This window comes from Oncorhynchus mykiss, chromosome 25 (assembly GCF_057628025.1).
Source record: "Oncorhynchus mykiss isolate SJ-2025 chromosome 25, ASM5762802v1, whole genome shotgun sequence".
Classification (NCBI taxonomy): domain Eukaryota; kingdom Metazoa; phylum Chordata; class Actinopteri; order Salmoniformes; family Salmonidae; genus Oncorhynchus; species Oncorhynchus mykiss.
The window spans coordinates 35,426,958-35,499,046 of record NC_143046.1 but is presented as its reverse complement, the minus strand read 5'-3'; the positions used below and the strand labels follow the sequence as shown (position 1 = coordinate 35,499,046).

The 72,089-nt window shown below is 40.6% G+C and overlaps 3 protein-coding genes across 6 annotated transcripts; all 3 read right to left on the bottom strand.

Moving 5' to 3' along the window:
- Positions 1-1,837: 1,837 nt before the first annotated feature.
- LOC110505093 (fibroblast growth factor 18) lies at positions 1,838-13,875 on the bottom strand. The gene is made up of 5 exons (XM_036970224.2): positions 13,148-13,875; positions 12,939-12,975; positions 8,674-8,851; positions 6,597-6,703; positions 1,838-3,671 (listed from the first exon to the last, which is right to left on the bottom strand). Exons 1-5 carry the CDS (start codon positions 13,177-13,179, stop codon positions 3,393-3,395), a joined length of 633 nt encoding a protein of 210 aa, XP_036826119.1. The 5' UTR covers positions 13,180-13,875; the 3' UTR covers positions 1,838-3,392.
- Positions 13,876-32,108: 18,233 nt separating this feature from the next.
- Positions 32,109-51,958, bottom strand: LOC110505092 (nucleophosmin). Its single transcript, XM_021584059.3, has 11 exons — positions 51,864-51,958; positions 51,471-51,550; positions 50,497-50,616; positions 49,334-49,427; positions 49,105-49,196; positions 47,631-47,692; positions 47,429-47,513; positions 45,658-45,756; positions 36,441-36,551; positions 33,648-33,722; positions 32,109-32,424 (listed from the first exon to the last, which is right to left on the bottom strand). The coding sequence occupies exons 1-11, from the start codon at positions 51,913-51,915 to the stop codon at positions 32,371-32,373; spliced, it is 924 nt and encodes a 307-aa protein (XP_021439734.3). The 5' UTR covers positions 51,916-51,958; the 3' UTR covers positions 32,109-32,370.
- Positions 51,959-54,941: 2,983 nt separating this feature from the next.
- On the bottom strand, positions 54,942-71,796 carry LOC110505090 (T-cell leukemia homeobox protein 3). 4 transcript variants are annotated; one of them, XM_021584056.3, is made up of 5 exons: positions 70,628-71,796; positions 64,156-64,374; positions 63,457-63,694; positions 55,854-56,034; positions 54,942-55,484 (listed from the first exon to the last, which is right to left on the bottom strand). In XM_021584056.3, exons 1-5 carry the CDS (start codon positions 71,118-71,120, stop codon positions 55,416-55,418), a joined length of 1,200 nt encoding a protein of 399 aa, XP_021439731.1. In that variant the 5' UTR covers positions 71,121-71,796; the 3' UTR covers positions 54,942-55,415. The 4 variants fall into 4 exon arrangements, with proteins under 4 accessions (XP_021439731.1, XP_021439732.1, XP_090075870.1 ...); XM_021584057.3 differs by having other exon boundaries at positions 54,942-55,339; XM_090219744.1 differs by lacking the exon at positions 64,156-64,374 and having other exon boundaries at positions 54,942-55,339; positions 70,628-71,686.
- Positions 71,797-72,089: the final 293 nt, after the last annotated feature.

Below are 72,089 nucleotides of genomic sequence, written 5' to 3'. Positions count from 1 at the left end.
ATCATAACAAGTTGTTGAGGGACATTATTAATATACATATCATTCTTTCATCATTGCTATTCTGTAAGTAATTTGCACAGGCACAATATCTGTATTCAGATATATTCAATTGTCAAATTTCTCACCCTGGTCTGTATGAACCTGTTAGGGGATTCCATAATTCAATTGTACGAGTATTGCACGTGTATTGCACATGAAAATAATTGGCCATGAGACATTACAATGCATGACTGAACATCCCTAAAAACCATACTCTAAATGAATGGAATACTAGTTTCTCTGAGTTCTGGTTTGAGTAATGAGATATTTTACCTAGACATGGTGTTAAAGGAGAAACTTCATGTAAAATAGTACTTTTAAAAGCAGACAGTGCATGAGACATGTATGAGACCTCTAAATCCAATGACGGAATAGCGTCTTCATCTGGTATAGCTAGGTGGCTAGGCAGACTGCTGTGTGTCTGATAACATCAGTAGGAAGTTAAACAAAATACGTTTTTTCTTCAAAACTGCCATCTTTCAGTCTGACGGTTACTGTAAACACCATTCCAGCGCACAACATTATAAGACATGCTATTCCACATTCCTTCACCCTGTTTTTTAGTAGGAGAAATGTCTCAAATGCTTTTGCCAAGAGAAAGCTCCCAACATTATATAAAAGTCGCATCATTTGTAGTAGAGTAACACAAGGTTCAGTTATAGCATTTTGAAAAAAAGTACTTGCGTGAAACTACAGAATTAGCAGAGAGTTCACAGCAGAGAACTCTCTGCTATTCTCTCAACACTCCATGTCTTTCAGCCTCATGGCAAAATATCCTCTTTAATATACAGTAGTTGTGCCAGTAAGGTGCCAATTGCAACAATCGCTACAGAAAATATCTCTTCATATTTCCACATTTTGAATTATGACAAACTTCTTAGGAGATGTAACACAAACTTCTTTCAGGCTGGTTTCCGGCCTTGACTTTAATGTCTGCATATCTTCCCATGGAAGTTTAGGACATTTCAGCTATGATAGCAATTTGCGTAATGGGAAAGGTTGCACAAGCCCACATCTAAACCCAGACGTTAGATGAATCAAATATTATATTCGTATCAAGTGGACCAAATTCAAATGACTTTTGTTCCTTGTACACAAACTTGCCTTACAGTCCCAATACGATTTAGCAGTTGTACACAGTGCACATACAGGCACTGTTCCTAAAAACATAAACTCGATCAGAATATTAAAGACGTGATGAGAATTACCCACTGGGCAAAAGCTGGTTGACTCAATGTTGTTTCCGCGTCATTTCACCTCAAAATGTAAATGTGTTGACGTTGAATAAAGGTGGATTTGTCATCAACGTAAGGGAATTTCGTTTTTTTTTTCAACCAACCTTTAACCTAAATCAAATAACATGGTGAAATGTGTGGTGGACTTCGCGTTGAAGTCACGTTACTTGACGACTCAACCAAATGTAAATCAAAACTCTACATTGAACTGACATCTGTACCACTGCCCAGTGAGTAACTACAAATATCTAAGTTCTGTTGGATGTCGTCTTGGCACAGACACAGCTAATGTACTATCAAAGTTCATGGTTAGGTTATAGTAAACGTGCCAGACTTTACAACACATTTCCAATCCTTAGAATAGCTCTTACAATGATTCCGCAATGCAACATTTCTCAACCTAGAAATCTACTGCTGTTAAAAGCAGCCTTCACACATTTAGGTTTGTATAGTATATGAAAATGCATTTAGTGAATTTATATAACCCCAGTGTGTAGGAGCGAAAAGGCATGCATTTGCCCCTCAACTATAATACCAGGACAAGTAAACACATAGAAAAATGGTTTTAAATATAGTCCTCATTTTATTAACAGAGGCCAAATAAATTCATCACATTGTATTTACAAAGAAAGGCAATAAATATCTTATAATAGTCATAAAATTGTTTTGCATACATTTAAAAAAACAAAAACATTAAATGTGTCATGATGTTAGTAGCATCTCATACAAAACCTGTCAGTTGGTAGACAAATATAGGCTACTTACTACAGCTCTACCCTGGAATAGAGGCTGAACTTTGTCATCAATGGTAATGATCTACAATGTTCTGTAGGGATCACAACTCCCCTGGTTGTCAGGTCTAGTAATGGCTGCAGTCTGTTTCCTGAATCCAAAAGAAGCATATTTCTGGTTGTACGGTTTTCAGGGTTTGAGAGTTAGGTCTTACAATACAGAGACAGTGGGTGGATAGGATGACTCTATACCTGTCTAAGTACACATTTGAACAATTCAGTGCTCTCGACATTATAACTGGCTTGGTTGAACACATTGTTAAAGATGAACAGTTTTTGGGATCTCTTTGAACATGGGTGCTTGGGGTGCACCATGAACAACCAGAAATGCAATCCACTTTTTGGTTGTAGGCCTATGAAAAGCAGGGCAAAATTGGTGGATGCAGATGTTAATAATAACAGAAAGCTTGCTCTGTGTCAAAAAAAATGATTCTGAAGTATATCAGATAACATCATATAAGGCAATGTTTCAAAAGCTGTCCAGTATTCATTAGGCTTTTTTTCTCCAACGTTCTACCACAGTAAGACACGTAAGGCTAAAGGTGTGATATTACGTTTCCCATCGTAATAGCCAGTTAACTTCTGAGCCACATCAACTCAGGTTAAACAAAACTACAACCCCGTCTGTCTGATGCCTGGCTAGTCAAAGCATGTTGAATCATCAGTTGTACAACAAAAAAAATGTCAAGGAAATCACACTGTACACAACGTGTTCAGCGCATTCCATCCAGAGTAGGCAACGATTCAGGCAGAAGGTGTCAACACGGAGGGAGAGTTGGGGGAGGGAGAGTGGGCACTGTCAAATATTGCACTCAAAGCTGCACAGTTATCTAGGTAGACTGTGTCACCTGCCACTGTCACCTCTTTCCGTCTCGTCTCCCTGGCGTCTGATTCCAGTAGAAATACGGGATCCGTGTTGTCGGGGGGGGGATGACACAAACAAAACCGACAGGTATTTCAATCAAATCTAGCGCTTTCTTTTTATAACATTTATAAACTCATGCTTCCCACCCTCATTGTCAGAAATATGCCTTCAGTTTGCAATTCAAAGGAGCCGAAGATAAGCAATAGGGGCCCTTTGTCATCCTTAGTTATCCGATATAAATAAAATAAGACACATTATAATAATTATAACAACCCAGAAACACCCAACATTTGGGAGATGTTCAATGTTCCTGAAATATAAAAATAAAACATCTTTGAAATGTTTGTTCTTTTTTTGCCGTCGTTCTTTTTTTTTTTTTTACAAAAGTCTTCAAGGTGTTTTTAAGGCAAGAATCTCGTGATTTCCTTGGGAGAACAGTGTGTCTGATGTCCCATGGGACCATCAGTTAGTTTCGGGGTTCTGTTTTAAGCGACGCGCCCTTCGTGTCCGCTTAGTTACTGTAGTGAAACGGAACTCTTCCAGTGGGTCCACCTTGCCCTTCGGGTGGCGTTTCATGAAATGCACTTCCTGTTGTGTTTGTGTGGTCCGCGATCCTTTTTTGGGCCTGCCCTTCCTGTTGAAGCCTAGGTACCACCCTTTGTACTTGGCCGACACGAGAGCTGTGTAATTGTTCTCCAAGAATTCTTCCACGAAGACGCACTCCTGATTCCTTCCATTGAGCTGCAAGGGGAAACAACATGGTTTTAGACACTTAGCACCTGGTTTCCCAACACTGTGAAAAAACAACTTCCGCATTCCACAATGGCAAACCATCAAGGAAACCTATTTTACCTACTGCCAAAGAAACATTTCTGTATGTCATATAAGCCAGAAAGAGATGGAACTACTACAGTTGCACAAAGTTGTTTTTCATTCCTTTTTAAATTGTGTTTCTGGTATGGCTCTTGTAAGGACACATACACCTTACTAGACATTTCAAACTTTGCTTTTCTCAGTTTTAAACTATGTTTGTATTTAAAAAATAATTATACATTTTTGTGATTATACACTTCCATACTTATGTATTTGGACAGTTAAGCTGCATTTGGACAGTGAACGAACAAACATCACACCTCACAAAAAAATGCTAACCTCCCCTGTTATTGGAAATGGTGAGAGGTTAGCATTTTTGGAAGGTATGATCTTTGTTCCTCTAACTTTCTCACACATCATTATTCAGGATTAATTCATGGTTATCCATATTCATGGTAGCATCCACATGAACGTGGAAGTGTTCAGAAACATCTTCTATTCTTATTTACAACAAAAGTGACTCCAAAATTACACAATACACTATTCACTATTCAGTTCCCCCTGGGGAAGAAATGATCCGAAACAAAACCAAAAACTGCAAATGTATCCAACAAGTTTGTAGAGTCACAAGCTTGATGTAGTCATTGCGTGCTAGAAATAGGGGACCAAATACTAAACTTTTAACTAGACATGTATAAAAACACCCTCAAATAAAAGGTGACATGCTGTCGCCTTAAATGAAACATTTGATCTCAAATCCAAAATAATGAAGTAAAGAGACAAATTTGTAAATGTTAGCTTCACTGTCCAAATAAATACGGAGGGGAGTGTACATGCTGCTATTCAGTGGTGTAACGTACTTAAGTAAAAAATACTTTGAAGTACTACTTAAGTCGGCTTTTTTCCCAGTATCTGTACTTGACTATTTTTATTTTTTTACCATTTTTACTTCACTACATTCCTAAAGAAAAGTATGTACTTTTTACTCCATACATTTTCCCTGACACCCAAAAGTGCTCGTTACACTTTGAATGCTTAGCAGGACAGGAAAATGGTCTTCAATTCACACTCTTATCAAGAGAACATCCCTGGTCATCCATACTGCCTCTGATCTGACAGGCTTACTAAACACATGCTTCATTTGTAAATTATGTCTGAGTGTTGGAGCATGCCCCTGGCTATCCATAAATTAAAAGAACAAGAAAATGATGTGGTCAGGTTTCATTAATAAAAGCAATTTTAAATGATTTATACTTGTACTTTTGCTTTTGATACTTAAGTATATTTTAGCAATTACATTTACTTGTGATACGTAAGTATATTTAAAACCAAATACTTTTAGACTTTTACTCAAGTTAAATGTTACTGGGTGACTTCAAATTCAGGTATTTTTACTTTTACTCAAGTATGACATTTGGGTACTTTTTCCCTAGCTGCTGCTATTTTACATGGCGCCACCTGGTGAACAAGAGGTATAATTGCAATGGCAATGCTGCTATGAGGCCATTAGCCTGTCAAAGCATTGTGACGATTGCAGTCTATAATTGACCTGGTGGAGGATCAAAAGGACAGCACAGGTTACGTAACAGGATGCCAGTGAGTTATCAAAAGATTTCTGTCAGGGGTACACTGAGAAAAGCACTCTCCATCCTGGCTTGTATGTTCGGCAAGTGAACATAAGAATATTTTCATTCCAAAACGCTATATATTTTTTTATTTTACCTTGATTTAACTAGGCAAGTCAGTTAAGAACAAATTCTTATTTTCAATGACGGCCTACATCCACCAGGCTCTGAGAAATAAGTAGTGCTGCTTGGTTTTACACAGTTAAATGTAACAAATAACTACATTAAAAAAATAAAAAATTGAACTGTACAAATGATACATTTGTGACATCAATATTGAAATATAGAAATAAATAAATACAGTAATATGAGGTCGGTATGTAAAACATTTACATTTGACATTTTAGTAATTTACCAGATGCTCTTTTACAGAGCAACTTATAGTAAGTGCATTACTTTTAAGATAGCTAGCTGAGACAACCACATATCACAGACATATATAGGATACAAACATTCCGTTCCAGCTTAACAATGGATATATAGGGGTTTTGCTAAAAAAAAAAAAAAAAAAAAAAAAAACATTAACAAATTAAATTTAAAAAATGACGAAAGTCTATTAATAAAAAATCTGATAAGAGTAATATTTTACACACATATGAAGGAACTCGTAAGCAATCATTTCTGATGAAAAAACACAAATGCGAAACATTTGTGGATATAGCGTTTAAAAAAAATAAATAGTTGTCATCTATTTATGTCTTATTATTGCACAGCGATGTATGTCTTAGTCTTGCTAAAATATCCTTACAGGGTAAATCCACAGTTGGAAAAAATAACCGCCACAGTTTCGGTAACAAATGTACGGAATGGGGGATGGAGAAATGTAACCACTCTTAAATTCATAGACAGCGCTACGGACGCAAGGACTGACCATCCATGATATCAACATTATAATTGTCTTGAGACTATACAGTATCAAGTTGAACTAAGCTCATGAAGCGCTTATAAGCTATATTCTTCAATAATCAATGTGTACATGTAATTAATTTAGAAGTCCCAACAGATGTAGCAACTGTAGATTCCCCCTTTAAAGAGGATCTTTATCACACATAATAATAATAAAAACTTCTTGTGTAAAAGTATTTGTTCTAATGTTAGTTATAGTAATGGCTTCATCCACTGGAATCACTCAAATAATCTGTTATTGGCACTAGGCAAAACATGCATTTCCTTGGGTTAGATTTGCCCCATTCTCTAGCAAGAGAGTAACGACCAAGGAGATGCTTACCTTTCCAACTATTTTGCCATTCTTGTTCATACAGATGTAATACTCACTCTCCTTCCCTTTTATTCGAATATGGCTCCCAAAGGTTTCCGTCTCGACAACAAGAAGAGCTACAAGGTGAAGGAGAAACACATTTACTTCATGAATACTTTCAGCCACTTACAGTACATTCACTAAGTTGATTGTACGCTGATTGATACAGACCATTTGAAGCAGATAATAACTATTGGTTCATGAAATATACTCTATAATAGACTTCACCATCTCCACAGAATAACAAATATACAACTTTAGCCTCATAAACACTTTGAAAACGACCCGTTCTAAACAAGCACGCCGGCGGCTTCTTTTGCTCTGGCACAACCTTAACCCCTGTGGGGGTCACCTTTGTTTCTGTTCGCTCCTCGCGGGCAAGAGATCTGCCAAACATTTTGGAGCGGTTTACGCTCCCTCGGGATTAGGTTTCAGGTTCTCTTTAGTCTGTGCTCACTCAATCAAAAAGTTAAAGATGATCCATTTGTTTAACACACTGGCCTATTCAGTGGCACTCAAGGGAACGGAGGCGGGCAGGGGGGGGGGGTTCTCCAAAATTGTCCTGTAAAACAATCTTGTAGGTGAGTGGGAAACTCATCTCAGAACTGACGTTGAGAGAGAGAGGGAAGAAGACATCCCGCCCTTTCAACCAGGGAGCAAAGAGGATAAAATGACTGGTGAGACTTCTCTGAATGCACAGGTTTGAGAAACACATTGGCGCTCCTGAGAGGAGTTGGAGGAGCTGAGACAGAGACAGACACAAGTCCACACTTAGCTGCCCCTCTTCCATCCCTTTCATACTACAATGGAAAAAAGCAAGCTGTACCGTGATATCCCGGGTTGAAGAGGGTTTAGTGTCGCTCACTGCGGCCAAGCTTAATAAGAAACCCCACAGCATTCTCAGCGCTGAATCCCAAACGACTGTGCCTCGGACTTATGCATGTACCACTGGAGACTCCAATTGCAACCGGAAACTACAGGTGCAACATCTGCCTTTAAAAAAAAGAACTACTTCTGCCTGTTTCACGTGGATTTGTGACTAACAAATGTGACTATGCATTTAGATACATAAGATGCTATCTGACAAATGGTGACATCAATTATGTGGGATTGCATGTGACACATTCTCTAGCCCAGCTCTGCTGCCTGGGGAGAATTATAACTCTGTCTTATCCGCGTGTATATGTGGGGTAGCTGACCTTGTAGTAGCTGAGGCTCCATTTCTCAGCCATGCTTTCTGACCCTCCATTGTGAGGTTGCTGTTATGACTGAGTGAGGATTAGTGCAGAGAGGAGAGAAGAGTGTCTTCCCGAGCCTCCTGTTAAATCAGTGTCAGGGAGTTCACAGGTGCCAGGTACTGGGGCTGAGGGGAGGGGGCAGGGTTGGCAATTCCTCATGGGGAACATTGAATCTGCTTCCACTCAAGCTCTAACAAGCAACGAGAGGAAGCCTCGCCTCGGTGCATCTGTGACTGAACACAGTCGACCGGCGGTGCTTGTTGGCGACTCATACATGTGAGTGCAAACAGGCAAGCGCTCCCATACAAATGCGTCTAGACTGCAGCCCAACTTTTAATAGAAAATGGGCCATGTCCACAGTGACAAGTACTGATAAACCCTCCACGGAGTTGAAAAGAACTATGCCAAGCATCACGCAGAATTACTTTCCATGACAACAATCAGATGTATTTCCACCTCAATATAATCACCGACCAGAACAGTGTAAGGAACACAGCTGAGACACAGTGAATAAAGACAATATATACAGTACCTCTAGATGTGCTTTATCTGTGGCCGGACACACTCATAGCCTCAAATTCCCACACTATTCATAATCTTAATGGCTTAACCAAGCAATCAGTAAGGTGCTGAGTTAGGGTCAAAGTGCACTCATTAAAACATGTAAACCCAACTCTGACCAGTAGCGGTCCAAAATAGGTTGAATGAATCCTGTTTCACAAGGGAAATGTTTCCCACAATAAAGACCATTGATGAGGGGAACTGGCTTGAAGCGTCTGTAAGTGAAGTGCACAGGAATTCTCCCGTACCGTACTTGCCCCCATCGTCTCCGTTGGCGTTGACCTTCTTGCCCAGGATCTGGACGTGCTTGCCCGTGGTGTGGCTGTACAGCTGGTAGATACGGATCTGCTTCCGGCTCAGGTCGTCCGGGTTCCGCGTGTGGTTCTCAATATAGATCCTGAAATCGGCTGAGCTCTGTTGAGATTCCTATAGGAGAAAGACATGACACAGGTGGTCAAAGACCCGCTTTTACCAGGGCCTCTGTCGTGAAGCTCTGCTTAAAGGCCAGAAACTAAGGTAACACCTTGGAAGTTGTAAGCTGACATTTTTAAGTTCCGTTTGCACATTAAAACTGACCTGTTTCTTCCACACGACATGTTTACAAGGTAATGAAACTGTGCGGCCTTGTACAAATTCAAAAGGGCACACACTGTAGAACAAAAACACAACATGGTACATGCTTCATTATTATTGCATGTCTTTGTATTGAGGCAGCTGTCTATGCGCCCGGGGATATCTTGAAAACAGTATTCCATTTCCACAAGCAAGCAAGCCACTAGCAATTATACACCTGAAGCATCCATCCCTGTTACGCTATCATCAAACAAATATCTGCCTGAGGGCCCAGTAAGGCCCATAAATCACAGTGGAGATGTGGATGTGATGGCGAGAGGCAGCTTGTACCACAGAAACACACTCGGAGGGGAGCCTCTTGCAACATAAATTCGCCATTCAAATATTTCACACTGTTAGCCTGAAAGCAAAGGTCTGTTCCGCACTTACAATTCAGGGCCCCCCCCCCAAAAAAACGGAAGAAATCGCTGACTTCGACAACACGTCAAAATGAACGCAGCCTGTGTGCCCTGTCACCCAAACCCATATGTGGATGGGAAGGATAATGTATACTTTCGAAACCCCTGGAATCTCGATGTGCGCCAAGATCCCATTCCCCAGCTGTATCATGTGGTAATTACATAGTAACTGCCTTTTTATGTGGCTTCTCTCAGGTGGCTAATTATAGACACATTACATACTCCAACTCCTTGTTGTTTTAACCTCAGAAAATTAATGACATTTAGTGAATGAGAGGGGAAATATGCTCATGGTAGAACAAATCTTTAACACAGGGGGGAAAACAAACCACTGATCTGAATACAAATCCCCGTAGTGTTAGCAAGGTGTCAGCGAAAATTGAAGCAACTAAGAAGCATAGACACTTTTGGATGGTCTAGAAACAACTGCAAATGCATGAATTGAAAATATGAAACAATTGTACATGATGTGTAATGTAAGGGATAATCAACAAGGGGCTATGCGACTGACGTGGTAGTTGTGCTCCACGACACGCTAGCGGAGTTACATTGCTTTCCAGAGAACACATAGAGCCCCAAGCTGACTATCCCTTCATACCATGGGTCTAATTTAACACATTTGCTGCTAAAAATGTGTTTATTTGCCGGTAGAAATGTGCTCAACATCCACTGAAGTATCTTGCAAGTTCACTAGATAGCAGCAGTAGTTGACGTGGTAACCAAACAAACAGACTTGCTGGTTTAGCTAACCAAACCATCAGTCGTAGCTTGCTATTATGAAATTTGAATTCAACAATGCCAATGATGTTTTCAATTCGACTTTTGCATTCAAAAGCAGCTCAAACATAGAACATGCAACAATGAACTATAGCCATCGAATTCTACCGTGCAAATATACTGTGCGTTATAGGGAAATAATGCACGCTCTATAGTCCCCGTCAAGCCAATCAGAAACATGTATTCAACAATGCCATGGTACAACACTAAAATTAAATTGTTTGCCTAAAACAAAGATGCATCTTAATCAATAAGCAATCTTATTGAAATCTCTATGTCAAACATCCTTTGAATTTAGTCAATGCTTAGGAGGAGGAACATTAAGGAAGTTACTATGACACACCTCATACTTCCATACCTAAGAAACAGTGCATCCAATAGAGAATCCAGAACTCCATTAAAGCTTCCACAACTCTAAAAGAGCATTCACAACCATCATAGAGCATCCAAATCTAATAGAGCATCAACATCTCCATTAAAGCTTCCACAACTCTAAAAAGAGCATTCAAAACTATCATAGAGCATCCACATCTAATAGAGCATCTTAATAGAGCTTCCAAAACTCACCACAACCCTGGAATGAAATGGTCTGTCTATTATACTACCCCACAAATTTCACCACCAAGACAGCACTCACTAAAATACTTTTAGGATAACTACTGCTTTGGGATTTGTATCAAATCTCTCCATCTCTAAACAAACATAAAGGTGTGTTTTGTAGACAATTGCATTTCACACGGAGGAAACAAAGGCAAGCCGCTGCAGAGGGCCGAAGGTAAACTTAACCGACAAAAAAAAAAATGATCTCCCTCTTTAAAGGCGGGATGAAAATGGGTATGGTTGAAACTTCAAAAGTCTGGCACCATCTTTGCTGGGAAGCTTAGCCCCCTTGCATATCAGATACACCTTACCACCTGCGAACCCCACACATAGGTTTCCAAAACACTATACATGCCATCGAGGTTGTGCTGCGCAATTGTATTGGTCTATCGAAAGTGTATTTCCTTCAAGAAAGCCTCTATGAGACTTCCTTCTGACATACCTCTTTTTTTGCAGAAGCAATTAGTCGTGCAAAGCATGAAGCATATATTGATTTATATATATCACCACAGATATGGGAAGCAATTAAAACTATAGTATTGTGATTACTGTCTAGGTTGGGGGAGATATCAGACAGTTGACACTAGTGTTGTTTTTGCCAATTCCTTTGGAACAAGAGCACATACCCTTACATAACCCAGTTGTCTCCTCTTTATTTATTTATTTATTTAAACCACCAGCTTTTTTCCTCGCTGAGGGGTGTCTTTGTAAGATGTCCCCTCTATTATGAAATGGTAATGCCAGGTTTTTATAATCATGATCCCTTGACCCATTTGTTTAGAACATCTCCGACAGAGATGTGATGTCCAAGAGGTAGAATGAGGGATTGTACTCTATGTCTTCATCTATTGCAGCATCATTGGATGGATTGGGCTTCTCCTTTAATAATTTGTTTGGCATGAGTGGTTTGTTGACAATCTTAATCCTCATCTTCAATGCAAAGGATTACTTGTTGAAGCAACTCTGGAAATGTTAAGATTTTAAACTAGGTGATATCTTATCACCTCAATCAAGGGGAAGGATTGGGCACATTGTATGTAATTACTTATCCCTGTATAAATAGCCTCTGACTTTTAATAAGCATTACATTGGAGACAGGGGAAAGAAATCGAGTAATTCTCTGTAATCCCTGAGAGATTTGATTGGCATCAACCCTGGTATATGATACTGACTAGACTACAAAACTAACCCCAACAACAGAGGCATGGAAGCATTTCAGGATGTGGGCTAACCGCTGCCTCTCACTGTATCCAACAATATAACATGCTGGTTTCCAAACTACCCTTTGTATCTGCTATTAATTTACACCAAATACATCATGACAAATAAACGGAACTAAAAATAACCAACACATTCATGCCCAAACGCATTCATTTTTTAAATATTAGGCAACAGTTAAATCTAACTCCATGCAGCATGTTACACTCCATAATAATGAATGTGGGTTTTTACTGACGTTTGCTATAGACAACCAAGTTCATAAATAAATCGCATGCGTAAAAGATGCGGAGTTAGTGCGGTTTATACTATTATTACAAAATAGATCCACGAGTCTGAAATTGACCAAAACAGCTAATTTCATTATCTAAACGTCCTTGAAATGTATTTTCATCTCAGTTTTTCTCTGTTTCAATGCTGGTTGCCTGGCTCAATTGAGTGCGGTGGGTTTATCTGGTGCACTCGGGGATGCCTCGTTCATTAGCGAGATGCAAAAGGGTAGTTTCCTCTACATTCCAAACCTATTTCCTTACAATAAAATGTACTATATTTTAACAAGGGTAGAGTTACTTTGCTTGTATTTTTGTTTGATGAAGAACAAACATCGATCTTTAATTAGGGAATTGTGTTCATCTTATCTAATTAAGGTAACACTAAAAAGTAACTGAAATCTGAGAAAAAGAACGCGCGTCTAACAAGGTATGTTCAAGGTTGCAAAGTACCCATAAGCTAAAATAGTGTATAGTTACTGTATCCAATTGTATGAGTATTTGTTCATAATAAATCCAGAATGGGTCCAGCAAAATCACACACACACACACACACACACTCACACACACACACACACACACGCAGTGTTCATAACCAGAACAATCAAATCAACCTACCTGGAGCTGGAAATAGAGGACCAGAAAATGTAAACACCTGGAGAGAGAAAAGGGAGGAGGGGGTTAATCACAAGCAATTACATAAAATATAAACGGCTATATCCATACCTGAATGTCAACGGTAGCAACTATGTAGCTTTTAGCGACTTCTATTGGTAAGAATGTACGTGTTTTGAGAAACGAAAGTAATAGAAAGATGGAATCCTTACAGGTATATGAACCTCGAAGGCACAACAGACATCTTGACTTGCTGAAATACACCTGTTTCCACAGTTTTAAAGCCCCGAGAGAAGTTGAGGATAGACCCGCCAGCGTCCTTACGCACACAATCCCGGAGGTGCCTTTGAATCCCAGTGTGATGATAAATAACTGGAGTGCAAAAATGTCACTGCATGCAACATTAGGTGCTTCCTTGTTGTAAGAAAATGATCCAGGGGGAAAAGGTAACGTATTGTTTCTTGTCCGCCTCCAAATCTCCTAGCTCCGCTCTCACGGTCCGTTTAGACAGCGGTGTATTGCCAGGCGCGGAAATATTCAACTTGCAACCATTGCTTAGTAGATTTCCCCTTGTTTAAAAATCCATTGCGCGCACCCTCTTTCCTCCCAAAGGTGCTCCTCCAAAGATCAGAGGTACTTCAGTTCCGTCCGTACCTGCGGGGGATATCTACACATTGCAAGGATCATTTTAAATCTTCCGACTCCACAGTGGGAAAATGGCAAAAGGGGACAAGTGCGTAAAATCGAATATGAAAATATATCTATATATATATTTTTTTTTTTACGTGGAATACCTCGCGTTCTGATAAAACGTTGGTGTTATCCAGAGGGTAGCTATAAATATGAAACCTGAATCTAACGCAGCGGCAGATCTTCGTAGCAGGGGCGATGGTGTAATGCCTGTCAGTGGAGTATCTGCGGCTAAGGATTTGGGCACAGTGAGGTTTTTCTGTTGGTGGTGGGTGGAAACGTGTCAGCGGTTTGCACCTGATAGGGTAATCTTTGAGAGGCCATCAGTTTGGAGAATGTTTTCCTCGAGTCAAAAATGATAGTGATTGGGAGGGAGTTGGTACAAGGAGGAACACACGAATTGATTGACTTGTTTTTTACCTTTTTTTTTAGAGACTTTTGTATATAGGCTACATTTTATTTGGAGCTATTCGATATTACCTTAAAAGCAGGTGTAAGCCTATTTCAAGTTTAAAATAGCTTACTTGGGCGAATAGTGGATTCTCATTTGAAGCTTAAATCATATTTTGTATATTTCATAAATGCCTATCTGTTTTTTATATATATATTTGTTATTCAGTCTTAGTATTATTAATCGAATTAATATTAGTTTATTATTGCCGCAGTTTTTGTTGTATTACCTTTGTAATGATAAACATTGTGTAATGTATTTTCAGAACACAATATTACAAAATTGTGTCCCGAGTTGGTTAGGCAACAGTCAAGACTACTCTTTCTCGGCTTCTCTTGGGTTCAAGTTATGTTGGAGGCCACTTCGTTTGTGGATTGGGCTTTACTCTCCCAGACAGCATTGAAATGCAGGTTGTTGTGGAACTCGATTTTTCAATAATATGCTATAACTTATCCCGCATTTAAATGAAAGAGAGGTGTGAATGTGTTTACGAGGCCCTCTGAACTCTCAGTGGAATGATCGATCATCCCTCCTGCCACTTAGGACCATTGTGTGATTCCCCTTTATTGCCCTATTACAACGGGAATTACAGCATTCCATCCTCAATGCGTTTAAAATAAAAATAAAAACATAATTTTCCCATTGGGTTAGTGGTACCTATTTAAACTATAGTTGATGGTACTTTGAATAGCCGGCAAGAATGAGGGTGGCTGTGTGAATCAATATAATGCCAAAATATTCTCCCCAGAATTGTGAAACTCCTAGGTCCTCCATTGACAAAAAATTTTAAAAAATCCTAATTACACAAAATATAATAATTTATGATAGGAACAGAGGAATAAACACAATGTGTGAATGTCTGATGATTAGATTGACCTGGAGCTTTCATTTGGTGTACATCCAAAATACTTACAATCAACAAAAGACCATATGTTTAAAGCATTGGCTGGCAGTCCAAAATGAAGCTTTATGAAAAGTGATTAAAACCACAGGCATAATAAACTATAATTATGATACTGCACAAAAGGAGCCAGCATTGAGTAGATACTCATCGCCTCCAATGCACAGGCTTGTGCCAATGCCTTGAAAGTATAAACCAGGAGCTGTGGTACAGAGTGAACAGAGCTGTGTCTTTTGACGTGCTGCTCAACTGTGTGACACTTGTGGCAAGCTTCAAAAGAAGAAGCTCCTGCGTACTGCTTACCTGCACATTTTCACTTTTTAATTTTTTTTTGAAGTCAACGTTTTTTCTACTGCCTCGGCCAGATGTTGAAAAAGCTTGGTGGCAATCTTGAAATAAATGATGAAGACTCGTGACAATAAAAAGTCCTTGTTCACTGTTTTGTGGCACTTCTATGGTATCTACCCCTCTGGTAGAACCACGTTACAGCAGGTATGACACATGGAGAAACTTTTCCATTCCATAGTTTATTCTAGGATGGAGGATACATTGCATTGACTCTGGGCTCTAATCAGTCACATTAAGCGACACGAACTACGGCGTATGTCAGATTTGTTCTTAGAACCGTTTACATTTCGAATTTAGGCTAAGTGGCTATGAAGGTTAGTCAGAATTGTGATCAACAATTGAGAATTTTCTTGGGTGGAAAGTTGAGCCTACTGGTTGACAATGACTAGAGTCGAGGTTTATGAATGGGGAGCTGTCTCAGTCCTTCTGAGGAGAGGAGGGGGAGGTGGGCAGGCAAGCCAGCAACTCAAGAGTTAGGATTAGGTTACCCACAGCGACTGACTGAGTGAAGAAAAGAACAAGCAAGTAAGCTAATGGTCTTGGGATAAACCCCACAGCCGCAAAAGAGAGTTTGTTACAAAATGCACCGTGGCTTTGCACCATCATCGCTACTGGTAGATGTCTGAGACTGTGTCGTGACGGTCATCAGGAATGTGGAGAATATCTCATTGACGCTAGAAAAAAAGGCAGAGTGAAAAAAAAGCTATCCGAGGGCGGTCAGCCAGGGGTTCAAAGAGCCTAGCGGGCCTTTAAGCTTGACAAAAGAACTTGGAAGTTCTGTAAGTGAATTCCAATGTACTATATTAGTGTCAGGACCCCCCTGCCACCCCTTTCCTCCCCTCACTTCCCACTTTCATCTCCGACACGAACATATCGACTGGGGGGGGGGTTGGGGGCATCTGCATCCTATTGAATTCTCAAGGTGAGGGGATGGCCGAGAAGGACCTAGTGGCTCGTATAAGCCGTCCAGACCCTTTTCACTCCAAGTCACAGCCCAACGAGCGTGTGAGGAGGCGGGTGATAGCCTCTTCCTCTCATCTCCCAGGAATCAACCCAACCCCATTAGTATATTGGCGGCCCCTTTCACACTGTTGGCTTAGCTCTTTGGCCCTGGGCCCCCGGAGTCCCGTGGCGTAAGGTGGGCTAGTCAGGAGCAGGTCACTGCGGGGTCGTGACACCTCGGTGTGCAATAGGGTGACGGAGAGAGTGCCCAGAAGAGTGTCGCTGAGAGAGAGGGCGAGCCTTGAAGAAAAGCCGGGAAGCATTTTGTATTTTGTAATTTGTCCCCCATCACATTTGCTTGGAGTCATTTAGGGCATCTTTGCCTTGAAGTTTGGGGCCACAGTGTGTGTGGGTGTGTGCCTTGAAGTTGGGGGCCACAGTATGTGTGTGTGAGAGAGGGAGAGAAAGAGACCATGTGAGTGTGGGGTCAAAATTAAACTATTGCTCCTCAACAAAAAAATCTCAAGAGTACCGTGATACCGTCGTGGGGCGGCAGGGTAGCCTAGTGGTTAGAGCGTTGGACTAGTAACCGGAAGGTTGTGAGTTCAAACCCCCGAGCTGACAAGGTACAAATCTGTCGTTCTGCCCCTGAACAGGCAGTTAACCCACTGTTCCCAGGCCGTCATTGAAAATAAGAATTTGTTCTTAACTGACTTGCCTGGTTAAATAAAGGTAAAATAAAAAAAAATAAATAAAATAAATACATGCAGAACCTATTGACAAATCCATTAGCTTCAGTACCCAGCATGACACTAATGATGATATTTCTCCCTCTCAGTTCAACAGAGGTCTCACATATACACATAAAAAACAAACACACAGTATGGATCCCTCGCCACTAGTTGCGAACATATATCATTTTCATGATGTATTTGCACGCCTCACTAAACTCCTCTTACAATTACTCTCAGGCTCCAGCTTAATGGATGGTGAAAAAAGGCAACTGCCAAAAACTGTCATGATGTAGTAACATTTTTTTGTTTCATAACACTGATCAATGAGCCACATACCTCTACTTTTCTGGTCCATTTTGTATCTTTGGCACAATATGAAGATTCACTTGGATAGCAGAGGCTAATGTTGGGGGCTCATTTAACCTTTCAAGCCCATGCTGAATTCTATGAGTTATGCACTAACGACATAATAACTGCTAAGAATTGGGTGGACTGGTGAAAGAAGTTTCAGGGAGCAAAATGACGTAAGTAATTTGTTGTCAGCTCTTGAAGTTTTTCTGCATCGAAATTACCCCCTAATTGTTTGTTGGATTGCTGTAATTACCAATTTAAGGTGCTGGTTGTTGGTAATGTGGCACAAAATTGCTGCAAGACTTGGAGAACCTGGTCAGAATGGTTGACTCAATCCATAATGTCAGCTTTCAGTTTTGAAGACTGGAAAGTGTCAAAAAAGCTATACAACTGTACATACACAACCATATATTTGAAAGAAGTGTCTGTGTCTAAATGTGTAACCATTTTGTAACTTCGACAACAAACTAAAAACACCTCCAAAAAGAAGCTTCCATGAGATTATACCCGTGTCGACACCATGCCACAGCCCTCCAACCTCCACGACCTAGTCAATCCACCTTAAGGCGGTAAACACTTTGATTTGAAGTCATTACCTTCAAGTCAGTGGGCGAGAAGTATTTAGTGAGTGTTTAAAGGTCAAAAACTGTTAACAGAATGGATCGACCCATCTAACTGCTATTAAACTATTAAACACTTCTTCAGGTAGAGGTGGGCTTTGAGAATGTAGTCCCATTTCACTCCCAGAGGTCAGCTGTATGGTTAGGATTGGAATAACATGGCGCCGGAGAACAAGGCTGACATTTTACGTATTCCTAACCAATTGTGTTTTTTTTTGCGTAACTTGTTTTTTAAACTTATGTTGTGCATAATGTTGCTGCTACTGTCTCTTATGACCGAAAATAACTTCTGGACATCAGAACTACGATTACTCACCACGGACCGTCATAATCTTTTTTTTCCTTTAACGTGTCTGACGGGAATGATATACTGCTTTCCCGGGAACAGGCCCGTCATCCCCGTCATTTGCGTGAAGAGAAGGCGGAGAAAAAGGGGCCAAAGGGCGGGCTGTCTTCTGAGAATTTGTAGGCGATCATATAAACCCCCACTTCCTTCCATTCTGCCAGCAAACGTGCAATCTTTGGAAAATTAAATCGATGACCTACGCGGAAGATTAAACTACCTACGGGACATTCAAAACTGTAATATCTTATGCTTCACGGGGTCATGGCTGAACGACGACATTATCAACATACAGCTGGCTGGTTATACACTGTACCGGCAGGATAGAACAGCGGTGTCTGGTAAGAGAAGGGGCGGCGGACTATGTATTTTTGTAAATAACAGCTGGTGCACAATATCTAAGGAAGTCTCGAGGTTTTGCTTGCCTGAGGTAGAGTATGTCATGATAAGCTGTATACCAAACTATCTACCTAGAGCGTTTTCATCTGTATTTTTCGTAGCTGTCTACATACCCCCACAGACTGATGTTGGCACTAAGACTGCACTGAATGAGCTGTATTCCGCCATAAGCAAACAGGAAAACACTCACTCGCTCCTAGTAGCCAGGGACTTTAATTTAGGGAAACTTAAATCCGTCTTACCAAATTTCTATCAGCATGTTAAATGTGCAACCGGAGGGAAAAAACTCTGGCCTTTACTCCACACACAGAGACGCATACAAAGCTTTCCCTCGCCCTTTGGCAAATCTGCCCACAATTCTATCCTCCTGATTCCTGCTTACAAGCAAAAATTAAGCAGGAAGCACCAGTGAATCGATCAATAAAAAAGTGGTTAGATGAAGCAGATGCTAAGCACAGACTGGAAAATGTTCCGGGATTCCTCCAATGGCATTGAGGAGTACACCACATCAGGTATTGGCTTCATCAATAAGTGCATCGATGACGTCGTCCCCACAGTGACCGTATGTACATACCCCAACCAGAAGCCATGGATTACAGGCAACATCCGCACTGAGCTAAATGTTGGAGCTGCTACTTTCGAGGAGTGGGACTCTAACCTGGAAGCTTATAAGAAATCCCGCTATGCCCTCTGACGAACCATCAAACAGGCAAAGTGTCAATACAGGACTAAGATCGAATCATACTGCACTGGCTCTGACGCTCATCGGATGTGGCAGGGCTTGCAAGCCATTACAGACTAAAAAGGGAAGCACAGCCGAGAGCTGCACAGCCGAGAGCTGCCCAGTGACACGAGCCTACCAGACGAGCTAAACTACTTCTATGCTCGCTTCGAGGCAAATAACACTGAAACGTGCATGAGAGCACCAGCTGTCCTGGAAGACTATGTGATCCCGCACTCCGCAGCCGATGTAAGTAAGACCTTTAATTAGGTCAACATTTACAAGGCCGCAGGGCCAGACTGATTACCAGGACGTGTACTGCAAGCATGCGCTGACCAACGGGCAAGTGTCTTCATTGACATTTTCAACATTTTCCCTGTCCGAGTCTGTAATGCCAAAATGTTTTAAGTAGATCACCATAGTCCTTGTGCCCAAGAACTAATGTAACCTGCCTAAATGACTACCGACCCGTAGCACTCAAGTGCTTTGAAAGGCTGGTCATGGCTCACATCAACACCATTATCCCAGAAACCCTAGACCCACTCCAATTTGCATACCGCCCTAACAGATCACAAATAATGCAATCTCTGTTGCACTCCACACTGCCCTTTCCCACCTGGACAAAATGAACACCTATGTGAGAATGTTATTCATTGACTACAGCTCAGCGTTCAACACCATAGAGCCTTCAAAGCTCATCAATAAGCTAAGGACCCTGGGACTAAACACTTCCCTCTGCAACTGGATCCTATACTTCCTGACGGGCCGCCCCCAGGTGGTAAGGGTAGGTAACAACACATCCGCCACGCTGATCCTCAACACAGGGGCCCCTCAGGGGTGCGTGCTCAGTCCCCTCTTGTTCTCTCTGTTCACTCATGACTGCATGGTCAGGCACGACACCAACACCATCATTAAGTTTGCAGATGACACAACAGTGGTAGGCCAGGACAACAACCTCTCCCTCAACGTGACCAAGACAAAGGAGATGATTGTGGACTACAGGAAAAAGAGGACCAGGCATGCCCCCATTCTCATCGACAGGGCTGTAGTGGAGCAGGTTAAGAGCTTCAAGTGTGCTTGGTGTCCACATCACCAACAAACTAACATGGTCCAAGCAAGCCAAGACAGTCGTGAAGAGGGCACAACAAAACCTATTCCCTCTCAGGAGACTGAAATGATTTGACATGGGTCCTCAGATCCTCAAAAGGTTCTAGAGCTGCACCATCGAGAGCATCCTAACTGGTTGCATCACTGCCTGGTATGGAAACTGCTCCACCTCTGACCGCAAGGCACTACAGAGGGTAGTGCGTACGGCCCAGTGCACCACTGGGACCAAGCTTCCTGCCATCCAGGACCTCTATACAAGTCGGTGTCAGAGGAAGGCCCTAAAAATTGTCAAAGACTCCAGCTACCTTAGTCATAGACTGTTCTCTCTGCTACCACACGGCAAGCGGTACTGGAGCGCCAAGTCCAAGAGGCTTCTAAACAGCTTCTACCCCCAACCCATAAAACTCCTGAACATCTAATCAAATGGCCACCCAGAATATTTGCATTGCCCCTCCTTTACACCGCTACTACTCTCTGTTGTTATCCTTTCTGCAGTCACTTTAATAACTCTACCTACATGTACATATTACCTGAACTAACCGGTGCCCCCGCACATTGACTCTGTACCGGTAGCCCCTGTATATAGTCTCGTTATTTTACTGCTGGTCTTTAATTACTTGTTACTTTTACTTCTTATTCATATTTTCTTTTAAACTGCATTGTTGGTTAGGGGCTTGTAAGTAATTCGGCACATGTGACTAATACAGTTTTATTTTATTTGATACAATGCCCCTTCTGATGGACCGCCAGTAAGCCATGTAGCTTCTTAGCGATAGCAGCAACCGCAGTAGGTAGGAGGAGTCCCCTCAGCGCAGGAGGGTGCCCCTGCAGCTAGCCTCAACCTGCAACTCCACTCAGCCTAATGGTTGAGCCCAATCCATTCCCCTGTCTAGCACCTCTTTAGAGCCTCCTCGCCCCTTTGTTCTGACAATACACAAACGGCCATTCAAATGGGGGACTCTGTAATCAGTGAAATACTAGCCTCTGGGCTTTGTAGAGAAGAAAAAAAGAGAGAAGAAGAGAGAGAGAACGAGAAGGAGAGAGGGGGGGGGGGGAATCCATCCATGACCAATCAGCTCTAACTACCTGTCTGGGCTTTTAGCTGCAGATGTTATTTGCAGAAGGAAAAAAATGTGCTTTTCCAGATGTAGATTTGAAGATTAAAAAGGCGAGCAGACTGATACCTCCACCCACTGTAAAACACGGAATTAGTCAACACCCTTCGAGTTTCTGTTGTTGCTTGAGTGTCTTCATTTTTGAGGAGGGGAAACACTATGTAATAGACTACATTTTTGCTGTGAAATCTGCAACAACGGATTTCCTTTATGATAACTCACTAAACACTAGTTGTTAACATCATGATATTAACTGCGAGGATTGTCTAGAATCATGCACAACGGTGTTGCAGAAAATGACCAATTCTCTTTGCTCAAATAGGCTGAGTTGAATAACACCTGGGTGTTTTGCATTGTCAGTTATAAATCAATCCACCACCGCACGCACACACCCCTTGAGTAAAATTGTACATTTTCTTTGCAAGAAGACCTGTATATTCTCCAACCTTAGCAGAATGTGCAGGGGAGGACGTTAAGTGGGGCCAAACAGCAACTGAAACTTCCACTAGATGAGTTGTCTGGGAACATTGTTTTATGAGTGTTCAGTGTTCAATGCTACACGTGCGCTACAATTTATTCATGTTCTGTGCAAAAATCGCATTTGAAGCCAGGTGTGTGTCTTCCGTGCAAAAGAAATAGATATTAAATCAGTTCTAATGAAGTGCATGTTGACAATTAAGCTCATGGACGAGTGTAAACTGTGTGTCTACAACAATATACAATATGTTGTTTAACATGCAAAACAATACATAATACTATGAATATGTAGCAATTTAGATAAAATGTTTTCCCCAAAATAGATATCAGAAGAATACTTTTAAAAACACTATATTATACATAAATGATCAGCCCAACACGTTTATGTGATTCTGCTAACTTGAAATATGATATGGTGTAAAGTAACTAAGTAAAAATACTTTGAAGTACTACTTAAGTATTTTTTGGGGGGGTAGTAAAAATACTATTTATATTTTTGACTACTTTTACTTTTATTCCTCTACATTTCTAAAGAAAATATGTACTTTTTACTCCCACATATTTTCCCTGACTCACAAAAGTACTTTTTACATTTTGAATGCTTAGCAGGACAGGAAAACAGTCTAATTCACGTACTTACTGTATCAAGAGAACATCCCTGGTAATATTTACAGCCTCTGATCTGGCAAAGTCACCAAACACTAATGCTTTGTGTGTAAATTATGTTGGAGTGTGCCCCTGGCTAGCCATAAAATAAAATAAAAAAATGTGCCATCTGATTTGCTTAACATAACGAGTTTGAAAGGATTTCAAGTATATTTAGACATTAATTCAAGTAGTATTTTCCTGGTTGAATTTCACTTTTACTTGAGTCATTTCCTATTAAGTTATCTTTACTTTTACTCAAGTATGACAATTGTGTACTTTTTCCACCACTGTAAACTACATAGGTTTTGCGTTGACAGACATATGTACGTTAGACAACATATGCAGAACCGATCACATTGGCACAGAGTGAGGCAGCAAATCATAGCGCTTGTCACACACCATTTAGCTGTAAATGGGTTCAACTCATCTTGATAAGAGCTTCCAGAGCAGATACTCTTTAGCTGAAAAAAAAGCTACCATCATTCTTTGAATACTGAAGGTTCCCCCATTACGGTTAAGTGAGAGTACTAAATACCCTCACACCTCAGGGGCTACACTCATCACAGATACAATCATATTCTTGGAAGTGTTTGGGGACTGACAAATTGCTTTATTCAACTCCACTGTTGTGAGTGAGACATGTTAGCCAAATGTCTGCTTAAATAACCTACAGCCCGAGGCTTGTGCTGGGGTTGGACTCAAGTGGAGGGAAGCAACAGGGGACCTTTATGAGGAAAACGAGGGCTCTCAATTGGAAGTATTTTCGAGGTAGCATATCTCACCTTTGCAGTGACACTCTAAATAACCACATGACGAGTGCGGTTACAATAAAATGTCCTCAAACGGGCTGTTGTAGGGTACTTCTGAACACTCACAACATGATGTTACTTATTATGGGTTCAATAATAGCTTTTGTTGTCCAACTCAAACAATTTGCATGAATTCACAGGCACAAAATGACCAATCGAAGGGTCACTCATTTAAGGGCCAAAGTCTACAGAGGCAGACATGGTGGGTTATGTGTCACTACTTATGGTGAATCGCAACACTAATTGATTGTTTAAAAGCCCAATGCATCTGTTTTTATATCAATATCAAAGCATTTCTAGGTAACAATTAAGTACCTTACTGTAAATAAAAATTGGCAAAAATAGCTTTTTAGTGAAAAACTATTTCAAATTCCTTGCTTGAGAAATTGATCTTTGCTAAGAAGCCATTATAATTGAAAACAATCAAAGTTAAGTGCTTAATTGTTAGCCAGAAAAAGATTTGATATTGAGATGAAAATGGCTGCACTGTACCTTTATGTCACGCCCTGATCTGTTTCACTTGTCTTGTTATTGTCTCCACCCCCTCCAGGTGTCGCTTGTTTTCCCCAGTGTATTTATCCCTGTGTTTCCTGTCTCTCTGTGCCAGTGTATTTATCCCGGTGTTTTCTGTCTCTCTGTGCCAGTTTGTCCTGTATGTTTTCAAGTCTACCCGTGTGTTTTTCCCCCCTTGCGCCTGTTGTCTATTTCTCTTTGCTAGTTCTCCCGGTTTTGACCCTTGCCTGTTTTCTGGACTCTGTGCCCACCTGCCTGATCACTCTGCCTTCCTCTGGATTACTGACCTCTGCCTGCCTTGACCTGTTTTCTGCTTGTCCCTGTTGGAACATTAAATATTGTTACTTTGACAGTCTGCATCTGGGTCTTACTTTGATTCCTGATACTTTAACCAATTTACCACATGGAGATGTCACCATGGAAAGCTGAAACTCCCGCCCATGCAAACCTGCTGATTAGAAGGTCCTGTGTATCTTGTATTTTCAACCAGCAATTATTAGGAAATAACACTAAGCTAATGTTTTTCACACAGTTTAAATTTCATCAGCAGTTGTACAATATATAAAACACAGGAAAAACAGAATATTGACTGCACTGGGCCTTTAATACAGGGGTGGCCAAGTCTCCTCCTGTAACCCTGCTGGGTGTGCAGGCTTTTGTTCCAGCCCTACTCTAACACACCTGATTCAGGACCTTTATGAGCAGAATGAGGTGTGTTAGAGCAGCAGGGCTGGAGCAAAAGCTGATGAAAGACAGTGCATGCTAAAGGTTAACGTGTCCACCAACATGCACTTCTATCCAAGCTCCAAAGAGGTGAAACACAAACTTGCAACACAGACACTACTGAAAAAGTCCACAACAAATCCACATCACTATCTTGCTAAAGTGAGACATCTCCCAACTACTGTTACTGCCTCTGCTCTGTTGGTTAGAAAAAAGCCTGGGTTTGTGGGCAGAGGAATGCAGCTCACATCTTTGCCATAGCCAGCCGTGGAGGTAATGCTCCCGCGTGTTGGCGCTTGTCGAGCAAAGCACACCTCCCCTCTTATTAATAACCGCGGCCTATTGCTGTACCCAACACTGTATTTTACTGGTCCGGGACACTTATGGGAATAGATGATGAACCCCCTCACATCCTCTATCCCACCCTCCTCCTCCAGACGATCTCTTCCTAACGTGTGGTTTTGGGAAATTGTTCTAGCAAAGTCCCCCATCCTTGGATAACCCCTACTCCCCAAAACCTCCTTGCAATGTAATTGGCCTAGAAGTAACAGTCTAAAAGAAGAGCTGAAAAAGAAACGCTGCCTGCGTTCTGCCTATAAAGATGTACATATGTGTGGAAGTAAGAAGTATATCCAAGGAATTGTTGTCAAGAGACAGTAGACTGTCAAAGTGGTTCCTGTGAAAATAAATCCCTTACAATGACGGCTTCCTTTCTGTCTAATATAAACATACCAGCATGATCACTTTTTCCCCCGAGGCCAACTCATTGTTCCAGTTCCATTTTGAAAGCTCTCCATGAATGCTTAAAATGTTCCCTCTTTTTTTTCTTCTTGTTCATTTAATTGGCTGTATCTAGGTGGTGTCAGCCTGTCACTTACTGGCATATAGATCAGTGTTTCCTCAAAAGAAAGGTCACAACATTTGAAAGGGGGTGGGAGGGAGGTAGACCCCACACTCAGCCCATTGATATGCCCCTAACGTGAGGAAAGATCTATGGTCAACAACATCTACACCTTGGCTGTATGCCTTTACGCCAGAGCTATAAGACTCTATGCACCCCTAACGCTACACTAATGTCGTTGCAGCACTGGACATGTTTGAAGTGACGTTGTCAGAGCGTTGTGATTATAGTTATGTCCAATTTGATATCAGCTGTGAGAGGCTGAAGGTTACTGCTAGAATGTCTCTGAGAGCGAGTCAGCCTGAGTAGAATATGCAGCCATTACGAATTGGTAAGGACTGAAATGTAAGCTATGTCGGTCCGTCCGGGTACAGTTGTCTGCTAAGTACGGAAATAACAATACTTCTAAAAGAGATCTCAGGGGGGGGGGGGGGGGATTTGACACGGTCAAGACACCAGTCGACCTCAGCTATTCATAGGGCCCTCGGCTGTCGTACATGTCTCTGTAGTCAGCCAGAGGTGGCTGCAGTACGCCTCTCTGTAGTTTGCCAGAGGTGAGGTCAATTTGATTCCATTTCTATTACAGTTTAACGAGGTGTAACCATTTGTACTAACACACAATTAAACTAATCTAATGATCAAAAAATCCCTTGACTGACTGAAGGAGGATTAGTACAAGGCTGGAACTGGGTTGTAGGTCCAAAGAATCAAGATGTAAAAACATTGGTAAAACAATGAGATCTGAGATCAGTCTAAGGACAGGTGGCTGAGGTCCATTCAGGACTGTACAATTTTGCAGAATCTACACATCCTCTGTATCCATACTCTACCACAACCAGTCCATCCAATAGTGTAGGAGAACACACTGACCAACAGCACAAATAACATATCTCAGATGTGAACATTGATGTTCAGTGCTGTTCAGATGCCCATGATAACCCTTCATAGGTTGTCACGAATGTGGCCAGTAATGTCACGCTCCACAACGTGCAGGGAGAGAGTGAGCGTAAAGGGCGACATTTCCCTATGCGTTGTCAAGTCTCACTGGCATTGGCCGATAAACCTCGGACCTGACGCACATCTCCTAGCCTTCCGCTCAATCTTTTCCTCCCATCGTCTATCTCCCGTACCTCCAGGCTGCATTTAAGTCAAAACCCTGGCCTGGAAGTCAAGTCAAGCACAGCAGGGGGCTTTCCACGTGCCTGCCAGTCGTCTCCAAGGACCATAAAGTGATGTGTCATCGTGCTGCTTACATCCTCTAGCGTGTCTCACTTCCTACGAGCTACAGGGCAAACTCACTGACTTGGGGGAACGATTCTCATAGCTCACGGATGGAAGGTCTGAGCTATATCACAGTTGGGGGACAATCAATTCATACTTAGGTGAAGCATGCTTTGAAGTAAGCCATGGACATTACTGCCACCAAGTGGTGACTGGTCCTAAGTGATTAATTGGAATCATAATTCATAACTAATGTGCGTCATATTTATGGATGGTAAGAACGGGTAAGATCATGTCTCAGGTGAGCGCACTTTTTGAGTTTGTTCTCTAATCTAGATAAGTGGCCCATAAATGTCATATTTCTGTGTAAACAATGCCATTTTTAAATCAGCTTCTGATGAGGCAACGGCAATGTAACCTTGTCCCTGCAGAGCCAGACTTCTCCTTTTGAAAAGACTGTGCTTCCCGCTGTTGCCAGAGTTGGTGTGATCCCAGCATTATACATTACCCATGGCTAAAAGGGTAATATATTCTATGTAATGTGAAGTAGTCAAACATGAAGCATGATGTATTAGCTTTACTTGAATGATGCAATGTAGTGTGCATTCAGCTTTGCAACTTACATCAATTAGAAAGCAATCCACCCTTCAATTAGGATCCATCATAATGTCACCTAACATAAGTCATTAAACTACTAGACTACAGCATTTATTTAGTGAAAGGAACCAGTGTGAGAGCCAGGTGTTGACGGTTATCTGATTACACTACTAAAAGTGAAGCTGTTTTACAAATGCCTCAGGGCTAGGTTTCGTTTTTTCTGATAAAAGGGAGAAAGAACAGACAAAAAAATGAACGGATATGTTGATCTCAACAAGGCATAAATAAACAACCCCTCACTATGAACCGTCATGCGTCATACGTATCAAGAATATTTGAAATATCAGATGAAATTACAAGTAGTCTTTTGAACTTGCCCAATGCCTGCCTTCCTTCCTCCAGTCGACATTCCCGCCATGCAACTGTAAAACGGGTGTACAAAACATTAAGAACACCTGCTCTTTCCATGACAGAGACTGACCATGTGCCAAGAACTGCAACGCTGCTGGGTTTTTCACTCAATAGTTTCCCGTGTGTATCACAAATTGTCCCCCTGCCAAAGGACATCCAGCCAACTTCACACAAATGTGGGAAGCATTGGAGTCAACATAGGCCAGCATCCCAGTGGAACGCTTTTGACACCTTGTTGAGTACATGCCCCGACAAATTGAGGCTGTTCTATTAGGAAGGTGTTCTTAATGTTTTGTACAATAACATAACATTTGTACAATAACATAAAATTGATCAGAAATATAGTGTAGACATTGTTAATGTTGTAAATTACTATTGTAGCTAGAAACGGCTGATTTTTTATGGAATATCTACACAGGCGTACAGAGGCCCATTATCAACAACCATCACTCCTGTGTTACAATGGCACTTGTGTTAGCTAATCCAGGTTTATCATTTTAAAAGGCTAATTGATCATTAGAAAACCCTTTTGCTATTATGTTAGCACAGCTGAAAACTGTTGAGCAGGGTAGCCCAATGGTTAGAGCGTTGGACTAGTAACCAGAAGGTTGCAAGTTCAAACCCCTGAGCTGACAAGGTACAAATCTGTTGTTCTGCCCCTGAACAGGCAGTTAACCCACTGTTCCTAGGCCATCATTGAAAATAAGAATTTGTTCTTAATTGACTTGCCTAGTTAAATAGAGGTAAAATATATTTTTTTAAAGAACTGGCCTTCTTTGGGCTAGTTGAGTATCAGCATTTGTGGGTTTGATAACAGGCTCAAAATGGCCAGAAAAAAATAACTTTCTTCCGAAATTCATCAGTCTATTCTTGTTCTGAGAAATTAAGGATATTCCATGCAAGAAATTGCCAAGAAACTGAAGATCTCATACAACACGGTGTACTACTCCCTTCACAGAACAGTGCAAACTGGCCCTAACCAGAATAGAAAGAGGAGTGGGAGGCCCCGTTGCACAACTGAGCAAGAGGACAAGTACATTAGAGTGTCTAGTTTGAGAAACAGGCACCTCACAAGTCCTCAACTGGCAGCTTCATTAAAAAGTACCCGCAAAACACCAGTCTCAACGTCAACAGTGAAGAGGCGACTCCGGGATGCTGGCCTTCTAGGCAGAGTTCCTCTATCCAGTGTCTATGTTCTTTTGCCAATCTTAATCTTTTCCTTTTATTGGCCAGTCTGAGATATGGCTTTTTCTTTGCAACTCTGCCTAGAAGGCCAGCATCCCGGAGTCGCCCCTTCACTGTTGACGTTGAGACTGGTGTTTTACGGGTACTATTTAATGAAGCTGCCAGTTGAGGACTTGTGAGGTGTCTGTTTCTCAAACTAGACACTCTAATGTACTGGTCCTCTTGCTAACACAACGTGCCATTAGAACACAGGATTGATGGTTTCTGATAATGGGCCTCTGTACGCCTATGTAGATATTCCATATAAAATCTGCCGTTTCCAGCTACAATAGTAATTTACAACATTAACAATGTCTACACCGTATTTCTGATCAATTTGATGTTATTTTAATGGACATTTAAAAAAAAATTATTTCAAAAACAAGGACATTTCTAAGTGATCCCAAGTGAACCCCTAAGTGAACGGTAGTGTGTGTCCTTGTTTTTGGAAGAAAAACATTTTTTTTTGTCCATTAAAATAACATAAAATTGATCAGAAATACTGTGTAGACATTGTTAATGTTGTAAATGACTATTGTAGCCGGAAACGGCAGATTTTGTATGGAATATCTACATAGGCGAATAGAGGCAGTTGAAGTTGGGAAGTTTACATACACTTAGGTTGGAGTCATTAAAACTTGTTTTTCAACCACTCCACAAATTTCTTGTTAACAAACTATAGTTTTAGCAAGTCGGTTAGGTCATCTACTTTGTGCATGACACAAGTCATTTTTCCAACAATTGTTTACAGATTATTTCACTTATAATTCACAATTCCAGTGGGTCAGGAGCTTACATACACTAAGTTGGCTGTGCCTTTAGACAGCTTGGAAAATTCCAGAAAATGATGTCATGGCTTTAGAAGCTTCTGACAGGCTAATTGACATCATTTGAGTCAATTGGAGGTGTACCTGTGGATGTATTTCAAGGCCTACCTTCAAACTCAGTGCCTCTTTGGTTGACATCATGGGAAAATCAAAAGAAATCAGCCAAGACCTAAGAAAAGAATTTGTAGACCTCCACAAGTCTGGTTCATCCTTGGGAGCAATTTCCAAACGCCTGAAGGTACTACGTTCATCTGTACAAACAATAGTACGCAAGTATAAACACCATGGGACCACACAGCCGTCATTCCGCTCAGGAAGGAGACGCGTTCTGTCTCCTAGAGATGAACGTACTTTGGTGCGAAAAGTATAAATCAATCCCAGAACAACAGCAAAGTACCTTGCGAAGATCCTGGAGGAAACTGGCACAAAAGTATCAATATCCACAGTAAAACGAGTCATATTCTGACATAACCTGAAAGGCTGCTCAGCAAGGAAGAAGCCACTGCTCCAAAACTGCCATAAAAAAGCCAGACTACGGTTTGAAACTGCACATGGGAACAAAGATCATACTTTTTGAAGAACTGTCCTCTGGTCTGATGAAACAAAAATAGAACTGTTTGGCCATAATGACCATCGTTATGTTTGGAGGAAAAAGAGGGAGGCTTGCAAGCCGAATAACACCATTCCAACCATGAAGCAAATCGGTGGCAGCATCATGTTGTGGGGGTGCTTTGCTGCAGGAGGGACTGGTGCACTGCACAAAATAGATGGCATCATGAGGACGGAAAGTTATGTGGATATATTGAAGCAACATCTCAAGACATCAGCCAGGAAGTTAAAGCTTGGTCGCAAATGGGTCTTCCAAATGGACAATGACTCAAAGCATACTTCCAAAGTTGTGGCAAAATGGCTTAAGGACAACAAAGTCAAGGTACTGGAGTGGCCACCACAAAGCCCTGACCTCAACCCTACAGAAAATTTGTGGGCAGAACTGAAAAAGCGTGTGCGAGCAAGGAGGCCTACAAACCTGACTCCGTTACACCAGCTCTGTCAGGAGGAATAGGCCAAAATTCCCCCAACTTATTGTGGGAAGCTTGTGAGGCTACCTGAAACGTTTGACCCAAGTTAAACAATTTAAAGGCAATGCTACCAAATACTAATTGAGTGTATGTAAACTTCTGCCCCACTGGGAATGTGATGAAATAAATAAAAGCTGAAATGAATCATTCTCTCTACTATTATTCTGAAATTTCACATTCTTAAAATAAAGTGGTGATCCTAACTGACCTAAGACAGGGAATTTCTACTTGGATTAAATGTCAGGAATTGTGAAAAACGGAGTTTAAATGTATTTGGCTAAGGTGTATGTAAACTTCCGACTTCAACTGTATATCTTAGCCAATTGGAGCTCTTGTCACCTGCTACATCCATGCTCTGAATGGCACACATACACAATCCATGTCTCAATTGTCTCCAAGCTTAAAAATCTTTCTTTAACTGTAATGTAAGCTTCAATTGGCTAAGACCCTAAATCCAATTGTGGTCAATGGAGCGTGGTTCATTGATAGTTTAGCTCAATGAGTGATGCAATCTCTTCAATAAACATTTGCCATTCTCCCCCATAATGTGTTACAGTATACAAAAGTGTAAAGAAAACAAAACTCAATGCAAAATTAGAGAGCAATGTTAAAACCAACATTAAAAACAAAAATACACAAGCCAGAACCAGAGGAGTTTGTTTCGATAACCAATCTACAGTATTTTGAAGCTGCCATTACGGCGCATTAAATTGTACGGACTATTTACAAATAACAATGTCATCATTAAAGGTACAGTTAACAAAGTACATGATAAAAACACATCATTTCCCAATTACCTAGGCTTTCGTCGAGCAACCCAGTTATTATTACAAAGCGACGGTAATGAAATCATTCCCTTAATTACTAATGATCATCTCTGGAGTGATATGGTAATTTTGGAACGTTTATTCTAGCATTGCCACAATTGATGCCAATGGACATGCTAAGAATACTAACATTCTGAGCTAACCAGATGCTGGTGAAAATGACTAAATAATAACAACAGTTAGTAATTCGAAAATCATGTATGAACTATTCCTTTAATAAGCAGGGACTTGATTGAACATATGAAACAGTTTGCAAAACATCCACACAGTGCAAAGGCCTGTGGCTCCCCGATGGACACCAACAGTAGGCTAACACCATTTCTTTAGCGGGGGGGGGCGGGGCATTGTTACACATGTATTCCCTGATGCTCTTAGTAATGGGTTAAAACATTAGAGCTTCAATGTTCTTGGGGAAAGCATAGAGGAGAAAAACATAACTGTAAGAAATGCAATGACTTATTTCTTCTCTGTTTTCAATGTTTGTACAAAGTTCCAGAGGTCTTTAACCACCTGTATGAGACAGAGAGAGATAGAGAGAAACTAATTATAATGCATGCAAATTACATGCTGCATAGCAGAGAGCTATGATTTTTTACTAAAGAATGTATTTTGTGCGCCTTGCCTTGCCATGCCTGGGGAACAATGAATTGAGACAGCATGTAGGGGTACAAGGGGTTAGGTGGGGGGCAATAGTACATACCAGAAAGAATGACTAGGTGCTCGAGTCTGACACATCCCAGAGTCTTTGGCTTCGGAACCAAATCACTTCCACAGATGTTTTCTACACATTGGAATCAAGCCTCCCCTGACCGCACCTTGCAGTCTAAAGACTTTTCACCTGCACAACAACTGCCGATGATGACAGCATGTTCTTAATGGAGGCCTTAATATGTCAGGCTGTTGGATTCATCTCAAAGGATTCCTCATCAATAAAAAGACAGCCTGGTCTGTGACCTGACCCATCCTAGTGCACACACACTCTTGCGCACGCACACACACACACACACGCACACGCACACATTTGAATGTTCACATTTGCAAATACAACCGCAAAAGCACGCGTGCACACACACACACTCTCAAGTCAAGCACACACCCAACCATTTAAGAGGGCTTGTTCTTGTTTGACAAAAACATTCCAATTCCAGTTGTAATAGTTTCCCAGAAACTAAACTGGAATAAAATGGTGATTAGTGAATGCAGTGTCATCACCATCTTGGCCCCATGTGGTCAAGATAAAAGGACTCTTTACTTAAATACTCCAAGTAAAATACTGCTAGGGTGCTGCATCGACATGAGTAAAAATAATCTTCAGTGTACATAAAGTCCCTGCATTACTGCATTACGTACAGTAGCCCTAGATTCATCTAGAGGAATATTCCTTCAGTTGGTCAGAGACCTTGAACATGACAGAGTCTGGTACCATTCACAAACCTCAAGTCCCTTAATTAGGGCTACAAAAGACACACTTGTGAGAGAACTACGACATTAAATCAATGGGGAAGACTTTGCCTTGGCAGGTCTACTCCCATTCCATCCCAAAAAGAGAGCGCGGACCCAAGATGAACATATTTCACTGCACACACTTTACAACAAAACTGTGTGTTATACATTTCAATGTTTCAGATTATTTATTCAGCAATTCATGTCAATAGTCTATAATAACTACATACATACTACAATGCTGATGCTACAGCAGATGCTTTCACTATCAAGGCAACAAGAATACTTACTTTTTTATCTGACATCCTTAAAGAACTTTTGGCAAAATTTTCAAACTTCGCCTCGGTCTTCGGAAGAGGTTTTCCCTGATTGGAAAAGAGCCAGTAAATATGTTTTTAATCTGGGTGAGACATTTAATCAAACTAATGCTTAATCACACTAGAGGGAAAAACAACATTATTACAGTGTAATAACATCTATAACCTACAATTCTGTTTTTATTCACGAGGCAAATATGAGGTGGGCCTTGTACAGCTGATTCTGCTAATACAGTTGGAAGAGGTTACTGTAAGAGAGGAAGAGGAAGAGAGAAGCTAATCCCTCTATATGATGTAATGGCTGTGTGTGCGCCAGTGGTCAGTCACCCCCCACCTCAGGCCTGGTGGCAATTGGCGAGGTCAGAGGTTATTCCCACACAACTATGGAGGATGTGTTTCATGTGTTCCACTGAGGCTTCGCTGCAGCCCTTTTTGAATGGAATCAGTGGGAAAAACAAGACATCAATGTGAATTATCTTCAGAGAACACCTTGATGCCAAGCAGACTTTGGCGTTTATGGCATGTTATGTATGGAAGCATGCAGAGGGAGAGAACACCACAAGATAACCTGTGGACTTTTGCTAAAGACTTGGCGCTCTAAGCTTTAACTGTGAAGCATGAAAATGACTTATGGCTGGTCGATAAGACCAAAATATGATATCACAATACAGTGCCTTGCAAAAGTATTCATCCCCCTTGGCATTTTTCCTATTTTGTTGCATTACAACCTGTAATTTAAATGGATTTTTATTTGGATTTCATGTCATGGAAATACACAAAATAGTCCAAATTGGTGAGGTGAAATTTAAAAAATGACTTGTTTCATAAAATAAAAAAACGGAAAAGTGGTGCGTGCATATGTACTCACCCCCTTTGCTATGAAGCTCCTAAATAAGATCTGTTGCAACCTATTACCTTCAGAAGTCTCATAATTAGTTCAATAAAGTCCACCTGTGTGCAATATAAGTGTCACATGATCTGTCACATGATCTCAGTAAATATACACCTGTTCTGAAAGGCCCCAGAGTCTGAAACACCACTAAGCAAGGGGCACCACCAAGCAAGCGGCACCATGAAGACCAAGGAGCTCTCCAAACAGGACAGGGACAAAGTTGTGGAGAAGTACAGATCAGGGTTGGGTTCTAAAAAAATATCCCAAACTTTGAACATCCCACGGACGTTTGTCTTATTTCTTGTTTGTTTCACAATAAAACATATTTAGCATTTTCAAAGCGGTAGGCATGTTGTGTAAATCAAATGATAAAACGATATCATTTGATAAAAAATATTTTCATTCCAGGTTGTAATGCCAAGGGGGGTGAAAATAGGAAAAATACCAAGGGGGGTGAATACTTTCGCAAGCCACCGTATTTTTCACATTTTTGTTTTTCAATAATACATTCTAAATTGACTTTATGAGTTGTGCATGACCCTAACATAGTTCTCTGATTTTAGAAGATACTGTTGCACAAACAACATGCTAATTTACGCCTACTCCAGCACTGGTATTAGGCTGCATTAGCGAGCTACGTTTGCTCTGAGTACATTTATTAGTTAGCTAGCTAGCCAGCTAACTAGCGATTAGCATTAGCACAATTTATTTTAGCCACAACCTGCTCAGAAAAGACAAACTGGCGGTTTGTAGACAGTAAGATACACAAACTAATAGTGTAAATATATAAAACTCTTTATATAAAACAGATTTATATTAACTCAATGAGGCCCACCGTATGGCTGGCACGTTTTGGACTACTAACCCCTTTTAAACATAGTGTGTTTGAGCTAAAGACTTCCGAGTTGTACCATTGTATTCGTCGATTTCTTTTGCATCAATAGATACCAAAAATTTGTCTGTGTGATTAACGGGGGCTGAGCTAGAGCGGTGTTTGTGAGACACGGGTGAACCCCGAAGGGGCCTGAGCTGGGACTTTTGTACAAAAACGTCTGTAGAGTCCGAATGGTTTGAGCTACAAACTATTAAAAACTATTTATGAAAAGCTGAGACTGTCACGAACCCACAAATGTTTTGCTCTGTTTCGCTCACAAGACACACAAGAGTCATTAGAAGGCCAGGGTCTATAATACTGTAATAAGCTCACATAGTTACTTTCACAAACTCCACACAGTTGTCACTGACTCGTTGGATATTAACTTCCCAGTGAGCAAAAAAAGTAATAAAAAATAAATACTATTCTGTACTTACAACATTCATATACATTCCTTTTTATCGGGTTTATGCTTTGGCTGACCTTATTTTTTTATTGACATTTATGTCAAATTGTTTTGTGTTCTACCTGTAGCCCTGGTTGTCCTGAAAAGAAAATGGTAAAACACTTCATTGTGAGGCTAAATATAATGGCTGGACATGTAGATAAATGAATGTCAGAAAAATGAAAAGCAGATGTTTCCTGGGGTCTCGGGACTGATAGGGTTAAGAAGAAAAGTAGAAAGCAGCATTGTTGTCATCAACATATTGTTGCATTGACCATGCACACTGAAGAGTGAACGGTCGCCAAGTGACCTTGTGGTCGAGGTCACTTGGGGTGGGGGTGGGGGTGGGGGAGGGGGGGTTGTTGAGAGAGAGAGAGAAAGACAATTCAAGTAGAGGAATAAACTATACAAACAGAGTGATGTTTTACATTTAACAAACCAAACATTGAAATACAGTTATAGAAGGTAAGGTAAAAAACCCAAACCAGTCCGTGCATCAATACCGGTCTATAGTAAAATACATTATACCGCATAACCCTAAAATGAACGTGTTACCTCTTTGGCTAACGACGCTAGCTTGCTCTTGATTTCAGGCACGGTGAGAACATTGGATGGGCCAGCTCCAGACTTTTCCTTCTGACTCTTGTCTTTTCCTCCCACTGGTGTCTGCAAGTCAAACAAGATCAACATCATTCAAAGGTGTGCTTGTTCCCGTAACTTAACTAGCGTAACTGAAAAGTTGAAACTTAGGCTTAGATTGGTGTCAATATTCACTTGTTTCTACGTAGGCTACATACAGTACCAGTCAAAAGTTTGAACACACCTACTCATTAAAGGGTTTTTCTGTATTTTTACTATTTTCTCCATTGTATGGATTGTATAATGGTTGTATAACGGTGAAGACATCAAAACTATGAAATAACACATGGAATCATGTAGTAAGCCAAAAAGTTTTAAACAAATCAAAATATATTTAAAATTCTTCAAAGTAGCCACCCTTTCCCTTGATGACAGCTTTGCACATTCTTGGCATTCTCTCAACCAGCTTCATGAGGTAGTCACCTGGAATGCATTTCAATTAACAGGTGTGGCTTGTTAATTTGTGGAATTTCTTCCTTAATGCGTTTGAGTCAATCAGTTGTGTTGTGAAAAGGTAGGGGTGGTATACAGAAGATAGCCCTATTTCGTAAAATACCAAGTCCATATTATGGCAAGAACAGCTCAAATAAGCAGAGAAATGACAGTCCATCATTACTTTAAGACAAGGTCAATCAATCTGGAAAATCTCAAGAACTTTGAAAGTTTCTTCCAAGTGCAGTCGCAAAAACCATCAAGCGCTATGATGAAACTAGCTATCATGAGGACCGCCACAGGAAAGGAAGACCCAGAGTTACATCTACTGCAGAGGATAAGTTCATTAGTTACCAGCCTCAGAAATTGCAGCCCAAATAAATGCTTCACAGGGTTCAAGTAATAGACACATCTCAACATCAAATGTTCAGAGGAGACTGCGTGAATAAGGCCTTCATGGTCGATTTGCTGCAAAGAAACCACGACTAAAGGACACCAATAATAAGAAGAGACTTGCTTGGGCCAAGAAACACGAGCCATGGACATTAGACCGGTGTAAATCTGTCCTTTGGTCTGATGAGTCCAACCGTCGTGTCTTTGTGAGATGCAGAGTAGGTGAACGGATGATCTCTGCATGAGTAGTTCCCACCGTAAAGCATGGCGGAGGAGGTGTGATGGTGTGTGGGTGCTTTGCTGGTGACACTGTATGTGATTTATTTTGAATTCAAGGCACACTTACCAGCATGGCTACCACAGCATTATTCAGCGCTATGCCATCCCATCTGGTTTGCGCTTAGTGGGACTATCATTTGTTTTTCAACAGGACAATGACCCAACACACCACCAGGATGTGAAAGGGCTATTTGACCAAGAAGGAGTGTGATGGAGTGTTGCATCAGATTACCTGGCATCAACAATCACTTGGCCTCAAACCAATTGAGATGGTTTGGGATGAGTTGGACCACAGAGTGAAGGAAAAGCAGCCAACATGTGCATGGGGAACTCCTTCAAGACTGTTGGAAAGCATTACAGGTGATGATGGTTGAGAGAATGCCAAGAGTGTGCAAAGCTGTCATCAAGGCAAAGGGTGGCTATTTGAAGAATCTAAAATCTAAAATATATTTTGACTCTTTTGGTTACAACATGATTCCATATTAGTTATTAAATAGTTTTGATGTCTTTCATTATTCTACAATGTAGAAAATATAAAAAATAAAGAAAAATCCTTGAATGAGTAGGTGTGTCCAAACCTTTGACTGGTACTGTAGGTCTTTAGTGTGTTCCTCTTCCCACCATGACAACATAAGAAAATAATTCTCTACTGGCCAAAACACTTCATGTACATCCAATCAATGTATTTGTGAGGGGCATCTATGCCATTCGCCCATTTTCAACTGTTCCATAACAATGCGATTGGTGGTAGCTAGTGAACTGGCCTTGTGAGCCCAAGACCAGCCTGTGCTTAGTATGCTGGCTACAGCCCCTATCCTGACCGATTTAGTGTGACTGAGAGAGGTTCCCCCATTAGGGACAGCTTGAGCAGCCAGCTGGAAGGGGATTAAAGCAAACGGACACCAAATTCTACCCTAATTACAGCACCTTTTGACAAATATGTAAAAATTATCCTTTTATTGCTTCCAAGCAGAAGAGGGCAAACCCAGACTTTAGCGTTGAGCAACAGAGCAACAGAGAAAAACTAAAATATTAGTTAACTCCCCTAGACTGACACTGTGAAAGGGGTCATTCTACAATGGGAAACGCAGCGGCCGCTTGCTCACATTTCCCTAAACGTTTTGCGCTACGGCTAAGAATGAAAAGCTACCAAGCTACCAACGAACACTTTGATAAGTAATATTGAGTAATATTACGAACCCAGAGGCTCTATATAGTGGTGAGAGACTTTTCCCCCTCATAGCAGTTATGTAAACTGACAACGTTTGAGTCCCATCGTCATTGTTTTCCTTTACAACACAAAGAGGCCCTTTGTTTGTTTGTCTGTGCGTGTGTGTGTGTGTGTGTGTGCATGCAGGCATGCATACAGTGTGTGTGAGCCTCAGAGAGTCCTCTGCGAACATGGCGTTAACAGGGCTACAGGTGTGTCCAGAGCTGGGCGGACAAGGCCCCAGAAGTCATCAATTAGGAGTGTGTGAGTGTGATACAATTTGACACGCCATACACCGTGGCTTCGCGTTATACAAGCAGGGAGCCTGTTGCTACATGCAGGCCCGGCTGGAATCCACTGTGATTGCAGGGTTTCATTGATGGACGGAGCTGTGTTAAAACTAGGGGAGAGGGACCTTCTTGGAGAGACTTTCTGTCATGCGACTGAGGAACTAACAATAAGAAAGCATTCTGTTTTTTATGACCAAGGAGTGATATTTTTCCTCATAGCGAACACTTGACACTTGCCTTATTTTTTTTTACCCGTACCAGCACCATAGTACAGTGAAAATAATGACCCGCACGCAATCCAAAGCCGCCTGTCAAAAATAAATTTATGAAAAGTATCATATTAACTCTCCGATTGTGCGTATTAGTGTTTCGACGTGACGTCAAAAGGTTTTTAGACAATCTTTGCTATTTTGAATGTTAAATATCAGCATACAATAACTGATGTAAAGATAGCAGAATCTACGCTAAAGAGGTGATGGGAGCAAATGAGGATAGTATATTCAAAGTTGGCACATTCAAATGGCATGTCACTCAGAATCACCACGGAAACATCAGGCGGTGTGCGTCCACAACAAGCGTGTGGACCCGGACAGTGAGAATATAATAGGCATGTCGCTAATTCAAACCATTGCATTTGAAACATATTGAAAGTAGATGCGTTCCATTGTATTTGGAACATATTAAAAGTTGTGTAAACTGATCATTACCCAAAATAATAACAGACCAGATATCTTGATTGTGGGATGGACAAAGGAACCACTTTTTTTGGCCTCCATCGCACAGATGGAAAAACGCACACACACACATGCACACACACCCTCACACCTTCGACTTGAAAAAACCCACATGCCACTGGCTCCTGGCCAAGAAATGGCCGGCGTATTTATTATTTGGGGGGCGGCTCTCCACTTCCAAAGGACAGCTGTGGAACTGAAACAGCTGATAAACAGACAGAGCAGAGCAAGCTGTTTAATCTGCGCCAGACACTTATTACAGATGCCACGGGACATGTGACTTAATCACTTGCACACTATCATTTGATGTAATCGCTCGTCTCCGATTCGCTCGTCTTCGCTACAAATACATGGTCATGATGACACTTCTGCCGGCTAAGTCAGACTGTCTGAGGTAGTAATTGTTCCTTTGGTGTCTTGTAGGAGGGCTTTGGGGCCAGGTAAGGAGACAAAATACATTTCGCTGAGAAACTTCCACTCTCAAGACCAGGACAAAAAAAGTCCTGTTTTTATTGATAAAACAATAGAGCTCAACTTAATTAAAATAGAACAATGCAGAACCATTGAAAAATGTGGCAAATTTGCGATGGGATAAAAACAATCGTGATCGGGTAGGCAAGACACAGGTGCACATTAGGGGATGTGTGAAATGGACAATGTTCAAACAACACATGATTTGTTTTCTTTGATTTTCAGTAAAAACATTTTTTTTTTAATCTTAAAATTCCATGTGAATTCAGCAACGGTTTGGGTCTCATGGTGCGTCCCTTTCAGATTGTTAAACATTGCACCTGTACTACCATTACTATACCTCAATTCCCCCTCACAAAGTTAGCATTTCCTTCTCATTTAACTTCTCAAAGTATTGTCATACAGGACTTCACTGCGGTTGCTTGCCTTTCCCTGCCATTTTTCCAACTGTTAACGACGATGAAGTAGTGATTGAGAGTCGACTCAAAAATAATTGATTCCTTGACTGCATTTCAATGTTTAGTTTGTTAAATGTGATATGCCGTGTGTAACGTCCATTTTTATTGTTTACTTGGTAACACTGTTCTTGACACCCAGCGTCATAACACGCTATGACACAATCATAATCATGTCATAACAGCAGACATAACTTGTCATAACCTGTTATCATATGGTCATAACACTGTCATGACACATATATTTAGACCTGTTGTGACATTATTTTATAGCTGGTTATGATACCTCCATAGGAGTGTAAAAACCCACAAAACCTACCATGGTAGTTATTTTATGGCTGGTTATGACACCTACATAAGAGTGTCAAAACCCACAAAACCTACCACAAGGCAAAACATTCCATTACACCATTACACATTAAATTATCATTGTAATTGCGCACACATTGATGTCAGACATGCACCAACGCAAATGCTCTGCTGCTGGTGACTGGGATGAAAGCCGATTTCAGAAACAGGACAAGACACCCTCTTGTAAATGAGAACTTGTTCTCAACTGGCCTACCTGGTTAAATAAAGGTGAAATACAAATAAAATAAAAACGAAATAAAAAAGATAGGCCTAGTGCACGGTTCTGACTCATACGTTTCTGCCTTTCCTCCAAATGTTGCAATTGCAATTTAGAGCAACACACTTTGGTGTAGTAATCATGAAAATAGAATAACTATTCTAGAAGGAGAGTTTACAGTCTAACCAGACACCTAGGTATTTGTAGTTGTCCACATATTCTAAGTCAGAACCGTCCAGAGTAGTGATGCTAGTCGGGCGGGTGTGGGCAACAATCGGTTGAAGAGCATGCATTTAGTTTTACTAGCATTAAAAAGCAGTTGGAGGCTACATAGAGACTGCCAGATGTCCGGACAACAGGATTTGACACACTGAACTCTATCTGAGAAGTAGCTGGTGAACCAGGCGAGGCAGTCATTTGAGAAACCAAGGCTATTGAGTCTGCCGATAAGAATGTGGTGATTGACAGTCGAAAGCCTTGGCCAGGTCGATGAAGACGGCTGCACAATACTGTCTTTTAACGATGGTGGTTATGATATCGTTTAGGACCTTGAGCGTGGCTGAGGTGCACCCATGACCAACTCGGAAACCAGATTGCATAGTGGAAAAGGTACGGTGGGATTCAAAATGGTCGGTGATCTGTTTGTTAACTTGGCTTTCAAAGATTTTAGAAAGGCAGGGCAGGATGGATATAGGTCTGTAACAGTTTATAGGCAATCAAAAGCTGTATCTCGCAATGGAATGCTACAGTTGAAGTCAGACGTTTACATACACCTTAGCCAAATACATTTAAACTCAGTTTTTCACAATTCCTGACATTTAATCCTAGTAAAATGTTCAAACATTTCGGGTAGCCTTCCACAAGCTTCCCACAATAAGTTGGGTGAACTTTGGCCCATTCCTCCTGACAGAGCTGGTGTAAGTGAGTCAGGTTTGTAGGCCTCCTTGCTCGCATGCACTTTTTCAGTTCTGCCTACAAATTTTCTATGGGATTGAGGTCAGGGTTTTGTGATGGCCACTCCAATACCTTGACTTTGTTGTCCTTAAGCCATTTGCCACAACTTTGGAAATACGCTTTGGGTCATTGTCAATTAAGAAACCCATTTGCGACCAAGCTTCAGCTTCCTGACTGATTTTGTGAAGTGCACCAGTCCCTCCTGCAGTAAAGCACCCCCCACAACATGATGCTGCCACCCCCGTGCTTCACGGTTGGGATGGTGTTCTTCGGCTTGCAAGCCTCCCCTTTTTTCCTCCAAACATAACAATGGTCATTATGGCCAAACAGTTCTATTTTTGTTTCATCAGACCAGAGGACATTTCTGAGGACATTTGCACTTTTCGCACCAAAGTACGTTCATTTCTAGGAGACAGAACGCATCTCCTTCCTGAGCGGTATGACAGCTGCGTAGTCCCATGGTGTTTATACTTGCATACTATTGTTTGTACAGATGAACATGGTACCTTTAGACATTTGGAAATTGCTCCCAAGGATGAACCAGACTTGTGGAGGTCTACAATTTTTTTCTGAGGTCTTGGCTGATTTATTTTGATTTTCCCATGATGTCAAGCAAAGAGGCACTGAGCTTGAAGGTAGGCCTTGAAATACATCCACAGGTACACCTCCAATTGACTCAAATTATGTCAATTAGCCTATCAGAAGCTTCTAAAGCCATGACATCATTTTCTGGAATTTTCCAAGCTGTTTAAAGGCACAGTCAAATTAGTGTATGTAAACTTCTGACCCACTGGAACTGTGATACAGTGAATTATAAGTTAAATAATCTGTCTCTAAACAATTGTTGTAACAATTACTTGTAATATGCACAAAGTAGAAGTCCTAACCGACTTGCCAAAACTATAGTTTGTTAACAAGAAATGTGTGGAGTGGTTGAAAAACAACTTTTAATGACTCTTCCGAATTCAACTGTATATCTCGCAATTTCTTGGCTTGTAATGTCTCGCAATTTCAGTAAAGCAGGGCCTACAATCAATGAATAGGATAGGATACTGATGAGATGAGTGAGATGCAACACTTGACACTCTCACACAGTCACACACAGTATGGGTGCATGTGCATGGGTTCGCTTCATGCTGTTCACAGAGTGATAGCCAGGGCACCAAAACAGCGGAGATGTTCAGCCTCACTTGCCAGCTAACTTTACACAACTTTCCCCAGGCCTTTATTGCCTATTGTCTAGTTAGGCTATAACACATAATATTATAGGTTTTGTGCTAACTGCACTGTGATAATTGTTTTTGTGAAAACATAAAATAAAACATTTGCCAATAGTGAAGATTTATGTCTTCCAAGGAGGATCCCAGGCAAAGCATCTTACAGCTTTACGACCGTGGCGCATGCTCGGAGGCATCACCACAGAACAGGCAGCCTGCTTCCACTTCCATCAATCAAAAAGTACTAAGACACTACCGACTACAAAATTCAGACCGACAAACTTGAACGGCAGTCATATCGACCCACTTCGCTCCACCAAAAACAGTAGATGATGGGGCAAAGAGTTTAGAAATATGGTGAGAGGCACTGGCAAAGGATCTGACGAGCTACCCTAATGACCAGTCACCTGCACTAAGAAAACGCCTGCTTCCTCCAACCTCAGGGGCATCTGGGAGCAACCTGCCTGCTGCTCCAGGCATCAAACACCCGTAATGAGAGCAATTGGGAGAAGGTGTGTACAGGAAGCGAGGGGTGTGAGGAGGCTGTTTGAGCGGGAGAGAGGGAGGGAGGGGTGGCTGAGGGCTGGGGGGGGTGGGGGGTCGGGGTTAGGATTAGGTAGGGTGGGACTGGGGAGTTAAACTGGCAGGTTTCAGAGGTTAGCCTGTTGGTTAATCCACGCTAGCACTTTAACAACGGCTGTCGTAACGTGCTGAACAGCGGCCATTACAGAATTAAATAGATTAGCCAGCGCGCTCTACCACACACCGCACGCTTCCCTGAGGGCTACGCAATGCCCCGGGTGATTAGCATAGCAAGTCTCACCTCATTGTGCATTAGCGTCTGACATCACAGACAAAGGGTACAGTTTTCTGTCCGAAACAATGTTCTAGGAGGATTTTGATCATTTCTTGTCATGACAGGAAGTGTTTTAGGCATTTTACCTTACATATTGTTTGAGAGAAAAGGACATTTTGACTTTTTGAGACACTGCTATGAAGTTTTGAAAAAACGAAATAAGAGATTCTCACATGGTTATTTATTTCTTGATTAATGCTCATCAAAGTAGCATATGTTATAACAATACAAGAGAGAAATGACAGGTCACTGGTAATGTTTAAAATCAAGCTGGAGTCATTTGGGGGGCTACGGGGGTGGGGGCTGATTAGGGCATTCTTAAGGACGGGTGGAAAATGAGAAGGTTGCAAAGGTGGGAGGTGGGGGGAGGGACATTTTAGCATCAAAGTGGTCTTCAACCCAAAACGGTAGGTCAGGCCGAGGGGTCGTGGTCTTAAACCCCGTCCTGGGAAACGTGTTCAGGGGTCAGATGTGTTTGTTTAACACAGAGAGAGTTCAATCCTTGGGTTTGTAAGGCTGTCGTCCAAGACATTCCACCTGAGAAATGAAGTACCAGTCTAGAGCTAATTGCTACTTGGATTCATCACATTCTTTGCTGTGCTTTGATTCCAAGCAGCTTGCTGAGAGTCTGGCAAGTACCTCTGGGACAGTGGTCTTATAAGAAGACAAGTCTTATAAATATTTGTCTTGACATGAACATTCAAATGTAACTACTATGAAAATGTACAGGTTTTAATAAGCTTTATTTACATTTAAAAATGTAATCTCGTCTCTTGTGACAAGACTGGCAACAGAAATGTCTCTAGAGCACGCAGGATTTTCTACATTGTCCCGCATGAACAATTTCATGGAAGGAAACAGCTGATGCGTCTGTTCGCTACACATCACAACTCCTATATGGCGAAAGATGTCTGCAATTTTTCATGTTCAGCAGCATAATGCCGACCTTAAGAATCTTCTTTCTAAACTAGCTGGCAGAGAACATGTGTTTTCCAGGAGTTTGTTTTGAAGCCCAGACCACAAATGCCCCCTTAAACTGTCTGCTTTGGGATTGCCTAACCACAAACAACTCCTTGGAAACTCTCATTGCCTCCTCAGCTCTAGGACTATTTTGGAATCACATTACCTTTTCCCATAGATTGAAAACTCTACAATTTATCTGGCAAATGAAAATACCACTTTTGGGAGCAGCCAACAGTGCTTCTTTTGGATGTGCGTAATTACTCTGGCTTCATGGCCTAAAGAGGCCTAAACAGGTATAAAAGTTTACCTACCTTGGTTTGAGGTTTAGCCAATGGTCCCCCTTGATTCCCTGGTGAGCCATTCTGTGCCAATGTCACACTTTTAGGCTTCTGCCCCAAAGGCTCCGGGCTCTGAGAGACAACACCATTAGTTGGGAGAGATGCGGGAAGCACTATACACAATCGAAAATCCAATTACAGTAATCGTTTCATTTGGGAGGACATGTTGACACTGCAAAAAAAGTGTTGCTTTTGTCAAAATAGACCATAGCACTTTTAATACTTTTCAGTTTGAACAGCATTTATCTCACTGTCCGTCTGTCTGTACGCTACTTCAGTCAGATCAGTAAAGGAGGTCGTTGGGGAGTAAAGGACGGCAATTAGTATGCTCTCTGTCCTCTGTGTTTCAACCCAGGAAGCTTATTAATATCCATGCTGCCACTGCTCATCACTATAATACAGTATGAGCATGACAAAGAGACAGAGAGCAAAGAAAAGAAGAGGAAGTAGAAGAAAATACAAATAAATAATGAATGAACGAGAGGAGCTGTGTGTGTAGCAGAATAAATCAACAGGTGACCGAAATGCTCAGCTGTCGTCTGGCTCTGGGGCTAGAATCAGTGCTCATGTCGCAGGTATGTGCATCTGCCCTGCTTTGATCTCTCGCGGTCTGGCACAGTTAAGACTTGGACGCTGCCTTTAAAATCACAAACAGACACACGCACACAATGATACACACACACACAGGCACACGCGAACACGCACACTGTTCAAAGACAAAGGCCAGGTGCAATGACGGACTGTTGAACAAGAGAAGGGGGTATCAGACAGAAAGAGAGGATAAACAGAGCAACGAAAGAGAAAGGTGGGAGGACTGAGGGACAGGACATGGAGTTCTGGGTGCCTTATCGAGGAGAGGGGGTGGGGGGGGTGGAGGAAATAGGAACTCCCAATGCCTAGACTTGTAGGCTGTGTTTGTCGAGTTGTCTTTACTGCGATAGTATGTGTCTCACTCTGCACAGTGCTGGTAGAGTGCTCAGGTAGATTACAGAGGAGAAATCCCATCATTATACCCGGCAGACCCTGTGCTTTAGTCTCGAAAAAACAGATGGGTACAAGAGGGAACAAGATGAAAAAGTTTCCTCCGCTCCGTCTCGAGCAAAATGGCCGCAGGTCAACGGGTGCAGAAATGAAAGAGCTAGTTTACAGAACATACAATAACTATGAAACATTTACAAAATTGTATTTGACACTGATATGTACTACACAAATAAGACATGATGTTAGACAACAACAAAAAATATATCAAATATAATATGCCTACAATATGTCACAATCCTAACTTTCTAAGATGGTCCCGTGTGGCTCAGTTGGTAGAGCATGGCGCTTACAACACCAGGGTTGTGGGTTTGTTTCCCATGGGGGACCGGCAAAAAAATGTATGCTCTCACTACTGTAAGTCGCTCTCGTCTGCAAAATATCAACATATTAGTACTTTTTGGATCTAAGGCTGTGTTTAGACAGGCAGCCCAATTCAAATGTTTCCCCCCCCTCCCACTAATTTGTCTTTTGACCAATCGGATCAGCCCTGAAAAAGATCTGATATGAAAAGACCTGATGTGATTGGTTTAAGACCAATTTAGTGGGAAGAATATCAGAAATGGGCTGCCAATGTGAACGTGGTCTATTGGCATGCTCTGCTACATGGACAAGTCCTTGTATAGCATGACACCTAGTGGACACATAAGATACATAATCTATGCCCAGTGTCATGTTTTTAGTAGAACAGAATAAAAGGGCTTACTTTCTTTATGGTTGGTTTGACTGGGACCTTCTGTACTTTCACGTCACTCTCATCTTCATCACTATCATCGTCGTTGTCATCATCACTACAAAAGAATAGAACACGAAAATGTATGTCACGTTATCTAATGGTAGTCCAACAAAGATACATGACGCAAGACACACACCAACAAACCTAAAATACAAAAAAAGAAGATTCATACTCATCATCGTCGTCATCTTCATCGCAATCATCATCATCATTTGACTCCATTTTCAGTTTCTTCTGCAAAGGGATACAATATTTTCTAACTTTTGGTAGTAAAGGAATATGCTGAGGAATATGGTACAGTATGTAGTCAGGACAAAAATGATTGGCACCCTTGATAAAGATTAGCAAAAAAAGACTACAAAATAAAGAATACAAATACTGAGCTATTATTGTACGTTCCAAAAAATTGGGAAATTATATTTTTTTATACAATTGCTCAGTGAAAGAGATTTGGTTCAAAAAGTAATATTTTTTCTCTCAAAAAGATAGTATTCAAAATGACCGGCACCCCTGTTTTCTATACCTTTCAATGCCTCACCTTGCGAGGATACCGGCACTGAGCCTTTTTCTAACATGTTTTTTGAGATTGGAGAACATAGTTGGATCAATAGCCAGCCTCCACCCAGTACCCTGCCCTGAACTTAGTCACTGTCACTAGCCGGCTACCACCCGGTTACTTATCCCTGCACAATAGAGACTGCTGCCCAACGTACACAGGCATGGAACACTGGTCACTTTAATCATGGAACACTGATATACTATATATCCTATCCGCACTGTCCATAATGTCTATACATCCCATCACATATATACTGTATATATTTATACTCCGGACTCAGACATTGCTCGTCCTAATATTTATTAAATGTCTTAATTCCATTGTTTTACTTTTAGATTTGTGTGTATTGTTGTGTATTGTTAGATAGGAACACAAGCATTTCTCGACACCCACAATAACATCTGCTAAACATGTGTATGCGAAAAAGTTTATTGATTTGATGTAAATGTCTGGAGTTTGCTAAATGGCATTGACACTTGGATTAGAACCGTTGCTATGGTCAGATAACATGAAAATAAAGCTCTTTGACCACGCAGATCATTGGTGGATTTGGCATTGAAAGAACGATGCATATGCAGAAAAGAACCCCATACCTACTGTAAAATATGGTGGTGGATCTTTGATGTTAAGGGGCTATTTTGCTCCAATGGTCCTGGGGCCCTTGTTAAGGTTAACGGCATCATGAACTTGATCAAGGATCTGGAAAGATTCTGTGTGGAGGAATGCTCTACGGTTTTTCCCAATATGTTCTCCATGTTCTCATAAAACATTTGACAAAAAGCCTCAGTGACATTATCCTCGCAATGTGAAGTAGTGAAAGGTATTGAAAACAAGGGTGCCAATAAATTTGACCCCTATATATTTTTTTATTTATTATTATTTGTTGTCTTTCTCAGAGAATTAGAATAAAATAACATAATTTCCAATTGTTATTTTTAAGAATACAGTATTTGTATAGATCAGTATTTGTATTATTTATTTTTGAGTCTGTTTTGGCTTTATCAAGGGTGCCAATCATTTTGGACCTAAATGCATGCAGTTGAATCCAATCCAATAATGAGCTAAGTAAACAGCAGGAGGAACATACCGGAGCTGGACGCTTCCCTGAGGTCAAGCTTGACGGCCTCTTCACAGGTGACGAGCTGTTTTCCTCTTCTTCGTCATCAGAGTCCTTCACATCTACAAATTGAGATTAGGTTACACCTAATCTCAATGCTGCTGCTGCTGTCTTGTACTGTCAAAAATGTCACCTTATATCTAGCCCAAAGAGAGTATAGAAACAACTAAATCAGTAGAGTGCAAATGAAGTCACTCACTGATAAAATGCTGTCCACTGATGTACACTGGTCCACAGCCAGACTGGAGGCGGAAGGTTACTGGAGGGGTGATCCCAAACCCTCCTAAACTCATCTGCCAAAATTAGGAATAAAATAAGGAAGTCGATTCAACAAAAAATCCATAGATGTTCAACGTCACAAACTACATTTATTACAGAATGTACATTCAACTTGAGGAAGGGAGGGAGGATCCCACACACCTGCAAGCAAAGGTGTCTTATCAAATGATCTATTACTACATGATCTTATCAAAACATCTATTCAGATGTATCTGCTTGATAAATATTAAAGAAGTGGGTGCTGCCAGACAGTTGTGAATGTGAATTCCAAACTGCCAGGCCATTGTTCTGGTTGCGATAGCAACCAAACAAAACACAGATGTATGTGTTAGAATAACTACTGTAAAAGTGTTCAGGTAGTTATAACTTCCATAAATAACATAATTATCCACTCATAGCTAGTGTTTTCAAGCCCTGAACCAGAACCAAAATACACACTAGCTTGTAACATTGGCCCGAGCTATGCAGAAGGCAACAAGCCAAGCATGTTTAAACAATGGAGGTCATAAACAGAGACAATCAATCAAATGTATTTTGTAAAGCCCTTTTTACATCAGCAGTTGTCACAAAATTGCTTATACTGATACCCAGCCTAAATCCCCAAAGATCAAGCAATGGTGACAGTGTTCTCTGGATCAGGGCAGCAGTCATATTTTCCATTTAATAGGTGGAAACTGGATTACTTTAGGAGCAACAAGTCTGACATAATGGAGACATAGCCACTCATGGTCTGCTTCAGAGTCATTAACAAGCGTAAGTAGCTGTCTCTAGAGCCACCAATGTAGTGTGTGCAAAATCATGTGAAATACACTGGAAACGGGTTGTGTGGTTCATTGCATCCAGCAGTGTTGTGGCTTGTATCATGGCCAAACATACCTGTAGCATCTTTGTAGACCTATGTCGTAGTAACACTGTAATTACTACAGTAACAACACGTTATTTTAGTAATTGCTTAGTAATTGCACGGTAATGGAGTTGAGTGCTTTTCACTATTATAAAAGTGGAATAACGGACAGGGTTAAAAGAAGCTTCAGGTAAGTAACAGCACAGAACTATGGCGATTCATCATTCTAAAACACTCACAGAGGGCAGCACAGACGGCTTCAGCACAGCCAGTGGAATTTTGGTGGTCTTTCCGTCGTATGTGACGCCCTCGATCTCCACCGTATGAAACTTATCCTCTGCCTCAGCACCCAGGCACACCTGCAACACCAACACACACACAGCTGTTTCACAGATATGATACTGTATGTTTCGACCACGTTGGAACACGCCAGCAACCTACAGTCTCCCACATTTCTCTGTCAACTATCACCTCTGCTTGGTGGCAAAAAGGGAGAGTGACTGAAAGAACATTACTATGATGATATCCATTTTGAGGACAGGGACTGAGTCATTTGCAATGGTAGGAAAAGGTTAGCTAAGTATAAGAAAACACATTGTTGATTAAAATGGTATTCCTTTAAATACACATCAAAGAACTATGACTAGATATTGTATTCATTGTATTATTAGTCACGTTTTCTGACATTTATAATATTGACAAAGGTGAACTTGGTACATGCAATGTATGCATATGCAATGTATGTCTTACATTCTTCTCTAAGAGGTGCACATTTTGCACAGGTGCAAAGATAAATATACTGCAGAAAGTGTACAAATAAAAGGAATCGATGAAGAATATATAAAAACATTCCAATTAGAGAAACTCTCACAGTGTAGTTTAATTGAAACGTGTCAGTTGTCAAGACCTAATCCCGATGGACCTTTTTAATGCATGCATCGTTTGTCAGGACATTTTTATTTTATTTTTTTAACTAAATAACTAACCTTTGGCCAAGTACAGTGTTATGATATTCTCTAGTCCAGGGTTCCTCAAACTCGTCTTTTTTTTGTCCCAGCACTACACAGCTGATTCAAATAATCAACTAACCATTAAGCATTGATCATTTGAATCAGCTGTGTAGTGCTAGGGCAAAAACGTGCACCGAGTTTGGGAAATGCTGCTCTCGTCTAACACAAGCTCGGGCTCAGAATTGGCATAGTGATGATCTTACTGCTTTGAGTGACAGCTGATGATCCGCATCATCGTCCTCCTCAACTTTGAACTCCTTTCTGTCCGATTTGAGTGTACAACCTTAAGTTGACAACACATGGGTTAGCAAACTCAAAGCAAATAGCTGTTGGCGTACTACAATTGAAAACGGAAATATAACATTATCATTGACAACAAATTCATGTAGTTAGCCTCTTAGCTTGCTAAAACGCAAACCAAGAGCGGTTTGTTGAATTGGCGCGAGAAGCGCATTACTGTTACCTAGCTTAAATTGAACTAGCTAGATACATATGGTGTGTTTGGGACAGCTATAGCTAGCTACACAACGAAAGACTCACGTCTGTTATTACTAACAGTTCACTAAAATTAAACTTGGCAGTGCAGACGTGCTCACCAAATAAATACATTTGAAATCTGGTTATATCTGGAATGCTATCGTCAGCCATTTTCCCCTGAATGTTATTGTTCTGTTCCGTAAAAGCAAGTGACATTCAGTAAGCCAATGGGATAGCTGAAAAGGTAGTAGTGGAAAACGTCCAATCGAATCAAAGGCTGGGGTGGGACAAAAGGGGGAAACATACACTTTGGTTTGCGTCCGCTAGATGGAGTCATTGCAAATAACTTAAAAATAAGTCTGTATGTGTGATACTTGCAGAGATTGGAACATTACTGTAGTATGATGCTGCTGTTTTGTAATGGTGTGTAAACACTTTACATGACATACAATTGCGTTTATACTTGTGTTGTAACACTATCTACTACAATAGCATTACTACTTCTGTTATTGCACAGTAATGAAGTAGTGTTTGCATTAAGGACCTGTGCATATTTCTCTAATTACAGAAATCACTCAACGCCATTGCTAAGCAAAAAAAATAAAAAATACTATCTACAACATTCAGTGTTGTTGTGTAAAAATAATAATGTCACTACTAGGAACAAGACTAACTTAATGTAACGTGTTGCTGTGGGTCAAAAGAACAGGACCACTTTTAAGGGTTCACATTAATGTATTCTTCATTCCTATTAAGGATTTGACATTTTTGTTTCTTCTACATCAATGAAATGTTATTGTTGGTTTGTCAGCTGTCCTTCTCTTTGAAAAGTGATGGTGATGGTGATAATTAGTGTTGCAACCTTATGCCGGTTCAAGTATTTTGCTAAGACTACATACGAACAGAGCAGTCATTAAGGTGACTGACCCGTATCAAGGAATGGCGGCTTTTCATGCATGTGGTTTGAAGTCTTGTTTGTGCAGCAAAGTCTGCTCTGGCTTGTCTCAAGAGCCCTTTATACAGGTGATACATGGCCCCTGCACTCAATCAACAGTTTTTCTTCCAGGCGCCCTCTGAATCATAAGAGTACTTGTGTCAGCACGATCAGGTAACTCTGGACTGATGCCACAAAAACTACTGTCACTACCTCAAGGTGACTCCTCCATCCCACATGTCAGATTCCATTTTACGTAAAATATCATATGATACAGTAGGCTAGCTTGTCTTTGTGTGTTAAAAAAAAAAAACACTGAAAACTAATGCTACTTATTTCTCTGGGTTGGTGACAACATGCTCACTGTACACATGCCCTTAGTAGATAGCTACATATACCTTCAGGAGAGCCCCGACTTGTAAAACTTGAATAAATCCATTTAGTTTGATAAACATAAATCCATTTGGATTTAATATTATTGTGATCCTATTCTTAATACTTTAGTTCAGGACAAAGTAAAAGCCTAAAACATGTTTCACAAATTATATCGGTTGAAAAGAAAACAATAAAGATCCAATCTCCTGTGAGACCTACGGATTGGTTTATCTTTGCTGTGTGTTGACTTCTTCCCACCGAAGCAAATCTTCAATGCAAAACATTTGTCAGTCATTCGTAAGTATTTTCAATTCATACATTCTACTAAAGATGCCGGATCCCATTGAGGGTTGAGGCAGAGGACAAAGAAACTAAACCGTAACATAAGGTTTGGGGTTTCGTCACACGCTCAGCAGATTGAGTGTTGGAACAAATTCGAAAATTAAACGAGGTCTTCGATACTTCTCTCAGTGTGAACCACATGTTTATGTGTTTGTCTATTAACAGGTTTCATTTACACAAAGGCAGCTAAAGAGGTTGGGTGAATGCTGGTATGGTATCCAAAACAAGTTTTTTATATAGGCCTTTTATTCTGCAAATGGATCCAAAATCACAACTGACCATGTAGTTTTTTGCTTTCAATACACTTTACGAAACTGGAAAATTAATGAATAAAAAATGGTAGAGTGAAACTTATAACATGTGATGTATATTTTGGTGCCCTGTTCCAAAACGTGTTTTTGTGTGGAGACATTTTATTGGAAACTGATAAGGCTATATGTGGTGGAGAGGTAAAACATTTTTTTTTTTAAACACACTCAGCCTCTTTAAGCACCTGTAGCAAAACACAGTGCATGGTTTTGAAAACAGTAAGGCTGAGGAATTTTTGTAAAATGGGCCAAGTCACGTCTTCATGGCATTGGAGACAACAGGATGAAAGAGGCCCAAGGTCTGGGCAGAGGAAATGGGGGTTGAGTAGGCGTCACCTGGACAACTGCCTGCAGTTGACAGGATCTCAACCAGGTGAGACGCCCTCGAAACTGAAAAAACATGCCATCTCTGCGCAGTAAGGGTGGCTGACAGTTGTTTTCAACTAGGAAGGTTCTTCAGATTCTCTTGATATCAATGACTGATGTGTTGTATGGACTTTTTGTAAACAGTACAACATGGGAACACTGAACAATGGAAAAGTACTACTTCCTGGTTTGGGCAACCATCTGTGATCTATGTGAAGTAGAGAGAGAGAAGCTCCTTTACCTACAAGAGAAATGCAGTTATATATGCCCCACCCTAGATATCTATCTAGATTAGCAGTGTTTTGTGCCTTCAGATAGGACCTTTTTGTTTTGACTTGACATGGATGATATTGGATGTTGACGACTGTTCAGTTTATGGGTGGACATGGTTCACAGACATCACCGACACTGTTCTACCCACAAGGTCTAGCGTTTTAGAACAAACTGTTCAGAAAACCTCCCACCTGGGCCTCGTTTCCCAGAAAATGTGTTGAGTTAGGCTAATCATTACATCGATAGCATCCAAGAAATCTCACAAAAACCATTGTTGCACTAAATTGTATATACTGTAGTAACACTCACTTTACTGATAAAAGCATGCTGTTTAAAACTTTATACAGCCTTTTCTGGTGTTATATGAAACATACCCTGCTGGTTTGGCTATGGAGAGGAAGTTGTCATAAAGGATGGAATATTGAAATGAAAGAGTAACACTGAAAGATGCAAATAAGTGTGTAATAATCAACAACATTAGGTTGTTAGAGTAAAGGACACTCTTAGTTTAGGAGGTGTGATTTTGTGAAATTATGCAGTTATCTTTTCTGGTGAAAGAAACCACAAGACACAACAACAAAAGAGGCTTTCAATTTTGATAATCTTTTCAAAAAGTCACAATATCATTTAATATAAAACACCTTTAAATGTAGTAAGTTATGAGGAATTCTCGAAGAGATATTCCACAATACCACTTGCAAACTGCAGTCAGGGAAGGGATCCACCTGGAAACCTGGTGACTTCAACAGCAATTCCAAGTGCACACAGAAATATCGGAAACATGCATTACTACATTGTACAAAGCCAAACGCAAAGGAATCAGATCCAGTTAGAGGAATCCATTCCAGTTAAAGGAATCAGATCCCGTTTTGTTGCCATATGGCTGAGAGTCAGTGCTTCCCTGTTGGCAACAGGACAGTCTTGATGGTAGGCATCTACTGATGTGTCCGTTAGATTTCAGGTAGGATTTAGCTCCGTCCTCTGTTTAGACCGACAGCTGAAGGGAGAGTGAAAATCTAGTGTAAGGTAGGAAAATTACTTGACAGAATCAGGTCTGAAAAAACTTAGAAGACTCATTGATCATTGTCCATTTCAGTGGAACTAAATGTATGTCTGTCCACGCCAAGAAGTCCACATATGATCTATAAAAGAGAATACGTGGTTTATAAAGAAATACATAGAGAAAACGTCATATACTATAGGTTTCCTCCTTGTCCTTATTGTCGGTTGTTATGCACGTTAAATAACAAAACATATTACTGTACAATTCCCACAATGCAAAAGTCTGCATAAAATGCATTTTTATGTGCATATGTCTACTGTCGATATGTGGTCCCTCCCCAACAAATGGCCCACCCATATTTAGAAAAATCCTCAACATTACTATTATATTCTTATTATGAATTACACATATGCACACACACCATTCCCCCCGACACACACACACACACATGCACGCACGCACACACGGTCAGTCAGACCACAGATGCCAGGGAGGTGACGGAGGTCACCTTGTTGTCCTCCGCCCAGGGCTGTAGGTTCTGTAGGGCGTACAAGGAGGAGTTGTGCAGGCACAAAGGGTCCTGCTGCAGGGGCTGGCTCAGGGTCTTCTGAAAGGCCTCCTGTTGGAGCTGCAGCATCAGACGGTTGGCCTGCTGTCTCTCTGCTTCGCGCTCCTCGGCTGTCTGTCTCCTGGTTCCACAGTGGGAAGAAGATATTTTTTTGTTGTTGTCAAAACAGTGCCTAAATATTCATATTCATGTCATCATAAATCCTACTTTCAAAAGCAAAAAGCCAGATACTTCCTGAAATATGTGTTAAATGCCCTCAAAAAGTGACATTGATCAAAATAACTACTTTATAACAACTACTATATATAAACATGATTATATTACTTAATAATTTAATTTTAACCCTTAATTATTTTAGATTACCATTAATTAATTATGATGGAAACAATTTAATTTTTTTACAATGATCGTAACTACATATGAGGACACCAAGGGGACTCAGTTGGGGTCTCAACTTACTGCTAAAAGTTAGAATACACAAGGTGCAATTTCAAAACTTTGTTGTGCATCAGCAGTTTTCCTCTTGTTATATGTCACTCACTGACAGTCACTGAATTAGCCCATGTCAATAAAAAAAAAAATGTATTGGTATATTTGTCTAGTTAGTCTAGCCAGCGATCTAAGCTAATAATCATGGCTGAATTACCAACCGGGCACGCAGGGCACATGCCCAGGGGCCCTGACCTCCATAGGGCCCCAATTGATTTTTGTAAATTCATTAAAAATGAAAGCTGAAATGTTTTGAGTCAATAAGTATTCAACCCCTTTGTTATGGCAAGCCTAAATAAGTTCCGGAGTAAACATTTGCTTTACAAGTCACATAATGAGTTGCATGGACTACATGATTTTTGAATGACTATCTCATCTCCGTACCCCACTCATACAATTATCTGTATGTCCCTCATTCGAGCAATGAATTTCAAACACAGATTCAACCACAAAAAACAGGGAGGTGTTCCAATGACACACCAAGAAGGGCACCTATAAGCCTGGTCTCATAGATTAGACGTAACATAGTAAAAGTAAACCTGGGACACTCAAATTAGTATGATATGTTAAGTTTGGTATGGCTACATAATACAGATAATGTGAACCTCTAGCAACCTAAAGGTTGCGAGTTCGCATCTCATCACGGACAACTTTAGCATTTTAACTAATTAGCAACTTTTTAACTACTTTTTAGCAACTTTGCAACTACATAGGTTTTCAGTTTGAATCTCATCACTGACAACTTTAGCCTTTCAGCTAATTAGTAACTATACAACTACGTACTACTTTTTAGCTACTTTGCAACTACTTAACCCTTCAGCCTAATCCTAAACCTAACCTTAACCCTTTCAGGTAACCCTTCCCCAAGCCCTAACCTTAATGTGTCTAGCTAACTCTTCTCCTAACCGTAAACTTAAACCTTTAACATAACTCCTAAACTTAACCCTAACCCCTAACACCTAGCCTAGCTAACATTAGCCACCTAGTTAAACAATTTAACATACAGTGCATTCGGGAAAGTAATCTTGACTTTTTCCACATTTTGTTACATTACAGCCTTATTCTAAAATGTATTAAATTCAAATTTTCCCCCATCAATCTACACACAATACACTATGATGACAAAAATGAAAACAGGTTTTTGAAATTTTAGCAAATGTATTAAACATAAAAAACATAAATACCTTATTTACATAAGTATTCAGACCTTTTGCTATGAGACTCAAAACTGAGTTCATGTGCATCCTGTTTCCATGTTTCTACAACTTGATTGGAGTCCACCTGATTTGTAAATTCAATTGATTGGATATGATTTTCAAAGGCACACACCTGTCTCTCTAATGTCCCACAGTTGACAGTGCATGTCAGAGCAAAAACCAAGCCATAAGGTCGAAGGAATTGTCCGTAGAGCTCCGAGACAGGAATGTGTTGAGGCAACAGATCTGTGGAAGATACCAAAAATGTATGCAGCATTTAAGGTCCCCAAAAATACAGTGGTCTCCATTATTCCTAAGTGGAAGACGTTTGGAACTACCAAAATTCTTCGTAGGGCTGGCTGCCTGGCCAAACTGAGCAAAATCGGGGGAGAAGGGCCTTGGTCAGGGAGGTGACCAAGAATCCAATGGTCACTCTGACAGAGCTCCAGAGTTCCTCTGTGGAGATGAGAGAACCTTCCAGAAGGACAACCATCAACCAATCGGGCCTTTATGGTGAAGTGGCCAGACGGAAGCCACTCCTCAGTAAAAGGCACGTGACAGCCCGCTTGGAGTTGGCGAAAAGGCACCTAAAGACTTTCAGACCATGAGAAACAAGATTCTTGAGTCTGATGAAACCAAGATTGAACTATTTGGTCTGAATGCCAAGCTTCATGTCTGGAGGAAACCTGGCACCATCCCTATGGTGAAGGGAGGTGGCAGCATTATGCTGTGGGGAAGTTTTTCAGCGGCAGGGACTGGGAGACTTGTCAGAATCGGGGAAAGATGAACAGAGAAAATTACAGAGAGGTCCTTGATGAAAATCTGCTCCAGGGTGTTCAGGACCTCAGACTGGGGAAAAGGTTCACCTTCCAACAGGACAACGACCCTAAGCACACAACCAAGACACCGCAGGAGTGGCTTCGGGACAAGTCTCTCAATGTCCTGGAGTGGCCTAGCCAGAACCTGGATTTGAACCCTATTGAACATCTCTGGAGAGACCTGAAAATAGTTGTGCAGCAACGCTCCCCATCAAATCTGACAGAATTTGAGAGGATGTGCAGAAAAGAATGGGATAAACTCCCCAAATGCAGGTATACTCAATTCTGTAATCACTGCCAAATGTGGTTCAACAAGGTACTGAGTAAAGGGTCTGAATACTTATGTAAATGTGATCATTTGAAAAAATCTCTAAAACATGTTTTTGCTTTGTCATTATGGGGTAAATTAATACATTCCATTCGAAACGTTACGTTCAATACTAAAGGAGTTTCTCGGATTTACATACAGAATAATACAAAATGCTCTGAGACCAGGTTGCACCTATTGGTAAAAAAAAACAGACATTGAATATCCCTTTGAGCATGGTGAAGCTATTAATAACACTTGGATGGTGTATCAATACACCCAGTCACTACAAAGATGCAGGCGTCCTTCCTAACTCAGTTGTCAGAGAGGAAGGAACCCGCTCAGGGATTTCACCATGAGGCCAATGGTGACTTTCAATCAGTTACAGATATTAATACCTGTAATAGGAGAAAACTGAGGATGGATCAACAACATTGTGGTTACCCCACAATACTAACCTAATTGATAGAGTGAAAAGAAGGAAGCCTGTACAAAATAAAACAAAATCCAAAACATGCATCCTATTTGCAACAAGGCACTAAACTAGTAAATGTGTCAAAGCAGTTAACGTTTTGTCCTGAGTACAAAGTGTTACATTTGGGGCAAATCCAATACAACACATTACTGAGTACCACTCTCCATATTTTCAAGCATATAGATGGCTGCATCATGTTATGGATATATTTGTAATCGTTAAGGACTGGGAAGTTTTTCAAAATAAAAAAAATTGAAAAATCTTGGAGGAAAACCTGGTTCAGTCTGCTTTCCACCAAACACTGGAAGATTAATTCACCTTTCAGCAGGACTATAACCTATCAACGATCAACAACCAATTTGACAGAGCTTGAAGAATTTTGAAAATAATAATGGACAAATGTTGGAAACTTTCCCAGAAAGACTCACAGCTATAATTGCTGCCAAAGGTGCTTCTACAAAGTATTGACTCAGGGGTGTAAATACTTGTGTAAATGAGATTTCTCAAAACATGTTTTCACTTTGTCATTATGAGGTATTGTGTGTAGATAAGTGGAATTGTCTTTTTTTTAATCCATTTTGAATTCAGGCCGTAACACAACTAAATTTGGAACAAGTCAAGGCGTATGAATACTTCCTGAAGGAATGGCAAAATGTATAGAATTGCAGGAAAATAGCTTTAAATTGCAACAACAACAAAAAATCTGTAAAACAAACTCATTTGTTTACTTTTTGTTATTATTCAAATACTTTTTCTGTTAACAGATCCCTCTGTACATATTAAATTATACTTTCTAATCCCGGTGCTGAATTTATGTCAGTTAATATGTAGCGGCTAATTGTATAGCTAATAGGCTATAGCTGTGTTCGAATACCCATACTAACCTACTGTATACTACATACTTAATGAGTATATACTACATACTATATACTATTAGTTAATTTTAGTATACTGTAAATGAACGGTATCCTTTCAATTGTACATACTAGCGCTACGCCTGCCTATCGGAAGTTGATGATGTTGCTATGCCCCCTCTTGCTAACTGGTTACTGACACCGGCCATATTCAACAGGTGTTGAGCATCCGGAAATTCATCAGTTATTCTGCACTCTGGGAGAGTGCTCTGAAATCGGAGTAAATAGCCAGAGTGAACTCATGTCCATTGAGAACACACCGACTATACCACCTAGCTAAGAATGACGCGAATAATCAAGTCAATAAACGTTGTGTAGTTAGTTAGATAGCATATAGTTAATATACTGGCAAATTCAATGTATTAGTAGCCAACTAACGTTAAGTAGCTAGCTAACATACCGGTAGCTAATGCTGTAATGATATGCCCTGCAGTTCAAAATGATAGCGTAGCCAACAAATTGTCAGCCAACATAACGTGTAGCGTAACTTATTTGAAAAGTCACTACTTTATTACATTGCTCAACATTTTCTTAAGATTTGTCATAATTAGTTAAAGCAATGAATTTGTATCCGTTCTCGTCGGACTTCGGCTGCATTTTTTCGCCATTTTCTTCAAACTTGAAAACAACGTGATGCCAAGCCCATTTTCTGAAAAATTGCATTACGGGCCCGAAAATCACGGAAATAGTGTCCACTGCTTGTACACTTCATATTTTGGTGAATGTAGTACGACATCCGGGAACTTATGGCATACTAACTCTATCCATACTATGACCAATAAGCATACTACATACTCAGTTTACATCACAAATAGCGTGGTTAGTGTGGTTAGTGTGAGTATTCGAACACAGCTTTACGTGTTTGTAGATCGACTGAGGTGAATGAAGCTACAGCAACCAATGTGATAATGGCTGGGGTAATTTTTGCTTGTTCTCTAAATATCATTTTAGGACCTCACTACAACTCAGACTTTGGTTACGGCCCTGGATGTATGTCATTCTTACGTGGATATTATGCTGTATGTACACTACATGACCAAAAGCATGTGGATGGACACCTGCTTGTCGAACATCTCATTCCAAAATCATGGGCATTAATATGGAGTTGGTCTCGCCTTTGCTGCTATAACAGCCTCCACTCTTCTGGGAAGGCTTTCCACTAGATGATGGAACACTGCTGCGGGGACTTGCTTCCATTCAGCCACAAGAGCATTAGTGAGATCGGGCACGGATGTTGGGCGATTAGGCATGGCTCACAGTCGGTGTTCCAATTCATCCCAAAGATGTTCGATGGGGTTGAGGTCCAGGCTTTGTGCAGGCCAGTCAAGTTCTTCCACACCAATCTCGACAAACCATTTCTGTATGGACCTCGCTTTGAGGGCATTGTCATGCTGAAACAGGAAAGGGCCTTCCCAAACTGTTGCCACAAAGTTGGAAGCACAGAATCATCTAGAATGTCATTGTATGCTGTATTGTTAAGATTTCACTTCACTGGATTTAAGGGGCCTAGCCAGAACCATGAAAAACAGCCCCAGACCATTATTCCTCCTCCACCATACTTTACAGTTGCTCCAGAGTCCAATGGCGGCGGGCTTTACACCACTCCAGCCAAAGCTTGGCATTGCACATGGTAATCTTAGGCTGCTCGGCCATGGAAACCCATTTAATAAAGCTCCCGACGAACAGTTATTGTGCTGACGTTGCTTCCAAAGGCAGTTTGGAACTCGGTAGTGAGTGTTGCAACCGAGGACAGACGATTTTTATACACCTCGGTTCTGTTCTGTGAGCTTGTGTGGCCTACCACTTTGCTGACGTTTCCTCTTCATGATCCCAGCACTTAAAATTGACCGGGACAGCACTAGCAGAGCAGAAATTTGACAAACTGACTTGTTGGAAAGGTGGAATCCTATGACGGTGCCACATGGAAAGTCATTGATCTCTTCAGTAAGGTCATTCTACTGCCAATGTTTGTCTATGGAGATTGCATGGCAGTGTGCTAGATTTTATACACCTGTCAGCAACGAGTGTGGCTGAAATATACGATTTCACTCATTTGAAGGAGTGTCCACATACTTTTGTATATATAGTGTCCATGTGATGGTTAGGTCTGCATGTGCAGCACAGTCAGAAAAACACCTCTAAAATATTGTTTTATACACACCATCCTCCTTCCATTAGCCACACGTTATTGTTAACTACATTATTGTAATCTGATTGTGCTGCTGTTCATTTGATCATTTGCTTGTTACTAGCGTAGCTGTGACACAAATACATCTTTCATGCACATCCTATCAACACACTATGGGGAAATATAAAAAAATCACACCAAAACTAGCTTGGAAATTAGGAAAGTGAGTTAGCCAATTCCCTGGTTATTCATGATATGCCATTTAGCCATTCTTTTTTTTCATGTTTCTGTAGAAAACATGGCCTGTGTTGACGCCTGGCACATAAATACCTGTTGAAATAAGATCCCAGGCTTTACTTTTCCACCTGGTATTGAAATGCATAATTTGCCAGCTTGTCAAAGGTGAGTCACATCACAAATCCAATTATTGACCTATGAACCCATGTGCTGTTCACAATATGGATAACAACAACACATCCTTGTCCACATCAGGTGAAGGTCAGCCAGATCAGTTGGATCTCAGTGAATGACCACTATCTGATCACAGAGGCTATGATTCAAGATGACTCAGATGTACAGGAATGACTACCACAGTATATGCATTTCCTTTAGTTCCTTGTTTGTCATCAAAGGTTAAATAAAAGTAAGGCATTATAATTTGAATGTCCACTCATTCATTTCAAATGACCATAAAGTTAGGCGGAAGAGTTTCGGCCATGGACAATGCACTCAATTATTCAGACGAGCGTGTCAATATTGCTTTGGACAGCATCTTTCCAGAGAACCTTTTTAAGAACTGGGCTAATTGTGCTTGGTCAAGGGAATTGGCCTCCAAAAAACAAGTAGGAGCTAAGCTAAGCAAAAAAGGTGTTTCCCTGTCACAACAAAATGCCTTGGGCGCATAGAATATTCCTTTAAAACATCCCAAACGCTTGCTCACCTCAAGCAAAGCAATTCACATAGTATACCATACTCTAATTTAAACAGCTGCCTAGTTGTTACTTTGTGACACTTCCTGCATCAATCTGATGTATCAAAATGAATAAAACATAAGGCAGCACGAACAATGGAAAGCAGTTTTGGGGAAAAAACTTGAAATAAAAAATGTCCAAAAGCGACAATAAAAAACAACAACACTAAGAGTGTTGATAACAGACAGTGTTAAAGAATGTCTAGAAGTGTGTTGCTGTAATGCGTTGCTGTAATGGGCCCCTACCGCCATTTTGTCCTCCTGTTCTGGAACCAGGTTTTGACCTGTGCGTCTGTCATCTTCAGGGCCTTGGCCAGGGTGGCGCGCTCTGCCGATGCCAGGTACTTCTGTCGGTGAAAGCGTTTCTCAAGTTCGCAGATCTGCACACGGCTGAATGAGGTGCGGGGCTTTTTTCTTTTGGGTGGCGTCCGGTTCTGATAGGGGTGGCCGATGCGCCGGGTCACCGAGAAGGGAGAAAGGGCGGCTGAGAGAGAGCAAGAGAGCGAGAGAGCGAGAGAGAGAGAGAGAGAGAGAGAGACAAAGTTTGTTTTTCCAGAGATGAACCTTGGTCAAGTGAGAACCTTCTCTGACATATACCATTCTTTGTCATGTATTTAGCTTGCATGATCACTCATATTATAATTGTGATTATGTTGTCCATCCCTAACTCAATTCAACATTTCATCATCTCTGTTTTTATTTATTTTTACTAGAAATTGGCCAACATTTAATGATTCATCACTGGCTATTGACCTTTGTAATATGATTACAAGGTGAAAACAGTCCTTTCTCACAACAAATGCATAGTTTTTCAGTACATACAGTGTTGTCCTATGGACCTAGCTATGCATTTTGGTATTTTAACACCCCTGATGGAAACCAGGAGAAGACAAACCAGGGCAAGATAAAGGACACATGTAAAAGAAGACCAGGGAAGTGACTCACCTGGACAAGTACCCTTTCGAAAGGGATAGTCTGCAAATGGGCCGGTGTCTCGCAGGTGAGCGAGTTCGGGGTAATAGTGTTTGGCTAATGTCTCCATAGAGCTCCAGGTAGGGACCCTGCCAATGTCCCCCTTGGGGAGAGGGCAGAGGCCTGGCAGGGCCGGGGGGGCTCCTGGCCTCCCACTGGGGTCTCCTGCTTGTCTGTCCTCTGCCTGCTCCGCTAAAGAAAGGGAGACACAGTCAGGGACCCACATGGAGCTGTGGGGGTCGGGTGGGGGTACTCTGGAAGTACCTCTTATTGCTATTTTGTCAAGATGGGGATTTGTTACATTTGTCTTTTTTTGTCATTTAGTACAATAACTATATATAATATATGCCATTTATCAGATGCTTTATCCAAAGCAACTTACAGTCATGTGAGAATAGATTTCACATTTGGGTGGCCCTGGGAATTGAACCCACACCCTGGCATTACTAATCCCATGCTTTACCAACTGAACCATTCAGGACCATTAAACTGATTGGTTAGGCCAAAAGTATCACATTTGGTTTGATGCCGAATCATTACAGTTAGCTTTTTAAGCTATCCAGCCAAACATAGTAACTTAGGCGATATGTACACGCTACTTTTGAACCAATTAAAACATGATACAAAGGAAAAGAACCAATCTCAAGCACTTTGCCGAGGTAAATTATTAGTGCATGTTGTCTATTCGTCAGGCAGCAGCGCAACACTGGTTTTAGAAGTGGAGTTTTGTATCACTTTTCAATGATAGAAATGGCATTGGGACAAAAATGCAGTTTCAGAATCTGTGGGGGGGGGGGGGGGGGGGGGGGGGGACGACAACGACGACGACATGTCCCCCCTGTCCCCAGTGAAAGTTGCGCCCCTGGTGTCGGGCATGAGTAAACAGAACATTCATAAACGCAATATAATATGTTTGGATATAAATCCTTTCTAAAGCCATATTGTCATACAAACATAACCTGTAAAAACAGATGTTTCTGTCGAAGGGATCGGAAGTAGGCTTCCCTGTTCCTCACAAGCTGTTGTCTTACGGTATGTTTATATGTCTAGTTCTGTCAGAGAGCTCACCAGGAGCCAAAATGCATATGAAAACATCTCCATATGTGTCCTGGGGGGACCAATGTTACTGTGTTGAGAATTTAGTAACCAGGAATTCAGTGTGAGCAATCAAAATGTATTTTCCACAGAGGCACTCTGGAGATGAGGTAAAACACAAATGAAACATAAGCCACATAATGCACTCAACAATAATTTTGAATCACTCCCAACCTCTCTGATTGGTTATAAACCTAAATGGCAGAATAAATAAATAAATACACTTTTTTTTTTTTTCAATACTTAAAAAAATGTAAATTGGGTACATTTGCAATACATTTGCAGTGACTCGAAGTGTTGAGTGTTGAAAAAGTGTTTAAAACAATATGTATAATCTATAGATGGTCCAACCCTTCATTGCCTGAGGAGTTTCGATTAATAGGTCACACATTTGGAGCAAGCAGGTCTGCTCCAGGCTCAACATGCAGGTCTGGGTACAGATAATACCACATTAGACTTCTATTTCAGGCCATCTGTGGACCAGCTAATGGACCAGGCACATACAGTACAAGCACGTTCATATGCAACCCAAGAGTAACATGCAAACAGACTGTCATCCAGTCGAACATGCTAAAGGTTCCCTTCAACCTAACTTTAATTCTGACATAAGGTATTCCAAATAAACAGTTGAAACGTAACAATATTCATATTGATGATGATTGACTAATTTAATGTGGAAATAGAACAAAATACAAAAGGTCTAGACGTTGTAAAATAGGTTTTAATTTGACTTTATCTGTGATGTTGCTAGTTTTGACCAGCTTCCAAAATAAAGAGCCAAGTGTGTCGTAGTATTCCACTAAATGCAGCAGTGTGCCAAGAGCCCAGAACACACCTGTCTGTTATCAAAACCTGCAAACATTTATGGAACGAGGCAGTTAGTTAAATTTAGCCCTCAGCCTCTTTACAGTGACAGGCTTTATAATTTGATGTGATTGCTTTTAATTACAGCCCATATTGCAAGAAGTTGTCAGAGTGTTTACACGCACTTAACACTTACCACAATAATTGTATTCATTGAAGAAAATACTGTTTCCCGTAACTGAGAAAGACCAAATATGGCCACAGAGGCTATAGGACATTTCACTTGACTACCACATCACCATTCAATTCCCAAGATCAATGTATTTCATAGGGGAGAGAAAATTGAATGTGTTCAAAAGGGTTAAATGTTATACATTTTTATTTCATTCAATTATCTTATTTCATTTGTATTTGAAAGGTGGGTATCTTGTTTTCAAGAAAACATTGCAAGAATTGGTTCTGTGAGAACCAATTTTTTTTTTTTACAACGGATGACAAAGGAAATGGTGGAGAATACTAAATCTGATGCCTGGGTAATATGATTTAGCATAAGGATATCAAAAAATAAAATGCTACCGTGGAGAAATAATAAAGCCAAATATACTTAATAACACCTTTCTGTGAGAGCGCCTCTCTTCCCCACTACGGATATTACATGCGTAGCAATCTAATAAATATGTCCGTAAAGGATTCTTACCGGGGTATTGAAATATAACATGAACATTTATTGCTATTTATTACACTGTGAGGCAAAACAGAGCCACTTGCCCCTGCCACACTGGCTGAGAATAGAAGCAACTTCCAGAGAAAACAGTACGGCTTTTCCCATTAACATCCAATTACTGTAGCCATCATTACATTTATATATTTGTGAGGAAGGTCATTCTTTTTAACTAAGATAGAACACTACTACAGGAATACAATTGGATTTACTCTATGCATTAACATAAGGCATGCTCTAAATTCAATGGCCATTATGGGACATTGCACAGGTACAACAAGCAGGTGCAATGTAATACGCAGTACACATTACATAGTAATTACAATTGTTATATCTGTTCGTGGTTTGTGTAATTATATGTCATCACGTTATTTTAAGGTATTTATAGTTCTCTAAAGAGTGATAACCACTTATCAACTCTCCTAATGCTGAAATCTCATCAAAATACATTTATTATAGGGATATAGATTGGTATTATTTGTTACCTCACTTCAATACTATAGTGTATTACAGTATGGATATATTTTTTTGTGGTAATACATGCAGATATTGTAAAAGTTTAAATGGCTTTGGTGGTAAGAATATTTTGCTATGAAACTAACAACAGACCAAGGGCCTACAATTTCCACAGAACCTATAGAGCCACAAGATCAACTATGTTTGTTGACTTGATGGGACACATCTGTTTATGCACTTCTCTGCTTTTTCAAACTTGCAAACTGCCAAGTCAATTAACATAAAAACATGTGTTTTTCCCTTTCAGTGCCTCCCAATCTGTCCGGTCTGTTGTGAATATCGCATCTCCAATTCTAGGCCTGTTCGCTGTTTCACTTGCTTTGACGCTTGCGGTGAAATGCAGCGCTGCAATTCAATATGAAAGGGAATAATTTATTTAAAAAAGGAGAGGTCTATTTCAAGTATCCAGAGAAACGCATTACGATTTGAGATATTCTTTTAAGATAGGTCAACCAAAAGGACTGGCGCTGAATGCTGAACTAAGTCCATCCAGCAACTAAAACTATTGTCCTATCATTTGTAGCCTAGTAGACCTATCAGGGATCCCGAAATGAATTTATTTGTGATTATTTTTAAAGGTGGAAATACAATTAGGCCCCTATGATATTAAACTCAAATGAAATCGATGGCAAAAACATCCGAATATTAGCCTACGATGTGTGATTTAAAAAATGAATGTCTCAAACAATGTTGACAAATGGCTACACCGTAAATACCTCAAGCACTTTCAAGATAGGCCTTTTTCTCAAATGTTGATCACAAATGATAACAAAAAGTGCTCACTTAAAATAAAGGTTTGTTGGTGGGTAATAATGAGGCTACATAACCAACACCAAAGATAAACCAAATTAAACGAGAAGCCCTTTGTGACTATGAATACAATAGGTACGCATATTTACACCATATATTTTATAGTTCATATATCTGTTCTGGTTTAAATAATTAATGAGGGAAGCACAGAGCTATAGTATTGTTAATATTTAATGAGGGCTAATACATGATGATCCTAATTGTCGTCTTTATTGTGGTGACGTCATGCCAGAAAAACTAATATCTCGGCCGAGTGGGAGCTGAGGTTATGGTCAATGTAATATGTACAGGCCAAAAGCTGGCCATCGAATTAGGATTTAATTTACCACGTTCTTCTCTTTCCTTAATCGTTAAAATAAATGTTCCTCGAATTAGAAAATATTAAACAATAGGCCTATAGGCCTATCATGGCCCATGCAACCCTTTGTGTTGTGCCCTTTTCTATGCTAATCGAAAACACCAGACACCTAGAGCCTACGTGAAAAATTATTTTGAACCAAATGCCACTTTCCAATTCCCCAAAATGCGAGAAAAGCGTTGGTCAAATGATTCAGGACCTGCAGGCATTGATATACAGTACGGCCTAAATCCTGTTCACAATCCCAGACACAACACTTTCATGTATTAATTATTAATCTACAGATTAAACGCCTGAATTGTACAGGCCTATTATACGCAATAATAGGGTATTCTGATAGCTTAAACTAAAAGCGCGTGAAGATAAGAGAAATCTGAACTTGAGTGAGATATATTATACCATTACATTTGTGCTTAGGCCTACAGCAAAAATAATTTGTTTATGTGAATGATAGTAGATAGATAATGCATTACACCTGCCAATGTCACATATATAGGCCAATACATCTGGCGAAACCTGAAGCGTTCGCAATGTCATCTCATTTACCTTGACACCCCAATGGTGAAGATAAACGTACATTCAAAGGTTTATGGATGAAATAAACACGGCGGGCCGTACGCTACATGTTTAAATGCCATGCTTCAGGGTTTGTATAGAATTTGTCACAGTTATGTTCCCTTTTTATTTGATTTCAATGGTTCAATTAGGTTGGACGTAACTGGATAGTTGTTCAACAGTGTGTTGAAGACGGTTCTATTCAAATAAGACAGCATTTATTCAAGACCTACACGAATAGATTATTTGTATTTACTGTCGTGACGTTCAACGTGGAAAGGGAAATGTCAAAACGCCTAACAAGTGTGTCATTTGATAGTGACAGTGTTGCTATCTTCTCTAATCGTCGTCTGTATACACAACTATAGGCCTAAATGGGCCAGTAGAGCCCAGACACAAATTATGTACGTGAAAATACACTCTAGGAGCTCAGATGCAAAAATGTAATTACCAACGTTTCGACAGCCAAGCTGTCTTCATCAGGGTACGAATTATTTACGTAACACACCTGCAGGCGGGCATCATCAATTCCTACCTTGTCGTAAACTGACTCGCTAGTTTAGGGCCCATTTTGTATTGGAAGGAGCTAGAGTAGGCCTATTTTCCACAACTGCAAAGCTTAGCTACTATATGCCTCTAAAAGTAAATGTATCATAGGCCTGATAATGATAATAATAAGCTAGAAAACTGTTGTTTTTTATTGCTGTTATTATAGCAAATTGTCATATTATTATTAGGCTGCTGCAATAAGCAATACTACTATAGCTACTACTACTAATAATAACCTAATAACAGCAATACTCTATTCTATTATTATTAGGATAATATTATTATGATTGTTAGAATTATTGGCGTTAACCTATTAATTGTATTATAGGTATATTGATATTGATGTTGTTATTATTAAGATTATTCAGATGGTGTTGGACGGTGAATTTTACTTTCAGAAATATATCTGTTCTATTGCATTTTGAAAGGGAAAAATCTCTTCAAATCATGTCGTACATTTTGTAGGCTATGGAGACCTATCATTTTGATTAGGCAGTGATTTATCACATTTATTCCCTCCTATTAAACGGAAAGCCAATCTTAACGGCTGACATTATACCATATAATTATACAAATGTACACAACATATATTCATAACAATACCTGCAAGTATTTATTTGCCTTTTAAATGAACTAATATGATACATATAGACAGACCTTGATGTAGAATCGAATTCCTCATGCCATATGCCCAGTCGCACATCATGCCATATGCCCAGTCGCACATATGATTTGATAAATTAGTCTGTCACATAATTGCCTACCATGCCTTCTTAATTGACAGCGTCAAGATGCTAAATGTTTTGCTTAGGCATACGCCCTGCTTGCAAGGATGTGGGTTAAACTGAAAAACAACAAATAAATGTGAACTTTCAAACGAATTATATTGAAGTGTGAACCTCTTTTCAACTGAAAAGGATATATCAGGTATGATAGGCCTATGGGGAAATCCACGAAGCAATGTTCCCATTTTGTGACATGTTTTTTTTTTTTTGTCTACAGAAACATACATTTTCAGAAGTTTAGATGAATCTTACCAGTGAGTCTGTCCTTTGCGAACCTTCGACTGCTCTCCATCCACGGGAAGGTAAAGTTTGCTGCATTTCCCATACTTGGCATTGAAGTCACTGAGGTGATGCCACCCGCGAAGCCAGGTGGATGGGTAGACGGGGGCTGATGTGGATTCGGTGGCATGGGTCTGTGAGCTGGCACCCTGATAACACCACCGGCGTTCCCACCATTCACGTTAACGTTCATGTTCATGCTGACATTCATGTTCATGTTCACGTTATAGGAACCTGCGAGTCCAGCCGCCATAGAGCAGGCCGGGTTATAGACGCTGTTATAGCCATTGGTGTAAACGTTTGGGGCAAGCGTGTAATCCGTGTCGCTGGTTCGGTTGGGCAGCATGCAGCTGCTGGACTGGTCCGTGCTGTTCAGAATCTGGTCTATTCCAAAACTGATGGGCTCGTGCTGCTGGTGTGTCTGGTTTACCTCTTCAATTCCAGTGTGCTCCATTGTTGTATTCATATTAGCGTCTCAAAACGTCTCATATGTTGATGAAAAGTATGCTATTTGTTTCCCTTATTGTCGCAGTATCGGATGCAGAAATGATGCCCCCCGTCTGTGTTCAGATCTTTTAGCCTAAAGATACTTCCTTGAGCAGTGCGCGACCAACACCGTCCGAAGCGTTTCCATTATCTGTCCGGAAGACATAGAACTGGAGTGTACTAAAATGCACTGTTAATAATCCATCGGGATAGGTTCTGGGGGAGTCTTAAAATGCATATCCATCACCTTGTAGCATGATCTTTAACATATTTACTTGCACATTAATCGAAAGAGATGAGTAGCTTATTGGTAATGTAAAAATAGTTAGCCAGACTACTTACAGCCAAATCTTCAATTTGAGCAGTTCCCAAGTTCCTGTGAAGCGGATACCGGCTCTTTTCTCTGGCATTGATATTGCAACATCTACAAAGGCAGAGGCCATTGCCGACTCATCCTCATCGTATCAAAATATGTAACAAAATGAAGTGTTGACTGTGCTAAACATGAATATTAATTGGAAAAGATAGCTCCGTTCCAGTGAATCTGAAGTGATTTTAGCAGCTGTCGAGACACCCCTCCTGCCTAACTCTTGCCATTCGGTCATCCATTGGCCCACGCATTTCAATGTTTTGCAGCCTGCTCCCTTCTCTTAAAGAACCCGCAGCCCCAGTTTTATTGTGCTGTATAATATGACATGCGGTGTACATCAGAATAGAACTGAGTTTAAGCACATAGGCTATCACCAACCTTAATCCCACTATAAAACGGTAAGACATGAACAACTAGCTAATAGATATGGACTATCATGCATGAAACTATGGTTTAATTGCTATGTAACTATGGGTTTTATTTGATTTTACACATCCCTGTTTATTGCCCTTTCATTGTAAAGCCTGATAGCAGCCAAATAGCCTAACTAGACAATCGAGCCACGAGAATTTCAACTAA

What these genes read in the sequence shown, in the direction of transcription:
- LOC110505093 (XM_036970224.2), bottom strand. Translation starts at nt 13,179, where the DNA reads ATGTCTGTTGTGCCTTCGAGGTTCATATACCT. An exon ending in TCCTCTATTTCCAGCTCCAG is followed by an intron (nt 8,852 to 12,938) that starts GTAGGTTGATTT and finishes TTTCTCCTATAG; the next exon opens with GAATCTCAACAGAGCTCAGC. An exon ending in ATGGCAAAATAGTTGGAAAG is followed by an intron (nt 3,672 to 6,596) that starts GTAAGCATCTCC and finishes TTCCCCTTGCAG; the next exon opens with CTCAATGGAAGGAATCAGGA.
- LOC110505092 (XM_021584059.3), bottom strand. Translation starts at nt 51,915, where the DNA reads ATGGCTGACGATAGCATTCCAGATATAACCAGATTTCAAATGTATTTA. An exon ending in AGCCGTCTGTGCTGCCCTCT is followed by an intron (nt 49,428 to 50,496) that starts GTGAGTGTTTTA and finishes TAATTTTGGCAG; the next exon opens with ATGAGTTTAGGAGGGTTTGG. An exon ending in TGGCTAAACCTCAAACCAAG is followed by an intron (nt 36,552 to 45,657) that starts GTAGGTAAACTT and finishes TTTGACTTGCAG; the next exon opens with ACACCAGTGGGAGGAAAAGA.
- LOC110505090 (XM_021584056.3), bottom strand. Translation starts at nt 71,120, where the DNA reads ATGAATACAACAATGGAGCACACTGGAATTGAAGAGGTAAACCAGACA. An exon ending in TCGAAAGGGTACTTGTCCAG is followed by an intron (nt 63,695 to 64,155) that starts GTGAGTCACTTC and finishes GCTCTCTCTCAG; the next exon opens with CCGCCCTTTCTCCCTTCTCG. An exon ending in AACAGGAGGACAAAATGGCG is followed by an intron (nt 56,035 to 63,456) that starts GTAGGGGCCCAT and finishes CTGTGGAACCAG; the next exon opens with GAGACAGACAGCCGAGGAGC.